Source organism: Aotus nancymaae, unplaced genomic scaffold, assembly GCF_030222135.1.
Source record: "Aotus nancymaae isolate 86718 unplaced genomic scaffold, 86718_ANA_hifiasm-v0.15.2.pri h1tg000036l, whole genome shotgun sequence".
Taxonomy (NCBI): Eukaryota; Metazoa; Chordata; class Mammalia; order Primates; family Aotidae; genus Aotus; species Aotus nancymaae.
In genome coordinates this window covers 24,953,233-25,025,321 of record NW_026988450.1, presented here as the reverse complement: position 1 = coordinate 25,025,321, position 72,089 = coordinate 24,953,233, and the positions used below count along the sequence as shown (strand labels likewise).

Sequence of the window (72,089 nt, the reverse complement as noted above, 5' to 3'; positions counted from 1 at the left end):
GGATTTTTAAAGCTAAATGTTTTTACTAATGTAATGTTGAAATAGAATAATGTTGATATTTCAAAATCATTTTCTTTTCTTTAGCAGTAACTTAAAAGTTAAAAATTAATAAGAAAGTTTAAAGAGACTTTTATTGCCATCTCAGAAAGTTTCTGTATAATTCAAAGAAGTAAGCTAATTGTTCTTCCAAACTGTAATTCACAAATCTATCTCCTTCCCCAAAATGAAGCTTGCAACGAACTTGACTTAATTGAAATTAAAAACTTTTCTGCATCAAAAATGTTATCAACACAGTAAAAAAACACAACAGAATGAGATAAAGTATTGGCAAATCATATAGCTAATAAGGGTCTAGCACTCAGAATATATAAAGAACTCCTACAATTCAACAACCAAAAGACAAATAATCCAATTAAAATATAAGCAAAAGATTTGAATAGACAATTTCCCAAAGAAGATATATGAATGGCCAAGAGTGCAGGAAAAGATAATCAGCACCATTTGTTGTTAGGGAAATGTAAATCAAAACTCCTTCACACTCACTAAGATGTCTATATTCAGAAAAACAAAAACATAGCAAGATTGGCAAAAATATGATAAATTGGAGTCCTTGTGCATTGCTGGAGGAAATATAAAATGGCATAGCTGCTGTGGAAAATATTTAGTCAGCTCCTCAGAAAGTTAGACACAGAATTCCCACATAATCCATAAATTTCACTGTTAGGCATATGCCTTAAAGAATTGAAAACAGATACTCAAACAAATACTTGTACACACATGTTCATAGCAAGACTATCAAAATAGCAAAAGACAGAAATAGCCCAAGTGTTCGTCTACATGTATATATAATGTATATGTATATACACACACAGTAGGATATTATTTATCCACAAAAGGAATGAAATGGTTATATGTTCTACAACACGAATGAACCTTGAATATTCAAACACTTGAAATATGGTGAACAAAGCAGACAGAATGTCCTGCCTTCAAGAAGCTTACCATCTTGCTCAGAGATATTTCCGAAGGCTTGCATTTAGAGAGTGAAGGTATGTTTAGGATGTGGAAAGAGGAGATTATTCGAAATCCTAAATCAACTGTTTCCCCTCCACAGTTCTATGAGGGCTGGCTAATTCATTGCAAATGGAATATATACCTCTGGACTTTCATATACAGAGATTTTTCAGAGAAAGAAAAAAATGAGTCTAAACTTTAAAACCTCCAAGTTTTAAAGTTTAAAACTTTAAACTTTTTGTTTAACTAAGTTGACTCACAAAAAAGTTATTTTTTGATCAAGAACTATGTGGAAAGAGTGTAAAGCAAAATGACTAGTAAGTATTGAAGTCCACGGAGAAAAATATACATATTGAGGAGTTCAAGTGATGGGGTACCTAAAAGACTATTAAATAACAGGAACTTAAGATCACTTCTTAATAATTTCTGTTGTTTTACGTTAAATGCTTTTTTCAAAAATCAACCTAGGCTAAAATAAGGTCTGCTGCACAGATGGTTGGGTTTTAGAAAACTCAAGTATAGTGATTTTATTCTATATTTGTATTGGTATGGCACAAAGAGACGAGAATAGTCTCAGGAAGAGAGACTTACTCACTAGAACCAAGTACTGGGATCAAGTTTCACCACAAAAAAATAAGACCCCAGGAATGCACAGTAATCTAAGTGAAAACACTAAAACACTGCCCCCTCCCCTGCACATTACACATACCAAAACAGAATATATGTCTGTGAGCTTGAGCCAAGTTTATTCAAATCTCATGTAGTTTTACAAGGGTTGCTTTGATTAGCAGAGTGTGAGGTTTGTTTGCTTTTTATTTATTCCAGTGGAAGAGATTTTTTTAAAGCAATAAGCAGAGGTACAGAAATAAAAAGCATCATGCAAATGTAGAGATCTGTAGGTCCTTCAGTGTCGTTGAACTGTAAATTCCAAGACAGAGTGGCAAGTGATGAGGCTAATTGAGGAGGAGAATCAATTTCATGGAAATGAAAAGCTTTCTATAGATTGACACTCCACAGGCAATAGAGAGCCAAAGACTTAAGCAAGAAAGTGATAGATCAGATTTATGACTCAGTAAGACATTTGTCATTGTGGATAACATAGTTATGAAGGGATCAGGTACATAGTTAAGAAGGTTACTCATGAGTCAGTTAAATAACAGGATTAGCAACCCTCTAGTTATCTAATACCTGACCAGTTTCATTCAAGATTTTCTTCAGAAGCCTAGCATTCCTGCCAGTGTAAAGTACAGAGGAGCAAGGAACTGTTGCCTAGAAAAATGGAAATTCGGATCCAAGTTAAAAAGACAAAACCACAGAAGGATGACTTTGGTATTTTCTTTTAACTAGTGAAAACATCAGAAATTGCTAATACCCACAGTTTTCCAGGAAGAAAGAATTGCTTTGCGTGGGGCTTTCTTGCCAAAGTTCTCCCCACAACCCTCTTTTAAAAGAGAGCCTTTGGGGCATCCCACAATCTATAAATTTGTATTTGAATAATTACTTGTTTTGTTTTTGGAATTTTGTTATAGAAATTAAATTTTCTTATAAAAATGTTTTTGGAGGTTGACAATTGAGAAAACCAGACAAAAAGAATGAAAACAAATGTGGTTCAACGTATGTATTCAAAAGATAGAAGAATCTTTAAATAATGATAATCCGAAAAAGAAATCACAAATAAATAAGAATATTGTGGACAAAATTGAGCACAGAAACAGAATAAAATTAATTATTAAAATTCCCTATGTAAAAGAGAGCTTTCAAATAACATTCAAAGAGATAAGAGAAACAAGAAGATTAAATGCGTACTAGTTCAAGAAGTTTAAACACTGTTTTCTTTCAACTTATCTATCTGAGTAGACAGAAAAAGTGATTAAGAGAAAATTGGAACCCAAGATCAGTGAAAAGGTACTAAGAAGACAGCCAATTCAAATTAGTTCAAGTATGTGGGCCCAGAAAAATCAGATTTTACGGAACTGAAAGAAAATTCAGGGGTGATCATGAAATCATCATGAATAATGTTTGTGTAATTGTAGCAGTTGTAAATGGTTTTGATTGCAACAAAGATTACAGAAAACTTGAATAATGTCGGCATATGAAATAAAAGCTTTTAAAACTTTGGATATAGGAAGTTGAATTATGATTCCATAACTCAACAAAATTATTAAACTCCTGCATTCCTACTTTTTTTTCCTTTTGCCACTGTCAGCATATTAGCTTCAATAAAATAAACGCTTGTCACTTGTTGGTCACATAATGAAAATCACAGCTCCAAACCATTGTATTCTCACATAATTTTGTTTAAGGTAAAATTTTGTTTAAGGTAAATTGGCTGGGCATGGTGGCTTACACCAGTAATGCCAGCTCTTTGGGAGAACGAGGTGGGTGGATCACCTGAGGTCAGAAGTTTGAAACCAGCCTGGCTAACATGGTGAAACCCTGCCTCTACCAAAAATATAAAAATTAGCCGGGCGTGGTGGCTTGTGCCTGTAATCCCAGCTACTCAGGAGGCTGAGGTAGAGGAATCACTTGAACCCAGGAGGCAGAGGTTGCAGTGAGCCATGATTGCACCATTGCATTCCAGCCTGAGCGACAAGAGTGAAACACTGTCTCAAAAAAAAAAAAAAAAAAGTGAGGGTATCTAGCCTATCTTGTTTTTCATTTATGGAGCAAAATTCTTGACAGAACTAGCCTGTCCCTGTCCCCAGGCAGATATCTCCTTAAATATCTTTGTTCATAACTGAATTACCTTCCTAACCCTATAAAATCTATGGTAGAATGAATACGGTGGCCATGATTAGTTCAGCTATCTATGCTTTATCCCTTAGGAAGCAGGGATAGTCTTCTTTCTCTTGAGTATTCTAGCTCCTAAAAATTGATGTTCTAAAAAATAATAAGGACTATCAGATAGTTTTACTAATATCATTTGGCAGAGTATTTATGAAACATAGGCTATCAGAAGACAAAGATAAACATCATGTATTTTTAAATTATTTTTAAAGTTTCATTATGAAAAGCTCGTATTAAAAGTAAAGTGAATAAATCGATGACTCCTCCTGCCCAGAATCAACCTACCAACTTTGACAATTTTCAATATTTGCCAATCTTTTTTCACCTACACACTCACCATTTTTGTGGGAGTATTTAAAGGAAATTGAAAAATCAGAATATTCCATCCTAAAATAATTTGTTTTTTATAAGTGAAGATATTCAGAAGCCTAACAATATTCTTACAACATTAAAAATTATGTATTAAAAACATAAATATAACCAACTTGCACCAAAAATTTTAATGGCCATGAAAAGTCTTTAAATTTTTATTTTAAAATAATCTTTAAATTTACAGCCCACTTGCAAAGATAAGACAGAGAAGTTCCTGTCTACTCTGTACCCAGCTTCCTCTAATGCTAATGTCTTCCATAACTGCAATGTAATAATAAAAACTAAGAAATTAACATCGACAAAAAGTACTTGTTAACTGAAGTCTAGACTTCATTTGCATTTCCCCAATTTCTTCACCAATGTTCATTCTCTGTTCTAGGATCCAATCCAGGATATGACATTCTCTTAGAATGTCTCATTCATCTTCTTCAATCTGTGACAGTTGTATAGAATTTCTTAGTAACTTCTTACAGAAAAAAAAAAAGAGAGAGATTTTTCTACAAAAGACAATTAAATATGGTAAAATTTCAACAGGCATACAATAAGATTATTAATTAGATATGTTGCCGTTATTCACTTAGACCTTTTTATTTATTCAACAAATATCATTGAACACAAAATACCTTCTATGTATTGGGGATAGAGTAGCAAACAAATGGCAAAGTTCTCTGCCCTCATGGAACTAATATACTAAGATAAATAGTGATAACACTTTAAAATAAAAATAAATCTGAGCATATCTGGGGACAGCAAGTAATCAAAGAACCAAGAGAAATTATTCAATAGCATAGGGAGTTTTAGAGGACTCCTGTATAATTGGAAATGTAGAACTAACTCAAGGAGTGAAAAGCTGGCTGAAAGTCTTGTGATCTATGGGAAAAAAATAAGGAAGCTCCTTGGGAATTTGTTCTCATTTGTGAAATGACCTCTGCATTTTAATCAGGAAAAGAAACTTGCTTGGCCATACTGCATTGATAGTCAACCTAGAGAATTATATCCTCCAAAATAAAAACATATTTTACAGTTTACAGAGCCAAAAGTCCAACCTTTAAATCCCAGAAAAATTTCCTTTTTTTATTTTAATGAATAACTTAAATAATGAGGTAGACTATTATTGTTCAACAATACCTGGCACCCCTTCCTGGGGAAAGATTATGTTTCCTTGCCTCCTTGAAAATAAACTTGGCCAGTGACCTTGACTGATGAAATGTGAGTAGAAGAAACATGAGTCATTTGTAGCTTCAAGTGTGAAAAGTCAGAGTTATTTCCCTGCATTTTCTTTTCCCTCAAGCAAAATCAGCAGCTATGTTCCACATACTACCCTGTCAGCCTGGGCCCAAGAATGAATACTGAAGTGATATGGAGGATGGGAGCATCTCTCTATGTACTTAGGTCATTCATTTCCCTCAACAATATTTTGTATATTTTTCAGTGTGCAGGAGATTCATATGCTCATCCTCTGTATTTTTGCAGAGTTCTTAATTTTTTTTTTTTTTTTTTTTTTGGTTAAAATAGAAGTTGACTGCTATGAATAAAGGTGATTTTACTTCTTTCTTTCCAAACATAATCCCTTCTGTATCCTTTTACTTCCTTATTTTATTCTGGAAACTGCAGTGTAATGCGTAACAGATGTGGTGAAAGCAGATATCATTGCCTTGCTCCTGACTATAGGAAAAAGGTTGCATTTTGTTTTACCAAATTTAATTTTGAATATCTGTATTTTCTTTACCATTAGATCAGTTTTTGTTTCATGCATTTTGAACTGTGTTATTAGGTGAACACATAATTAAGAGTTCTATATTATCTTCATGAATTGATCCTTTATCAGCATGTAATGTATTTTTTAACCCATATGAATCCTTGATATTCCTTGTTAAAGACTTACTTAATGTGATATAACCATTTTAGCTATCTTTTAATTAGTGTTTATGTAACATATTTTTTCCATTCTTTTACTTTTAATATATTTGTGAATTTACATTTAAAGTGGATTGCACTCACCTGCATCATGGACATCCTTTTAATTGTTCTATTTTTCTATTAATCCTAATTTCTTCCTGTTATGTTTTGTCTTGCTAATTTTTCACGATTCATCCATCTAAAATCTAAACCTTTCCTTGAACACTTGATACTTGTGTAATCTATCCTTTCCTATTTAATATTTTTATAGAAAAATCTGGCTGAAAGTTTATTATCAGTGAGTTGTTGTTTTTTTTTTTAAATTGAAAGAGACCTCTACTTGGGCAACCCGTCTAAAACCTATGTTAAATTCCATTTCTACCACTACCTAGCTGTTAACCTTGGACAAGTAATAATACTTAATTTCTCTGTGTCTTGATCTCTTCAGCCTTAAAACCAGGCTTATAATCACACATGCCTCCTAGAATAGTGAGAAAATACTGTTAAAAGCATTTAGCATGGTGCCTTTCACACTCCATTCATACGTGTCTAGCCATCTGTCGATACAGCAAGACAGTGGTTCACTGTTATATCCTCACACATCCAGTTACCTATACTCATTCTATCTCTAGAAGGAGCTTGCCTAAAAATGACTGTAGGATAGTAAATATGATGACATTATCCTAAATGTTTACTTGTAGTTATTTGCAGTGGCACTCCTGAAAATATATTTTTCTTGAAAGGAATTATTTGCTCTTGATGCTCAATGCTCTCTTTCAAAAAAAAATTTTTTAGCTTTCATCTATCTTATTTAAAGAAGAATAGAATAATTTATACGCATGTAGAACATAACACTCAATAAATTTTATTTATTATTAGAACATTCCTGCTATGGTCATATTCTTTTTGAGAATTCAGTTAGGCTTTATTTATTATCCTATAATTAAATATTCTTTTTTTTTTTTTTGAGACGGAGTTTCGCTCTTGTTACCCAGGCTGGAGTGCAATGGTGCGATCTCGGCTCACCGCAACCTCCGCCTCCTGGGTTCAGGCAATTCTCCTGCCTCAGCCTCCTGAGTAGCTGGGATTACAGGCACGCGCCACCATGCCCAGCTAATTTTTTGTATTTTTAGTAGAGATGGGGTTTCACCATGTTGACCAGGATGGTCTTGATCTCTTGACCTCGTGATCCACCCGCCTTGGCCTCCCAAAGTGCTGGGATTACAGGCGTGAGTCGCGCCCGGCAATTAAATATTCTTAATGCAGGCTACTTTAAATACTGATTTTTTTTTTAATTAATACATATTTTTTTCTCTCATTTTTTCTATGCCTATCAGGGTTTCGAATACAGAAAAAAAATATTCTGCAACATTTCTTGAACTATCAATTCTTAGTATGACACTTTTTAACAAAGTTAAATAAGAAATTTAATTGTCACATAGGGATAAAAGGAAATGATGGCCAGTATAGATTTATCTGTAGACATCTGAGGAAGACTGAGAAGGACTTAAGCATATCTGCTAAGACCTAGCTTCAAACTAATGAAAACAAAGAAAGCACTTCCTTGTCTTTCATGGTGACATTTTTCCCTAGAAGTAAATCTTTATCTTGCATGGGGAGAAATGCCACATACAGGTGAAGGGGAGAAAGGCAGCAAATCACACTGCCACGTATGCACCTATGCAACAATCTTGCATGTTCTTCACATGTACCCCAAAACCTAAAATGCAATAAAAAATAAAATAAAATAAAATAAGAATTGTGTTTCTTTTAAATGTAAATAAATTGTAAGTCAATACTGTAGATGCTTTTATCTGAACACTTTTTAAATTATATTGCATTGTTTCCAAAATCCATAGAAGCAACAGATGGGTAGCTGAAATACATATGAACATTTCTCACCTCCATTCATCATTCTAAAAATTCCTATTTTTTATTTTTAAGGAAAAAAATTCTCAAACTCTTTCCCCATTTTTTTTCTCTAAACTTTTCCATTTCTCTGCTTTCACCCTGCCTCAGGTTTTCACATCTATATCTGTTTCTCCTTTCCAGTTGAGTTCTCCAACCAGTGAGCAAGGCTGCCAGTAAGTAAAGATTTACTCAGCGTGTGAGGACGTGGAGGAGTATTTGGCTGGTGCATGCCCAGCCTAGCTTTCTCTGGCAGGATTACACTGAAGACTACTGTCAAACAGAAGTTCATATTGACCAAAAGACCTGGGGAAGAGCCATTAGAACCAGCGGAAATTATCTGTGGGTTGGCCTACTTTTTTTTTCACTGTGAAGGAATATTCCTTCTTTCCTTTCAGGATTGCTATATTTCCTCAATTGACTTAAGAAAAATGCTTAAACGTTTAAATAAGATGACATGTCTAAAGAAGGAAAGACAATGCAACATATCCAACAAACTTTATTATTTAGTAATACCTGTTAGTAAAAATCACATAAAGAATTTCAAATTCATATTCAAGTATTTAAATGTTTGCAAAAGCCTCACATTTATTGTATGACATGCCAAATGCTGTAATTTTAATATTTTATCATTGGTGGTATTGCAAGGGAATAGAGTGGGTGAATATAAAAATAAATAATGCATATATAAGAAATGATTTCTCTAGTGATCCTATGTAAATGGTTTTTAATATGTTCAAACTATATATGTATGTATTCTTATATATAAATTACAAAATGCACAAGTATTTACGTAGGTAAATGTGTGCCATGGTGGTTTGCTACATCTATGAACCCATCACCTAGGTATGCATTAGCTTTTTATCTGGATGCTGTCGCTACCCCCGCTCACCCAACAGACTCCAGCGTGTGTTGTTACCTTTCCCATATCTGTGTGTTTTCATTGTTTAGCTTCCACTTATAAGTGAGAACATGCAGTGTTTGGTTTTCTGTTCTTGTGTTAGTTTGCTGAGGATGATGGCTTTCAGCTCATCCATGTCCCTGCAAAGGACATGATATCATTCCTTTTTATAGCTGCAAAGTATTCTATGGTGTATATGTACCATATTTTCTTTATGCTGTCTACCATTGATGGGCATTTGGGTTGATTCTGTGTCTTTGCTATTGTGAATAGTGCTGCAATAAACATATGTGTGCATGTATCTTTATAATAGAATGATTTATATTCTTTAGGATATATATATCCAGTAATGGGATTGTTGGATTAAAAGGTATTTCTGGTTCTAGGTCTTTGAGGAATCACCACACTGTCTTCCACAATGGTTAAGTCAATTTTCATTCCCACCGACAGTGTAAAAACATTTCTATTCCTCCACCACCTCGCCAGCATCTTGTTTCTTGACTTTTAAATAATCACCATTCTGACTGACATAAGATGGTATTTCGTTGTGTTTTTGATTTGCATTTCTCTAATGATCAGTGATATTGACCTTTATTTAAATATGTTTGTTGGTCACATAAATGTCTTTTTTTGAGAAGTGCTGTTCATGTCCTTTGCTCACTTTTAATTTTGTTGTTTGTTTTTCTCTTGTAAATTTGTTTAAGTTCCTTGTAGACTCTGGGTATTAATTCTTTGTCAGATGGATAGATTGCAAAAATTTTCTCCCATTCTGTAGGTATGCATGCGTGTGATTATAAATGCATACCAAATTTAGCTAAAATTATAAGGGAAACTGGGGTTCAGGGTAATAGTAAGACTTACTTTCCATCCCATATTTTTCAACCTTCATGATATTTTAAATTGTTGTCACGGTTTGCATTCCCTTTTCTTTACAAAATACAGTTTATAAAAATAAACATATGTGACCTTCTGGTTCCAGTCATAGTACACTACTTTGATTTGAATTAATTCTCCAGCACAAAACAACTATAAAATCTGGAAACATTTATAAAACACGTATTTGAAGGTTTTGAAAAAAACCAAGCCATGTCACCAGGTGTTGAAGAGCTATAATCCCTGAGAGAAGGGAGGAGTGCATTGACCTCCCATTCTTTCTGGCCTTTTCATTGAAGTTGTTTTCAAAACCCAAGCAAGTATTACTTTGCTGAAAAGACTGTGGTCTGTTTGGGGGCTGCCATACTGACTGGGATTTTAAGGGCAAATACAAGGTGAGGAGGAAACCTCAGAGACAGAGTCCAAAATTAGTCTACAAATCTCCTCTAACCCATCAGCTAACTCTTAAACTGTGCATTCACAAGGTAAGATTAACAAATGAAAACAAGAGAAAACCAAAAACTTCAAAAAAACAAAAAGCAGAAAGCAAGCAAGAGAGAGAGAGAGAAAGGAAGAAAGAAAAGAGAAAGAAAGAAAAAGAAAGAGAGAAAAAGAAAACAGAAAACAAAACAACCAAACACAAACCACTTAGTAGAAATAGCATCTGAAAAAGTTAAAATGCCATAGCAGAAACAGCAGTAGCCACATGGCGTTGGAAGAGAAGCCGCAGTTCAGCCCCAGCCACGTGGGTGGCTTTACTATGTATCTAAGGCTTTCAGGCCCACAATATGCTCTAATAATAAGGCTAACCCCTGGAAATAAGAACAAAAGTAAAATATCTAGCCTCAAGAAGGCCTGCAAGGCTTAACAGCACCAAAGTCATACACTGGTGCTCAATCTGTTTTTCACAAGAAAATTTAGCCCACCCAGAGGAAAATGACATCCTTTAGAATCTCTGATTTTTATCCAGTCCAAAACATATGAGGTATACAAAAAGAAAAGAAGAAAAAGTGACCAAAAATCAAGAGATTAAAAAAAATACATGTAGAAATCTACAATAAATTAGATATTTTAAGTACCAGTTAGTTATCAGTCAGGTTGGCAAAAACTAAAGATAAAGAGAAAATTTTAAGAGCAGCCAAAGAAAATGACAGTTTGTGTCCAAAAATACAATTTTTCCACAGGCAGGCGCCCATTGGGAGGAAGAGGGTTTTGGGATGCTTCCTCCTCAGATCATCAGGCGTTAGATTCTCATCAGGAGCCACAACCTATGTCCCTTGCCAGAGCAGTTCACAATAGGGTTCATGCTCCTAAGAGAATCTAATGCCACTGCTGATCTGATAAAAAGCGGAGCTCAGGAGGCAGCGCTTGCTGGCCTACTCCTCACCTCCTGCTGTGAAACCCTGTTTCTAACAGGCCGTGGACCAGTACTGGTCTCATGCTTTATAACTATTCTAAAGAGCATATTGTCATAGAGAGTTGACACACCTTGGATTAGCCTGTCTATATATCTAATTAAAACTATGCTGTATGTGGGACAGGAAATGATTAAATAAGAAAACAGAGTCTAAAGTCATATTTCAAGAGTTCAAATCCTGGCTCCAGTATTTCTTTTCTGGGTGGATTTGAGGAAATTAGTTAACTCTTCTTACCATCTATAAAATGAAAATGATTGTAACAATATTCTTCTCATTGAGTTATAGTGTAGATTGTGTGAATTTGTGTATGAACTGCCCAGGATAGTGCCTGGCACATAATAAGGACATTATGAAAACAGTATTACTTATGATCACATTTGATAGACTCCTGAATATTTCACACAGACACAGTCTGGTAGTTTTTTAGTATCTTAGAGACAATGTATATGTTATTTAAGATGATTTTTACTTTTTAGAAAATAACTTCTGATGAAACAAGCAAATGTTTCTAGACTATACATTAAGCTATCTGATTAAATATTGCTTACTAATGTGGTGCACACCATTACATTTAGGCTGCTTATATTCCCATCACGATTTTGGATACTTTCTGAAGTTTGTGAAGATGTATTAAAATCATTCAGGTATCAGGACTCTAACATTTGGCTCTATCTCTATTCTAATTCTAAAAAGCCAAGTCTAATTCTTGGCTTTATCTCAAGGACATATAAAAATATGATTGGAAATCTAAATAAAATTATTTTATATTAGTCAAAATTCTATGTAATTTTGGCAAAAACAAGGCATCTTCACATTTTTTGCATCTGCAAACCAAGGGAATGAAAGGTAGATTAGATGAACACTAAAAGATTTCTTTTTTGTTTGTTGATTTGTTTGTTTATTTTTTGAGCTGGAGTCCTGCTCTGTCACCCAAGCTGGAGTGCGGTGGCACAATATTGGTTCACTGCAACCTCCACCTGCTGGGTTCAAGCAATTCTCCTGACTTAGCCTCCCAAGTATCTGGGACTACAGGGGCATGCCACCATGCCCAACTAATTTTTTGTATTTTCAATAGAGACAGGATTTCACCATGCCGGCCAGGCTTGTCTCGGACTCCTGACCTCATGACCCACCTACCTTGGCCTCCCAAAGTTCTGGGATTACAGGTGTGAGCCACATTTCCCTGCCCTAAAAGATTTTTTTCACACACTTTCAATCTATGTAAAATGTAAATTTATACACTTACTTAAACTCACACACAACATATTCAAAGGTTGTCCAGCTACAGTTCTCAAAGTATCTGAAGATTTTAGTTTTGTATTGTCAATTAAAACCATATTGAAGTTATGAGACTATTTCTAGCACATGTGTCCAGGATAATACTATCATAATGTTTCCGTCTATTAAACATGAGTTCCACAGTGCCAGCACACTAAGCCAACTAGGACCTAAATTCCTGTTATTAAGCAATTATAATAGCCTTTAATTCTTTTCTTCCTCTCCATATGTGATAATTGAAGTCAGTTATTTGAAGACTTCCGGTAGAGTCTTTAAGTTAAAAACAAAGCTTGTTTGTATCTAATAGCTATGAATAAACACCTCTCGGTTAAGTGCAAATACATGATTTTGCTTACTTTGATTATTGCATGTACACTTGCAATAGTTTCTATTCTCATTAACTAGTGAAAAACTACCTTTACACCAGTACAATCCATTCAATTCTATATAACTTTTCAGGCAATTCTTCAATTTTCAAAACTGTTATATGTATGTTATTTAAATTTTTTATAAGCTGTTAAAATGGGGTTGTTATAAGAGGTTCTAAACTGGGTGTTTATCAGATGCTTCATATGCAGAATTTACAAAGCATGCATCTGTGAACAATTCCCATGACACATATGATGTAGACCAAAGATATAAAATCAAGTCGGAGTAAAGAAGACTAAGAAGATTTAGGGAAGGGATGCCATTAGAGACAGCGTGGTCATACTGGGAGTTCCCATCACTTTGCTGCAGTAAGTGAAGAGGGAAAACTCCAAATACCCAGAATTTGTCAGTGCAAGGGATATGCGGCATTGCGAGAAATATCTAAATTCTTCCCCCCTTAGATATAAAATTATCTCAAGGGCTGTGAGAGTACTGCAGCAAGTACTTGTAGAAAGATTCCTGATTCCGAGAATTACCCCTAATGGGGTCTGAAACAACTGCTGAAAAGTAGGATAAGAGGTAAGTTGAAATAAAGACAAGAAGATGACCACAGTTGTAAAGTTGGGTAGCCACCAACTACTGGCGTTTGCATATGAGAGAGAAAGGAAAAGTCTTACCTTCAGATGAACATTGACTAACATTGAGTTAATTTCTAAACCCCTTCTGTTTTTTTTAAATTAAGTTTTTGCTTGCAACTTAAAATGAGCATTGACTGTTTCTTTCCAAAGACTGAGCAGAAAAAAATCATGAACTTACCCAAGTGTCTATCTACAGGCAGAGGAAATTTCCCACTGAACACATTTTAAAGGGATCTCTTGTAAGGCTGCTCTAGTAACAAATTTCCTTAGCAGTTGCTTCTTGGGAAAACATTTTATTTCTCCTTCGTTTATGAAGCTTAGTTTGGTTGCATCTGAAACAAAAGTTACATTTCAATTATGTAGCGTCTTGTACTGTTTTAACATGGTTACGTATTTTCTTGCATCAATATATTATATTCAGTTTTTATTATTGATAACAGCCTGAATCCATATCTTCATCTCTAGCCTTCCTGTTGCTTCTTATGTAAGTGGATGTACTTTACATGGAGTACGTCAAGCCACTTTTACATGGAAAAGGGAAAGGCCATGGATGGTCCAGTTATGTCTGTGCTGACTACTGCTACTAAAATACTTAGCCATTCTGGTATCTACAACTTGGGGCAGGTACCAGTAGCATCATGTGGTCAATCTGCTTCTGAAACTATTTACTAAATCTTAATTTCGATTATTACATTGCTGCAGAGAATAGCCACCTGATTACTTTTGTTTGTTTGTTTGTTTGTTTTGATATATATATATATATACATTTTTTATTGTACTTTAGGTTCTGGGGTATATGTGCAGATCATGCAGGATTGTTGCATAGATACATACATGGCATTGTGGTTTGCTGCCTCCCTCCCCCCATCACCTATATCTGGCATTTCTCCCCATGTTATCCCTCCCCAACCTCCCTACTTCCCACTGTCCCTCCCCTAGTGCCCCCAACAGACCCCAGTATGTGATGCTCTCCTCCCTGTGTCCATGTGTTCTCATTGTTCAACACCCACCTATGAGTGAGAACATGCAGTGTTTGATTTTCTGTTCTTGTGTCAGTTGGCTGAGAATGATGGTTTCCAGATTCATCCACGTCCCTACAAAGGACATGAACTCATCACTTTCTATGGCTGCATTGTATTCCGTGGTGTTTATGTGCTGCATTTTCCTTGTCCATTCTTTCATTGATGGGCATTTGGGTTGGTTCCAGGTCTTTGCTATTGTAAACAGTGCCACAGTGAACATATGTGTGCATGTGTCTTTATAATAGAACAATTTATAATCCTTTGGATGTATACCCAGCAATGGAATTGCTGGGTCAAATGGAATTTCTATTTCTAGGTCCTTGAGGAATTGACACACTGTTTTCCACAATGGTTGAACTAATTTACACTCCCATCAACAGGGGAAAAGTGTTCTTATTTCTCCACATCCTCTCCAGCATCTGTTGTCTCCAGATTTTTTAATGATCACCATTCTAATTGGCATGAGATGGTATCTCAATGTAGTTTTGATTTGTATTTCTCTAACGACCAGTGATGATGAGCATTTTTTCATGTTTTTTGGCCTCATGTGTGCCTTCTTTTGAAAAGTGTCTGTTCACTTTTGAATGGGTGTGTTTGTTTTTTTCTTGTAAATATATTTTAGTTCTTTGTAGACTCTAGATATTAGCCCTTTGTCAGATGGATAGATTGCAAAAATTTTTTCCCATTCTGTTGGTTGCTGGTTCACTCTGATGATTGTTTCTTTTGCTGTACGGAAGCTTTGGATTTCAATTAGATCCCATTTGTCTATTTTGGCTTTTGTTGCCAATGCTTTTGGTGTTTTAGTCATAAAGTCCTTGCCTATGCCTATGTTCTGAATGGTTTTGCCTAGGTTTTCTTCTAGGGTTTTTATGGTGTTAGGTATTATGTTTAAGTCTTTAATCCATCTGGAGTTAATTTTAGTGTAAGGTGTCAGGAAGGGGTCCAGTTTCTGCTTTCTGCACATGGCTAGCCACTTTTCACAACACCATTTATTAAACAAGGAATCCTTTCCCTGTTGCTTGTTTTTGTCAGGTTTGTCAAAGAACAGATAGTTGTAGATGTGTGGCATTGCCTCCGAGGCCTCTGTTCTGTTCCATTGGTCTATATCTCTGTTTTGGTACCAGTACCATGCTGTTTTGATTACTGTAGCCTTGTAGTATAGTTTGAAATCAGGTAGCATGATGCCTCCAGCTTTGTCCTTTTTGCTTAGGATTGTCTTGGGTATGCAGGCTCTCTTTTGGTTCCATATGAAGTTTAAGGTGGTTTTTTCCAGTTCTGTGAAGAGGGTCGTAGGTAGCTTGACCTGATTACTTTTTATAGATTCTAGTTCTCTGGTGAAATTCTCCATCATATTATCTATTTTATAGCATGTTAATCACAGTTATTCTAAGTTTGATTATTCTTTAACTGAGTCATCTATGTGGTTGTGTGTCTTTCTCTTTTTGTTCTATTTATTTTATGGCTTGCCATTTTTTTGTTAAGTGTCAGGCATTCACACCACCTCTGGTTTATCTCTGCTCCTAGGATGGAGCATTCTCTGTGTCTCAGATTTTCCTAGGGCCCTCATTATTGGCAAGCTCTGATTCCAATTGTCTATCACTGTGATATTGCCAAAAGCTTTTCTCTTTCTAGTCATTCCGTGTTTGGTTTTTCAGCATCTTGCCTTTCAGAGTATAATGAGCAAATTCCCTGATCTCAAGGGGAACACTATTCAGGGCTTACTACTACTTTGTGCCTTTCTTCTCTCTGAGACACGAACCCTCAGATTTTGGCTGTTTTGGCATCCCTAAACCTGAAATTTTCTCTTCAATTAATGAAAAAAAGCATTGTTAGTTTATGTCTCTCAACAGCCACTCTCTGCCTAGCTGTTCAGCTTTGTATTCAACACCAGTTGGGACTTATCCTGTGGGAAAGAGGAATATGTGTAAAGTTGGTCTTACTTCAGTGATCTTTCTTTTCCCATGAAGTCTGGCCTTTTATGTCTTAGCTGCTTTAGTAATTCTAATCTGTCTTCAAACAGATTTCTTGTTAAAAATGCTGACTATTCTAATTCTTGGTAAGCATTGTTTCACTGTTATAGTCAGAAGTGAAAGTTCTGCATTGAGTTTTGAAGGGCAAATTGGGGTTGGCAAGTTGTAAATAGGATATAGTATTACAGGCAAGAAACTAGTATTATAAAAGCATGAAGTGGATAGAAACTATACTTTGTCTTCTGGACATAGAATTCTAAGAACAGAGGTAGCACAAGATGGAAGAGGGATGAGTTTAGAGAGATATTCTGGGTCCAAGTAAACAAATACTTCAACTTTCTAAGTAACTTAGATTTTTATCCCACAGATATTGGAGTGTCATTAATGAATTTTTGGCATAGAAATTATATAAGATACGTATTTTAAGAATAACTCCTATGATATTGTAAAGAATGAATTTGAAAGTGGCAAGGCTAGCAGGAAGATCTTCATTTAGGTTGGTGTTGCTGTAATTCAAACAACAAAGCCTCAGGATTTAAAGTAAGATAGCAGCAGTGACAACAGAGAGAAAAACACAGAGTCAGTGTAATTTTGTGGTGGATGAAACATAATAAAGAGAAAGACTGATTTAGAAATAACTCAAATTTTTGGCTGAAGGAAATTATTACCATTAAGCTATATATGGAATACAGACAACACAGATTTGTTAGGGAAGAGAAGAATATATTGGACTTGTTGACTTTAAGATGCCTCAACTATGAAGATATACAGTAGTTGGTTATACTTATGTGCCTGGATATTATTGCAGAGATCTTGGCTAGAAACAGATTAGGATGTCATTGTGGGCTAGGTAATAGTTGTGAGAGTGGATAATCACCTAGGAAAAACTTGATCTTTGTTTTCCACTAGCTATCTAGCTTAGTTACAGCTAATCAGTCCCTCCCAATGAAATCAAGATAAAACCCAGAAAGAGTGCTTCTAGAAGTTCTTATAAATTTGTTTGGACTGTAACACATTTTAGGATTTGCCAAAGTTCTTCGTAGTCTTAATTGTGTAGTTGCTTTATGAAGTCTTTGGGTTATGTATTTAAGTGTTTTGTTTTTTTGTTTTTGTTTTTGTGTGTTATCAGGTGTTATTTTTCATTTCCATGTTTGGAACTCCCTTAAAGATCTCTAGTGGTAACAAATCCCTTACAGTTGCTTCTCTGGAAAAGACTTTATTTCTCCGTTGTTTATGAAGCTTAGTTTGGTTGCATCTGAAATTATCAGTTGGAATTTTTTTTTTTAAGAAAACAAAATAGGTCTCCAATTTCTTCTGACATCTGAGAAGTTCACTGTTAGCCTGATGGGGTTTCTTTTGTGAGTGATCTGGCCTTTGTCCCTAGCTACCTTTAAGATTGTTTTCTTTAATGTTGACCTTGAATAGTGTGGTGACTACATGCCTTGGTAGTAATGTTCATCATATGAACAGTCCAATTTTGTCTACATTTCCAGTGCATAGATAATTGTGAAATTTGGCAAAAATATTATTATTCTGTAGATATAATATTATTACTAGAGGCTTATAGAAAATAATTAGGTAGGATTCTAAAGAATTTTTCCTGTGTTTCTAAAATATTGTTCATTCTCAATACACATCATGCCCTCTTCCTGCTCTCAATCATCTACAATTCATTGCTTATAGACATATTAATCATGTAAGAATCAACCTCTAGATCCCAGGAGTGTTAGAGAGCCTTATTGTAAAGGGCTATAAAACTCTTAAGTTTATTATTATTATGGAATGTATCTCATACTTTGCTTCTGTGCTCAAACTCTGGATTCCTGAGTTCCCCTTGAGCATACCGGTATGTGTCATGTCACAGCGTTATTCATGTTGAGCATCTGTTAGAGCACCAACAGTGTATTTTAACCCTAAAGAGACTCTTTCAAGCTTTCTCTGCTCCCTGACTTACGTGTCCAGATTCATGTACAGCATGCCTTTGGCTTTTTGTTGCTGTAGTTTTTAAGAGTATTATTGCGATAAGGTATTTTTCAAAGTGCTTATTTATCTAAGAAATTATTCCCCTTCTGAGTTACTTCTACTCACCCTTAAGTTCTTCTAAACTTTATGTCAATTCCTCAAGAAAGTCATTTTTACTCTTCCCCCAAGGTCAAGTCTCACTCTTCAACACTATCGTAGTACTATAAATATTTTCCTTTTAGTTACAAAGTTCTATAATCTCCAGAGGTTTCCTATCATGTATTTACTTATGTGACTATCTAATTAATATGTTTACTTCACTAGAATCTAATTTCCTGAGGGCATTTTTGTTTATACACATATCTACTGTGATCAGCACAAATCCATAGCAGATTGTAGGAACTCAGTAGTTTTTGCATGAATGAAAGCAGAAAGCTTCAGAAAAAGCTAATATTGATTTGCTTTTCATTATATTGTCCCTAATCATGCTGCTCTCCTATCATTTTTTTTAAATTCTTGCTTGTCTTAGCATAAGGACTTAATCAGAATAGACTTTAAATAGCATTTCTGATTTTTTTTTTTTTTGAGACCAGATCTTGCTCTATTGCCCAGGCTGGAGTGCAGTGGTGCAATCACAGCTCACTGTAGCCTCAACTTCCTGGGCTCAGGTGATCCTCCAACCTCAGCCACCCAAGTAGCTGGAACTAGATGCAGGCATCATAATGCCTGACTAATTTTTGTAGAAATGGGGTTTCACCATGCCCAGACCAGTCTCAAACTCCCGGGCTAAACTGATCCACTCACCTTGGCCTCCCAAAGTGCTAGAACCACAAGCCTGAGCCACCACATCCAGCCTCTAACGATATTTGTAATCAGTTCATGCTTTTTAAGTATGTATCTCTAATTTCTACTTCATCTTCTGGACGTTTCTTTTTAAAACTGAGCTTATCAGAAACACTCATGTGGAGGCCCTCTGCTTTTCATCTTCATCAGTATAGTGGTAAACATAATTGACAATTCATTATGGTTTTAATTAGAAAATATTTGTTAGTAATCGTTGGAAAATTAGTTTTCATAACTTTATGGTCTAGTGCAAGGATGTTTGCTTACCAGCATTGTTGATGTTCTGATTATTCCGTGCAAGGTGACAGAAGAATTGGGGGGATAAGATGAAGTAAAGAACATCTAATTGCTAAGTATAAAAGCAGTGTTCTAACAAGTTTGCCTGACTTTTTAAAATCTCAAATGATATGATTTCAACTTAATTCCAACAAATTAATAAAAGAGGATCAGATTATTTCACTAAACTATTTCTTCAGCTCCTGAATATTATGGTGCCAGGGTAGAAATATCACCTTAGATAAGTTTTTTAAATCAACTCTAACAATGTAATCCTTTGTGCAATGAATTAGCTTAAATTCCAAATCTGAAAGTTGGTATGTTTGCAAAAATGATAGCTGTGTTTCTTTGTTTGACTCACCATGCTATTTACAAGAGTTTACGTTTCTTTTAAAACATTTTAGAACTGCGAGAGAACACTCAAAATTTTAGAGTACAGTATTGAAAAGTAGACACTGCAATATGCAAATTATCTAAGATAGGAAAGTAATTTATTTTCATACTATGCTTGGAATATATTTTTTAATATATGAAAAATATTAAAGTAACACATGGTCTGGTAAACTTTAAATGCTAAAATAATGATATTAATACCATTCTATAAACATTGATCTGTTTTAAATCCACATCTAACAATAAACTATTTTCACTAGCTATAATACTTTGTGTTGACCTCATACTATGATAATGTGGAAAAAATATTTTAATGAAAAATAAAATGAGGAATTGTTGGAATGCTCACTCAACAATACTGGTCTACTATTTGTAGAGTGCAAGGAAGTAAAACAATCATTGAGATAATTGTGCTCTTGGGTAGAGAGATGAGTAAGAGTATTACCATTCTCAAAGAGCTTATCGTTTAAAGAATAAAACACAAATTAAACAATTAAAATGATCAAATTAAAAAGACATCATATTAGAGAGCATTTAATTCTTACAAGGAGAATCACAGGAAAATTCCTGGAGGATTTAAGTGCCAAAGGATCAATAGTATATGACAGATGCATGGTTTCCCCAAACTAAATAACAAAAATAATGAAAGAAAATGGCATCCATTGACCACATATTGTGTTTATTATTCCTTTAAGTAAATTATACATTATCTGTCAATTAATTCTTAGAGCAATCTCAAGGATACGTTATTTGTTCCATCTTACAGGAAAGGTAATCAAAGCAAAATAACTTACTCGAGGCTACGCCTTGTGTAGAAGATAGGTAAACAGTATGAACAAGACTGGAAGTTCTTAAATGATTTTACAGGGGTGTTTGGTTTTCCTCAACCAATGGAAACTCAAGGAAGAGAGTCAATTTTGAGGGTTCTGGGACATGGGAAGTACAAATGCAGTAAAAAGGAATGCAGAAAGACACAAAGAAGATGCTCCAGTTGAAGACATTGCAATAGTAAAGGGAACTGATGATGGAGATGTAAACTAAGGGCAAATAGAAGAAAACCTTATACTGATGGAACTGATGGGGCTTCCCTGTTGTGGGAGGAGCAGTAAGGACCAGAAAATGAGTCTGTGTAAAGTCACACTATTTAAGAAGGTGGTAATGTATCCTTTTGAAAAAATGTTCCCATAAAAATGTGCTTTAAGTTTTGCAATCTTTAACATATACATCGATTTAACTACCAGTATTTGGAACCACTTAGGTCTGTGCTAATACTTATTAAATGATCAAAAAATGTTGATATCATTAAAATCTGCACTCCAGAAGCTATTTATGTGAGCACTTCTTCTTTCTCTATTGTATTATCTGCTCTCTTGCTTTCCTTGATCACTGCATGGAATTTCTCTCTTTTATCTCTCCTAAACTCCTACCTATTTACTTTCTAAAAGTATCTGAAGTATTGATTGTCCTGTCAATTCTTTAATCACATTGTATTGTTCAGACTTTTTTCTACTTTAATAATTCATCTTTCCCTCTCTATTTAAAATCTGCCCTGCTACGTTTCTAAATATGTGTTTCTCTTTCACATGCAAATACCTAAATAATTAGGTTGATTTTGTAGACATCTAGTAGTAAGTATGTTATTTATGCTAATGTCAATAAACCAAATTTAGAAGACTTACAATAATTTTGTTCATTTATCTTAATTTCTAAATCAAAATAAGCACGCAAAAGGAACTAAAAATAAAACTTTGAAACATGATTAATTTTAATGTTTAAGGGAAATAGTAAATCCACCAGCAGAAAAAAAAATTACCAAAAGTAACATTTTACAGAGTTTTAGTCTCAAAGCACAATACGTTTTTCATAGAAACAATATATCACCATTATATGCACCATAATAAGGCAGTATTTATACACAAGGTCATTTACCATTAAAAAAAATCAGTGGCAATGGTGATGCAATACATTAGTTCATCTTTGTTCAACTTTTTGCTATTATACTTCCTGGCCTGCAGGAGTATTTGCCAGGATACAAGGAAAATGTGTGACCTCAGTTTTAACAGTACATAAAAAGCTCTGGCTGCCCATGCTTAACCCTACATTTACTACATGATCACTAGGAATGTTTTCATACCACCACTCTGACTGTAATATATTTAATTTTAAGGCCATTCCCAAGAAATCAAACATTTTAACAGATTCATTTGGATAATAAAGAATTATTTTATATAAAATAAGAAGTGCAATATCAAAACTTAATATCCTATATGCCTAAATTAAAAGAAGAAAAAAAATTACAGTTTTTAAATGGACAATTATTTGAGATTATTTGGAACTGGTAATGGCATAGCACTGAACTGGGAAAAATGTGGTAAGGTTTCTTTCAGTTTTAGAGTTATTTTTAAATGTACTAGATGATTTTCTGAGGGCCATTCACATTCAATGTTTAGATTCATTTTATTAGTGGCATATACAAAGCACCATATTATATAATATATGAAATGTAGAACAATCATGACTATGTAATTGACTGTAGAAATAACTGCTAAGAAAATATAGCAATATTTAACACAGGATTTCTAAAACCATTACATTTTCATTACTTTTCCCAAAGCTAACGTCCCATGTTTTACTTTATAGACTTTGTCTATCAAGGTTTATATGCATTTGGCACTTTTTGGGGCTGAAAATAGTTGATGTACTCTGTACAGTAATGTTACAGTTTTATACAAAATTCAGAAATATTGCATTTGGAATAGTCTTTATGATCCTCTTCCAAGTATTCTGTTTCACATAACAGCAAATACTCTGAATGCCTTTCCTCCCGGAGGATTCTGTAAACTGCAAAAACATACAAAAAAAATATATTGATGTCATCTCTATACATAATCCTTCTTATAAATCATGCTTTCTTATGACGGTCAAGAAAGCAGCTGTACAAATCCAGATGGTCAACTTTCTTAGGTTACTATAATTTATAGTTATTGGAAAGTTTGAATGAAGATGACATAATTCTTAAATCTTAGATGTATGCTGGACTGCAAGTTTGCTAAAGGCATTTAAGATGTGTAATGGTAATAATAGTAGTCTCTACAGAACTTTACAGATTCTAGATCATGTTTTCCTATATTACCTTTTTTCATTCTAATAAAGCAGAGTTCAACAGCTGTTATTCAATTTTACATGGGGAATACTCAGACTCAGATTTACAACTGATATGCAAGGTTACAAGCTAAAAAGACAGCTGAGGCTGAGCCCAATGGCTCATGCCTGTAATCCCAGCACCTGGAAGGCTGAGGCGGATGGCTGACAAGGTCAGGAGTTCAAGACCAGCCTGGCCAAGATGGTGAAACCCCATCTCTACCAAAAATACAAAAATTAGCCAGGCATGGTGGCAGGCGCATGTAATCCCAGCTACTCAGAGGGCTGAGGCAGGAGAATCACTTGAACTCGCGGGGGCGATGTTGCAGTGAACCGAGATTGCACCACTGAACTCCAGACTGGGTGACAGAGTGAGACTTCATCTCGAAAAAAAAAAAAAAAAAAAAAAAGACAGCTGGTACTTGAGCAATACTCTCTAGAGCACTAGCTTATTATCATTGGCTAAATCTGACAAAATTTAAATTACACTGCTATCATAGATTATACTCTTAACATCTATAATTTCAAGGAAAATGTTGGTAAGGATATTTAATGGTCAAATCTGAAAGGACCTAAGAATATCTTCACTGAAATAAAACACACACACACACACACACACACACACACACACACACCCTGAGCATTCAATCTCATTTTGAAAGTCCTTTTAAAATAGAAGTTAAAAGTAATGCAGACTCATAAATTTTACTCTTTATTAAACTATTTATATTTATTTAGCAACATAAATCAAGATATGCTTTGTTTAAATGTCTAAAAGTTAAAACAGATTGGTAGTACCATTAATCATTATTTATTCAAATCAACTGTAAGCTTTTGAAGCTTTTACATAAACTTTTATTTTCTTAATAATTACAAAAGACTTTTGGAGCCAATAAAATAAATGCTAAGAAAGAAACAGTGAAATTTCTCTCATATATTTATTCATGTACAAGAAAAAAGGGAGACAGTTTTAGAGTAAAATAAGGCGTTTCACAAGTATGCAACACACAACACATAGACACGTGCCTGCACGCATGCCAGATGTTTTACACAAGTAGATGGCCAATCCAAAGCCATTTTATTTATGAGAAACAGACTGACGGGGAGCCTTAGGAAGTTAATGTGTTTGGTGTGTTTCTTTTTTGTACATAGTTAAATACTGGAAAAATACATATCTCTGAGCCTACAGACTGAGTCATGAAATTTACAAGTTATGTGAACTTGGGCACATCATTTAACCCCTCGAAGCCTCAGTTAATATATATATGTATATATATAATATAGTGTATGTATATATACACACTCACACATATATACACAGACATACCCACATGCATCTACATATACATACATGCACACACATATATACACACACACACATATATCTCTGGGTATAGGACTGACATTTCAGGGCTGTTGAAGCTGAGCTAACATACTTAAGAGTGCCCAGGAGCATCTAACATCTAGAATATTCATAGTAGGTACTCAAAAATAATTATATTGTTTTATTAGGATATCACCTATCATTTTATAGTTTTAAAATATATCTAAGAATTATTAGGCATAAATAAAACCACATCACTCAGTTTAGCTTATAAAATTGCATTTTATAAGCTCAATTTTATAAGCTCAATTTTTCCATTTTATGTATCGTGGGGAACACTGAGCTTAAGGAGGCCATGAGCAGGTTGTAGCGATGTCATAGTCTTAACAATCACCTCTTGACATAGTCTAATATGAAAACAGACACTAATACAGATTTGTATTTTTGTGAGGATGACACCCAGATGGTTATGTGGAAGGTAATCTAGATACCCTGTGTGACACATCCTTTGGTGTCCCTTAGAGAAACTGATACATGTATGTGCCCTACATTGGCAATTTTGAAGAACCCAGGAAATACCTAAATGTTAGGGATTTTTCTATCTCTATACAAATAAATAGGACTTTTAATATTACTTTCAGAAGTACCAATGATTTAAAAAATCACCATTGATTCATTTATTTTAATATGTATTAATGCCTGAAAAAGTGAGTTACATGAATTTTCTCAAATCACCAAAATATATGACATTAGTGGGTGGGTTAAATAATATGAAATATGACTTGAAAGAGTTCATTTATATCATACTAGGCGTCTAACTTCAAATCAGTAAGAGAATTTGGTTCTAGGGAAAATCAGACATTGTTTTTGTCAAATACTTTGTCAGATAACTGGATTAGAGAAATATTCAGTGCCTTGCTCACCTAGAAAGAATTAAATATAAAAACTAATCTAGAAAATCCAAAAGAGGATGAAAGAAAGTTCCTAATTATAAGATCAATTAACAAAAGAGTAGTTCTGACTTGTAATCCGATTTTCATGTTGATTTTTATTAGCCTGCAGGAGACAGGCACCTCTGGTACTACAGCTTCTCCCATCCCTGGAAGACTGACTGGTACACGAGTGTGCAAAGGAACACAGTGGCTAACTTTGAAAAAAGCTAAAAATGTTAAAGTGGGTCAACTGTAAAGCAATCATGAATAGAGGGATAGATGGCATTTACAAATATACATATATATGCCTTGTTTTTACCTTTCTGAGAAGATTCCATTCTGAAAAGAAGCGGTGTAGGCCTTTCTTTTATCCACAGGCATCACATCAACATAACCACCGTGATTTCGAACCACTCCAGCATGTACTGCTGCTCTGCAGATACTGGACAGCTGAGAAGGCAAGGAAACAAAGAAATGGGCATTAGTGGAAATTCCTGCTGAACTTGTCCAGGCTATTCTTCTATTATTAATAGATTGAAGTCGCTGACATCTGGATGTCATGGATAGCCAGTGAGCAGCTATAGGATGAGGTTTTGTGCATAAAGTAGCGTCTGAAACATCACAAAGTCAAAGCCAATTCGGATCAAGTCTGAAGGTCAACCTTAAGGGTGGCTGCAATAGTAAGAGCCCTCTCCCATCTAATCTACCAAACACCTGTTCTGTCCAAACAGTAGGCTTAGAATATCAAAGCAATAAAAAGCAAATTCGCTTCTTTTATCTCTTCTAGGGCCTGTTTGTCATTCTTAAATTTTAGACTTTGTTCTAAACTGGACTCACTCTGACCGATGTTCACAGGTTAGATTACTCATCCCTCATGTATGTTCACTTTTGCCTAATACAAACTCCACCATAGTTCTGCATATGATTATGGCCTCTGTTCCAAAATACAAGAAATGGGGCAGTTTTTTTCTTAGTAAATAATATAATCTACACAGAGAAACTTTGCCAAAAGAATAACCCAAAAAAGAAAAAAATGAAGAACCATTATAGCTTCTACCTAGATTTGTAATGCCTGTCAACTTAGTTTGAATGGTCTGACATGAAATACTAGGAAAGTTCTATGATTACGTTGTACTAGTCATATGATCTGAATTGAATGGGATTTCTATGGAGAAGAAAATCACTGTTTCAGGTTCAATACTTTCAAATTTTTTAAACTACTGAATTCTAAAAGTCAGATCATTTCTTTTGGCCCATTAAAATCTTCTCAAGATTTTATCATTTGCTTTAGTCCAAATGTTTTACCAAAATTTGTTAATAACTAAGTACAATCCAAGGAAATCCCACCAAAGAAATACTTGAACTGTTTCAGTATAAAGCAATCCACATCAAATGCACATGGGTCTTTTCTGATCCCATTGGTGTGTTCTTTTCTTATCTCTATGCACATGTGGGTGATTTAATATGCTTTTTTAAGTTCATATAAGCATGTATATCTTACATGACCTTGCTTCATTACTGTGCTGTGAACTCTAGAGCATCAGTCAGTATTTATTAGAGCAGACTGTGAATGCTAAACTGTTTAATCCTTTCTGTACTTTTGTTATATTACAAAATATCATGCATCTAAAACCTGCATCCTTACTCAAAGGCATTTTCTTCACCATTTATAGTCCCACTGAATTATAATAATATTTGCATCCAATATGGCTCCTAACAGATAGAATTAAAAATAATTCCGTGCACATTTCTGTATTTATTCTGTTCTGTTACAAGGGTATTATCAGCATTTTTCCCAGGGCAACAAAAGTGCTTAGATAAAATATTTACTTAGTCCAAGTACTTAATACGTTTTGAGACTACTGTATTGCCTGCAATTTTGCAGTCAGCAGGCATTCCTATTTGAGTTCAGAGATGAGAAGACATTTTCTTTTCATACTCAGACTTTATAAAAATTAGTATCTGATGGAAAGAAAGAAGCATTTATCTGTGAAAACAGATTTTTTAAATGAATGCAGAAATTAATATATTAAAAAATTCTAAATAAAAGTTCAAAGCAACAGAATGTACAGGGGCTAACTCTGGAAAGAAAGAAATAAAAAGGAAGGAGGGAGGGAAGGAAGCTGATTGATTCTCACATTTCCATACTTTATTTGGAGAGATAATGTATTTTGTAGGGGCAGGGAAGACTGATTTTGTACTTGCTATGTGACAGTAATCTTTATATTTTCAACTTACTCTTCAAAGGACCTATATAATACACATATTACCCATCCATTTCACTGAAGGTAGAAGGATAAAATGATCTCAAGATATGAGTTCTAACAAAACCTTAACTCTAATAAATAGATGGCTTTAAAGGTATAGAAGTATACAGGATATTTTGAAAGACTTTTTCTAGATATGACAAAAAAGTTCTCCTGCTTAAAGGGAAAATCTGAAAACTATGATTTCTCTGGCAATCTCTGAGTTAAGGTATGTGTATTCCTATATATTTATTAATCTACTTGCTTCAACAAATATTTATGTGCAAGGTATTTGCTTAATATCTGATGTCACTATGTGCTCTAAGCTCTGTTTAGGCAGGACAACCCTGTCTTGTTCACAGTTTGGCAGACATCAAATTAGTGATCAAAATTATGAATGAATAACCCAGCTTCTGCTCTTGAGAAACTTACAAACTAATAAAAGAGATAGGGTAACAATCTTAACACCTAATAAAACAGGCTAAGGGCCAAAAGGAAGAAATGAAGTTACAGGGGTTGAAATTAGGCCAATTTCATAATTGGGTTAGAAGGTCCAGCAACACACCCTCACAGAGAAAGTGGCAATAATTCAAGTTTTGAAGTGACCACAATTTCGACACAAAATTTTTAAAAATATTGTATTTCAACAGAGGCAAGAATATAAGCACAAATGTGAAGACTAGCACGTCCTACCAGCAGGACATTTCAGTGGCACGTAAGACTAATGCAAATCTGGAGCTTGAGAGAGACTCAGAATTGAAGAATAATTGCAAAGGTAAAGCTGAAATGAAAAAAGTCTGGACCTAAATAAGCTCACCAAGAGAAACAGGTGATAATGTACATATTCAGGCCTCTTTACGTGATCAAACTCCCTTAGGATTCTATTGAATATTTGCATAAGACATTTCCTAAATTTGCACTTGTAACTCTCTGGCTTAGAGAAACCTGTACTAAGTGTTTGCCTCATAAAACGTAAGCTCATCAGCATACACTTTCAGACTTTATCTACTCATTGTTGTGAGCTGGATTCCTCTCTCTCTCAGACTAACTTGGTTGAAGCTTCTTTTCATTCTGATTTTCAGCAGCTCAGAGACAAAGCTATCTGCTAGACTGATATGCAGCTCATTTACTCTCAACTCCAATACTTTGTAAATGTCACTCATCCCACTAGAACATGTTCCCTAATCCTCCTTAGCAACTGACTGCAAATCTGGCTCAACAAGCACTTAACAGGCCTGGAAGTTTGGAAGGCCATGGCAGGAGAACTGCTTGAGGCCACACCAGCCTGGGCAATACAGTGAGACCCCATCTCTACAATAACAGAATAACAGCCAGGCATGGTGGCATGTACTTGTTCTGCTAGCTACTTGGAAGGCTGAGGAAGGAGGATCACTTGAGCCCAAGAGTTTGAGGTTAAACTGAGCCAGGATCATGCCACTGTACTCCAGCCTGGGCAACAGAAGAAACTCTATCTCATTAAAAAAGTACTTAACCATAATGAAGCCATCACAGCTCGTATTCCTTGTCCAAGCCTACTATAGTCATCTATTACAACATCCCCTCAACTAGTTCTCTTTTGCATATATTTTAATGTAGCATCTCTATGACGCTATGCTACATTTTAAATGGCTGTTCAGTAGTGAAGACACTCAAATACTAAAGGTACAGTTTAGACCTCAAATACTAAAGACTCAAAAGAAACATTTACAAAAAGCAAAACACATTTTCCTTCCCAACAATTACTATAGACTATTTCATTATGTGTCTTATACAAAACATATGGGGAGAATATGAAGAAAAATTATGTCAAATAATTATACACTCATATCTTACATATGGATATTAATTTTTCATTGATAAGGATGTTTAACTCTTCTGAGAATGCATATTAACAAAGTCTATTTCCTTGCTTTGTATATAAATGTGCATATATACATTTAAATGTGTCTATACATTTATATATATACATGAATTTGAGAGCTATATAAATTAGGATACTTACGTCAGAATAAACTCGAGTTCCAATGACACGAGCATAATGTGGATTTGCTTGCATACAGTCACGAGGACAGTATACTCTGAAAAAAAAAGTATACATATAAAGTAAGCTGGTTACTTAAGATTTTCTTATTAGTAAAATCATTGGTGTGCATATACAAAGTAAGTTAGACATTCTAAACCCTCCTCATTTTTTTTTTCCTGAAATAGTCAATTGTACAAGCTCAGGCAGTAGACACAATTGCTTCTGTTTATCTATTTCTATGTTTTGGCATAAATGTGATTTTAAAAAAATTTAGTCAGGTAGCCTTCTAATGTGGGGATTTGAAGCCAAAAGAAACATCAGAAAGCATCTCTATGTATCTGAGAAGTTGCAACCCAATGTACCTGTAGAATTCAGTAAACTGCTAACTTGGAAAATCTGAATCATTGTCTGCCTCACACATCTCATAGTTTCTCTTCTCTATCTTCACATCTTTGGTATCTCATCCAATTTCACGTTTTAATTATCATCTTTAAAAGGCTGATTTCCAAATTTATATTTCCAGTTGGGACTTCTTTTAATTCCAAACTTGTATATCCTACTGCTTATTCAATGTCTCCATTTAGCTAGAATAATCATCTCAAGCATATCATGTATGAAACTAAATTCCTAATCTCCACTTCTTGTCCCCAAATTTGTTCTTTTTGTAAAATTTCCATTGCAATAAACAGCACCCCCATGATTCCAGGTGCTCAGGCCAGAAATCTTTACTCTATTTCCAATCCCTTTCTTAATCTAACACCTTACATTCAACCCATCAGCAATTTCTATTGGCTATACATGAAAACATATCTAAGATCAGAGCATCCCCAAGCACGTCAGTCATGATAACTCTGGGCCTTATAGTCTATTATCTAAATTACTGCAATAGGCTCTTCTATATTTCTTCTATGGTCTCCCTGCCTCCAACTTGGCTCTCTCCAATCTATTTTCCATACTTATATTAAAACGTACAAGTCTAGCTGGATGTGGTGGCTCATGCCTGTAATCCTAGCACTTTGGGAGGCCAAGGCAGGTGGGTCACCTGAGGTCAGGAGTTCACCTGGGCAACGTGGTGAAACCCTGTCTGTACTAAAAATACAAATATTAGCCAGGCATGGTGGCGGGCACCTGTAATCTCAGCTACTCAGAGGCTGAGGCAGGAGAATTGCTGGAACCTGGGAGGCAGAGGTTGCAAAGAGCCGAGATTGCACCATTGCACCCTAGCCTGGGCCGACAATGGTGAGACTCCATCTCAAACAACAAACAAACAAAAAAAAAACTGTACAAGTCCAAACACATCATTCCTCTGCTCCCAATTTTCCAGCAGCTTCCATCACATTCAGAGTAAATGACAAGAGCCTCAGGATGGTCAATAATGGTCAATAAGCCCTGCATCTTCTGTCCCCACTGCCTTTCTGTCTTTATATCTTAACTCTTTTCCCACTTTACCACCCTGCCGCAGTCACACTGGCCTAATGGTTATTACTCAGACACACACAATAGGCTCCTGCCTTAGAGCCTTTGCATTTATCTTTTCTGCCTGGAATGCTCTTCCTCCAGAAATCCTACTGCCTTACTGATACCTGGTTGGCTTAGCTCATTTAAAAGACATTTCCAAGCATTTGTTGTTGTTGTTGTTATTCAGGCTCTAAATACAATATGACCAAAAGCTTTTTATTTAAACATAGGGTCCAATTATCAATGTTTAATCAATCACATGATATTTTAAAAAACCTCCCAAATTTCAAGAAACTGTCAAATGGTGTTTTACTTTTAATTAAGTGGCTCGTCTGCATTCATACACATACACACCCATCAGTAAAAGGAAACAAACTAAAACCGAAAAAAACACAATTTTATGTAGTAAATGAGACTCTCAACATAACTACATGATAATCATTGGTGGATGATAGCATCAACAATTTTCCTAAAAGTATTCTAAACATACTTCAGTTGAAACTACCCTTGCCAATTGAAGCAGATCTTCCTTAAGATAGCTTTTAAGAAATAGCTATAGTTCTTATTTCTAAAATTTGTATAACACTGTATACTCTACACTGTATATACTGCACATAACATGTAAACCAGAACCATTTAAATATAAGTAATACGTGAATCTGAGTTTCCATAACTTTGAAATAAAGGGTTGATTGCTTAAAAGACGCTGTCTGGGAACAGCGTCCTGTAGAAGGAAGGGTGTCCCCTTTGACTGGAAACTGATCTTACTGTATTTGAGAACTGCTGGACATTTACTGCCATCCTTACGGTTGTAAAACCACTTGCTCTGCATGCTCTGCAAACTCCTTCTTACCCATATTCACCTGCTGGTCTGCCAAAATCAGTAGTCCAAGATGAGTTAGATGACTTCAGATAAAACAAATATTGGGAGAAGTTTTTGGTTGTTTGTATTCCAATCTGTTTTTAACAGCTTATTATACACTACTGAGGAGGTAGGTAGTGGTCTAGTAAACATTTTTTAACCTATAATTTGCCTATAAGCTTTGAATGAAAATGCTGACATACTTTAATATCTACTTTTACATCTTGAGCATTCAATAAATTTTAAAGGCCTTATTGTTTTATAGATATATATAAAACTGGATAACATTTCTTACAATTTTTATAAGACACTAAGTAATAGTTACTACATAATAACTAAATGGTTACTAAATAATAGTTAGAGTTTATTTTGAATTGTTGTACCAGACATGCAAAATTTCAAGGACAAGATTTGCAGGTAAATCTTGTTTCTTCAAGGTCTTCTTGAGCTAATTTCATTTAATTTATTTAGTGTTGTCATTTTTCTCCAGAATATACTATGCCTCTGCCTACTTAAATGACATAAAATTCTAAAAGGGATGTACCAACTACATGGTTCCCTAAAAGTTATAACCCGTCAAATAAATAATATCATTACAACCTAGTTTATGAAATTATTACAAATTTCATATGGGAAAAAGAAAAGACAACTGTATTTCACTGAAACAAAAAAAGGGAGAAGCTTTTCAGACTACTTAAGTCAATATTATGTATAAATTGTCATTTGTATGGATTTATTATATTGATAACAGTAAAGGTTAAAATTAAATTTTAAAAATTTATATCATTATCCTAATTTCTATGTTTTGCTTTCTGAAACAAGTCAAGAAAGAGGGAACTTGTTTATTAATGCTTTACTTGATTTTTCCCTTTTGCAACAATATTGATATAGTTTGTTTTATAGTTATAAAATTGCCCTTTATTGAGCATCTGCTAGTGAAGGCCTTTATGTTAGAATGCTCTACAGAGATTATCCTTATGATTTGGTCCCCATAAACCTAGTCACATGGCTGACATAAGGTTAGGCATAATATTGGTACTTAGTAGGTATTTAATAAATATTCATAAATTTAAATTCTAAAGTTCCTGTTTTTTTCCACAGGAAAATGAAATGATGCTAAAATTTACCAGCTTCACCTACCAATACATCTTTACTTTTTTTCTATAAAAATGTAATTTGTAAGTGTAAGGGGCTTGAGAAATCTGAAAAAATATTTCTACAAAATTTCTAAGACTACAGAGCAAACAATGATTTAATCAAAAATGTTAGTCTTAAGAAAATAATTAGTCAAGCTCTAATAACAGATTATATTTTTATCACAAAAATATTCGGCATATAATTTATTAGTGGTCAGATGGTAAAAAGTATATGATGTACTTCACCCAGTAAGAGGTCCTCAAATTATCCTACATACTTGGTAATCTGCTGATTTCGGCAAGACAAACTGAAGAATTTTAAAATTCTCAATTAGCATGCATCAAGTTAGCTGACCAAAAACATTACAACAGCAGTCTTGCATTAGTAGAGACACATTATTTTAAAGGAAACAGGCTGGTTATATGTATGTGACAAAATTTATTGTTTATATCACATCTGTAACTTAGAAACTGATAGAAAATGAAGTACTCTGCTATATCAAGATGACAGTCTTCTGTAATAAAGATTCTGTTATGTACCTTGTGAACAACCAACCCCATTCTTTAAGTGAAACATTGCTTTGCTTTTGTTATAAAAGTGTAATTAATGAAGTTTTTCCAAAGTAGATAAACTTTTCCATAAAAATAAGCTCCTTAAATTTTTAGGCTAAAATATTTTGTCAAATTACATTTATATCTTTAAATCTCATTACTAGTTTTTAGAAGTAGTGTGGATATTTGCATTAATGGAAATAGTGTGGATAGAACTAATATTGGATATATGGAGACATACTTTGTTTTCCTATTACTGATTATGGATTATAACCATAATACTTTTAACAGTTTTCATCTTAGCTTGGCCAAGATAAATAAAGCTTTTTTCATTATTTTATAGTACATAAATTCCATTATAACTTTGTAAAAGAGAATATACAAAACAAAAATAAAAGAAAGTTGAAGATGGGCTTTTTAACTTACCAAATGCAATCAGACTGATCTAATTAAAAAACTGGATAATAATGTTAAAAAATAAGAGTTATGCCATTTTAGTTTCTGTTGTAAGAAACTGTTATGAACTGAATTATTTTGTCCTTTCAAAGTTTATATATTGAAGTCTCAATCCCCAATTTGATTGAACTTGGAGACAGGGCCTTTATGAAGGTAATTAAGGTTAAATGAGGTCATAAGGGTGGGCCCCTCATCCAACAGGATTAGCATCCTTATAAAAAAGATTTAAGAAAGTGAACTGTCTTTCTCCCTCCACCATGTGAGGACACAGAGAAGGTGGCCATCTGTAGGCCAGGAAGAGAGCCTTTATTAGGAACCGAATCAACCAGCACCTTGATCTTTAACTTCTCAACCTCCAGAACTGTGAGAAGTAAATTTCTGTGGTTTACATCACCCAGTCTATGCTGTTTTGTTACAGCAGCCAGAGCAGATTAATAAAGGACTCTTTGTAGCGCAGATGAACATACAGATTACATGCATAAACTCTGACATTATAAAACAGCAGAGAGTACTTTTGCATTTGGAGAAAGCACACTAGGCCTGCCTGGAGTGCATGTAGTTTATGATGTTCCACTGCTCCCTCCTGCTTAGCAGTTCAAGATTATACAACTTTTGAATCCCAGAGATGCTAGAATTTCAGGCAAAAACAGTTATAATGGGGCCAAAGCCCCCTATGTGTATACTGGTTTACCTTGGGCAATGTGAAGCAGGCTTATGAAATGGACAGAGCTGTTCCACAGTTGTTTCACAAGTCACAGCCTGAACTGAAGAATTAAAACACAAAACAATGAGTGAATCCTTTGAAAGCAATATCATACTACACAGTATTAAGAAAGTAAGATGAAAAATGTGCTCACCTGTTACTTTAGAGACTGTAAAGGAATTAGCAGACTGATATTTGCTGAAGGTAAAAATACAGAAATGTTAATTATTTTCACACAGGCATCATCAGCAGCAGCATAATTTCTGGTATCTTTCAAGTTTATGAACACTTCATGTTCTTTTTAAACACTTATTAAAATAGACAAGTAGCAATATAAGAATACATAATTAATTTTATGGTAAATCCATATTACCATCAGGTATTAACCAAATCAACATTCTTAAGGTGATCTCTTTTCATTATTAATTTCAAAACTTATAGATAATAGCATGAAGCTATACATACACACACATATATTTGACTCCTATCAAAATTAAAATGCTCAAATACTAATTTCCTGCCTCCACAGGACCAAGCTATTTACACAACAGAAAACATGACAGTGTTGTAAAGAGACTACAAAATTATACGTACCTAAGCAAGTGTACATTATTCTTTTTTTGTTCCCCCTAGTATCTAGCAAAACATCTACAGTACAATGAAAAACCTTCTCCTCATTACATTCATTCTTAAAAAGCTGAAATATAAGATTAGGCACACAATTCTAGATCAAAATTTTAATTGGTTTATGTACATCCAATTTTCAGAAAAACATCTATTGCAAAACGTAAGGCTTATTTGTGATGGTACTTTAACATGATATACTCTCTGAATATATTAGCTCAGAACTGAAGGTGTAAAATTTCAACAATTCTATTTCTGTCAGCTTCAAATTCAGTATTTAATATTCATCATCTATAATGTGTCCAAAAGAAATAACATTCTTTGAGGCATAAAATATACAACCTATTAAATATAGCCTTCAAGTTTCAAGAGAATTTCTATAATAGAGATAATTAAAAATTAAGAGGAAAAAAAGTAAATAACAGGATAAATGTCCTTTAATGGAACACTCATTGTTTGGCTTACTAAAACTAATAACCATATTTATTGCTTATTGAAGGTAATTAGTAAATGTTTGCCAAATAAATAGGTTAGTTAATAAATATTTCTATAGAACTTTCGGCAGAGTGTGGTGGCTCACGCCTGTAATCCCAACACTATGGGAGGCTAAGGCAGGAGGATCACTTGAGGTCAGGAGTTTGAGACCAGCCTGGCCAACACCATGAAACCCATCTCTATTAAAAATAACAAAAATTAGTTGGACATGGTGGCATGCACCTGTAGTCCCAGCTACTTGGGAGGCTGAGGCAGGAAAAGTTGAACCTCTGAGACTCTGTCTTAAAAACAACAATAACAAAAAAAAAAAAACTTTTGCTAAAATGAGTTTTCACTAACAGCTAAAAACTACCCATCAAGCCTTTGAATAAAACGGCATAATAAGCTGGGCACAGTGGCTCATGCCTATAATTCCAACACTTTGGGAGGCCGAGGCAGGTGGATCACCTGAGGTCAGGAGTTTAGACCAGCCTGGTCAACATGGTGAAACCTCGTCTCTACTAAAAATACAAAAATTAGCCAGGCGTGGTGGTATATGCCTGTAATCTCAGCTAGTCAGGAAGCTGAGGCAGGAGAATCCCATGAAGCCAGGAGGTGGAGGTTGCAGTGAGCTGAGATTGCGCCACTGTACTCCAGTCTGGGTGACAGAGTGAGACCCTATCTCGAAAAACCAAAACAAAACCAAAAACAAAAAATGTATAGGAAATTATTCCACAAATTTTTGAGAGTTCCTAATAGTTTTTTATAGTTATTAATTCTAACTTAACCCACTGTTACATTTCATACAATTGTATTGCAGCAAAAGAGACAATGTCAAATTTCCTCAGAAAACGCATTCTGTATTAAGTTCAGTAATGTTTACTGTTTTACTTAGAGAAAAAAAAAGACACTAAAATGATATTTCAAAAGCCCGCATTTTTCTACCTCTACACAGTACATCCAAAAATGCACAGTGTTTTGGAGTAAGGTATTTGGTGTGCCTAATAGGAGAAACATATATAAAACTAAATGCTTTTATATTGAGATACTTTTAAATGGACATAGAAAGATGACATAGCATTATACATATTTAGAGAACTGTTCAAAGCTCTCTTTTCTCTAATGTAATTTATCTTATCAACAAAGTTAATGTTGCATGAAATAAGCCATTTTCCTTCCCTAAACAGAACAGGAAGAATATGCAAATGAATTACCCTTCCTGGGAGTATTTTCTGTCAAGCTAAAACATATATTGTTTTACATTAGGAATTAACTGTAAACTTATACATTTTTAATGAAACTAAAAAATTCGGAGTTTCAGCATGCCCACTACAAGCAAAAGAGTTTAACTTTGAACTTAGATGCTTTATCTTCTTTTGTCAAAGAAAATTATAAGCTAAAATGAACCTTGAAAATTACCAAATTCTTTCTTCTTAAATAATTCTATGCTTTGTTCTTAAAAAATGTGTTAGCTCATTACAATTAAAAATTATCTGGTCCAAAAGATTATTTGGGTACTTACCCAATTGTTCGAATGCCATTCCTATTGGACTTCATGAAATAATGTTTTCTTCCTTGTCTGGTGATATCTACCCAACCACCATCATTGTCTATTATACCATAATGAATTGCAGCTCTACAGATGCTGGAATGCTTGGAAAAAAAGGAGGAGATAAAAAGATGTTAAAAATATCAGGGTTCTGTGTAAGTCCTAACTACGCACTTACATGAATTTAAATTAAACATTTCTGAACAAAATATCTATACTTATATAAATTTTATTTTGCACAATAAAAATCAAATATATGGAAGGACTCTATCTCCAAATAATTATATTTATAATATATTTTTATATATTTATAATACTTACCATATCATAATGTACACTGCCGATAACTTTAGCTTTACTACTCAAACAGCCAGCAGGACATTCGTACCTAAATAAAAGTAATTGGGCACAAAATTTAGCTTCTCTGAATGTCAATACAAAATAAAAATATTTCTTATATTCTGTCAATAAATTTTCAAAATAATAAAAAATATTACCTATTGCAGGTTGTTCCTTTGCATTGATCTCTTAATTTTACTTCACAAGAAACAATTTGGGCTAGAAAGAAAAAAATACCAAAATAACTTAAATAATATAAAAGCAGCTATAATTCATTATATATAGCCTAATGAAAAAATTTTTTCCATTCTAAAAATGTTCAAATTAATTAAATCTTGATGGATATACCATTTAGGTACTTTAAAAAATTTATAAATAAAATAGAGGTCTTACACATTTGCTGTGTGCTTATGACTTCGTTTCTGTTACTATCATCTGATCTTGTACGGACATGAGTGTCATGAACTTCTGACTGCTGTCGTTCTATTTCATTTGTTTCCTCTTCTTGAGGGGCATAATACCTGTCTGATCCTTCTGTTAGAGAAAGCATAATTAGGAAATACTAACTCTATTTTACATGTGCACAAATTATCGAATAATAACATACTTTGATACTCCTATTTAACATTTAGAACTAGAAAAATCAGTACTGTTTTTTGCACAGATTTTTAACTTAAGGTGGTGACCTTAGGTACTGCATTGGAGTAAATGAAACACACATATAAGCCTTTAAGTCCTTGATTCATTTATGTTAATGTTTGACTAATATTCAGTGAAGCCACTTCTAAATTCTGGTTACATTTCAATGTATCATTGTTTCATTTTCATAATGGCAACATGAAATCCTCACAGTGATCTAATAAGGTCATGGCTTAGCAAAATCAAATTTGTTTTCAATTAAAATCATATTCTTAATATTTTCAGGAGGATCACATTTAGAATTCTCTGAAACGGAAATGTGGCCTAAAGAAGGACTGACATGCCCTTATTATTTATGACAAAATCCATTTCCATAGAAAGGTATTTTTCCTTTAGGAGGAAATTCAACATGCAGAAATTTAAACGTGACTATGGAGAATAATTTCAAACTTTGAATTCAATGTTTTTTTTTTCCAGATTGGCCTTTATCAAAGGCTTGACAATGGCACATTCTGGAGAGGCATATTATTTTGATGCATTCTCAATAACTCAGAACCTAAAAAAAAAAAGTATGAAGTCACAGGAAAGTCAGCTTTAAGTAAAAGACAATGGTCATTGTTGAAGAGGCAGGTAGGTTGGAGGTTTGGACATAGAGAAAACACCCACATAAAAAAAAATGCTGCAAATTCTTCCAGGAATTTTAAATAGCTTATACATCAGAGGGACATATATGGGCACTTCTTGTCTACTCATTTTGGTTAATGTATCATTAAGGGGAAAAAACAGACACATCTCATTATGAGCACTGAAAAGGGGCTGCAATTGTTCACATATTTCCTAATAAACTTAGTCTACATTATTCCTCATTTAATCATCATTAAGAAAAAAGTACAAGGCAGTAAGAAATGTTCACTTGAATGCACTAAAACATCTCTTTTCACAAAGCTTTGTCATAACAGTTTACCTTTAGGTGCTATAAATAGAAAACCATATTTACTTTTTAAGACATCAAATGCATTTGAGAGTAATACTTTCACAGTAGTTTTATATTACTGTTATACTTTTCTTATTTTAGCTTGAGAAACTGACTAATGTGCAGTGAGAAGTGAAAAATCAGTATAATTCACTGAGCATGTTTCAATAAGATACAAAAAGGGGTATTTTGTTAAAAATGTTTAAAGTGCTATAAATAGTGTTAAATTGCTAACTCCTTTAAAAATGATGACAGTTATGGAAATAACTCTAGTCAACAATACATCAAGATGATTTTTAAGAATATAAATATACTTGTCATTCTGGGGTAATTTCAAAGCAGAATCAGAAATAATTACCTAAAATAACCATGGAACTTTAAAAACTCATATTAGTAAAATAGATTTATTATTCATATAAACATTTTTAAAAGGTTTCTTCAAAATATTTGAAATAGAGCTCTAGAGACTTTTCATGTAATCATGAAGTGCATTTCTGGCTTTTATTAAACATAAGTAATGCAGAAGCTGGACTAAAATATAAATCAACATGAATACTACAACACAATAGCACTTACCTTTGTAGCACAGATTTTCTCTACAGCCGCCTCCAAAACTAGGTGGGCAAGCAGAACAGGGCCGTCCATGTTTGTAAGGGGCATGCCCCCACCAGTTTCCCCTTTAAGAGATGATATACACTCTATTAAAAAGTAGTCTAAAGGCATAACTTGTAAAATATTGTGAAACATCTCTATATATGAACATTCTAAGCAATTATTTTGGTGTATAGATTTAAGACATTTATATAGTGTTTTTACAGAGCTCTTTTGGTTACTAGGTTTAAATATAAATTACTGTCTCGTTTTGATAATTTCCAAAGTAATTTACAACATACATTGTTAAAAACTACAAAGTCAAACTTTTTCAGAAAGCTAAACTCTGCCATGAAATATTCACTTATATTCCATTTGTTTTAATAAAAACACACATTAAATTTGAATTTGACCCTAATTACAGTTGTGTCACATTGTTAATATAATCCCTTCAATGGTCTTTACACAGATGAAAATACATTTCTCAATTAATTTATAGTTGTTAATCCCTACTAAATAATTACTAAATATTTATGGATAGTATAGTTAAGTAAGTAAAACTGAAGACATAAAAATATTCACAAAAATCCTACTTTCATATCCCCCTGTAAGCATTTATTTTATGCATTAGGCAACTATAGTTGTTGCCATATTAAATAAACAGAATTAAAACAGAATTAAATAAACAGAATTAAAACACTTTACTCAGTAATACACACTGCAAATGGGAAACAATCAGAATATAAAGATATTTTCATTTTGTTTTGAAAAACAGCTGAACATAGTGTTTTCTCTACTCACTTTGGGGAGTAATTGCACACCACGTAGACAGCTTTGGGCCAAATCTGACCCCAGATGTTCATGTTATGACACAAATTAATGGCACAACCGATTCTGCTACTAGTTGCCCACACCACCTATATTAGAAAAATGAAAGGCTCAGAAAAAGCAGGCTGAGATCAAAATGCATAAAATCTGAATGTGAGAAACCAACATTTATCATTCAAAATGAACTAAGACTATATCAAAAAAGGTCTTTTTCCTGAGACTTTGAGTAATAGCTAATTCAATTTTTAAAAGAGAGCTACAGAAAAATACTGTATCTGGTCATAAAATGCAAGCATTTTCAAATGCAAACTTAGTAAATAATTGAAAAGTTACATCCTCACAAACATAATTATCATTTTAACATTTCTATGAAGAAAAGAACAGAAAATCGCCTCCTAAACAGCAAATACTGGAGCAAAAATTTACATGTTCAGATTTCTTATACAACATGATGTTTTCATCATGCCACTGGTTATCAAGCAGTTTGATGCTGGCCTTAATTTTATCACATGCAGAGCATACAGGACAATTAGTCTGCTTTATATTCACTGATAATAAGTCCGAGCAGCAGTAAGCCTTATCGAGTTAAATCTGCATTTAGTTGTTTGATTTGGAAGTTTAGAACACACCAAATGTGAAAACTTAATATAAAAATATACATATGTTGCACATGTAAATATCGAATGTTGTTGGTAAATACTTTGAAAATGATGTATTTCTCCCCATATTACTGGGCCCATATTAAAAATGTTTGTTATGCAAAATCATTTAAATAATACTTTTAAAGTAGATGTTTCAACTTTTTTGTGTGATACTTTGTTTACAGAACTTCATAAGTCTATTCAACATAATCAATATAAATTTTTAATAACCATATTAAATGATATAAAAAGACAAGTTCATCAGCCTAATTTCTTTCATAGTTACGTTAACTCAATTTGGGGGAATTCAGTATAACACCCTGCAAACATACCTGTGTATAATGCGTACATACAGAACCAGAACACCTGAATGGACAATATGGGTTGCATTCATGTTCATATGGGTAGCTAAAGTCTTTCACTTCATCATACCATGCTTGTACATGATACGCTGGGGGCCTATATCTATTAGAAAGAAAATAGTCACAGAGGGCAAGCAAAGTTGGAGAAAATACAAAACTAAATATTGCAAAATATACTGGTATAATTTGGTAAAAAGATGCTTTGTGTGAATTATTAAACTTAAATATTTATGCCCATTACGTAACTAATAAATTGATGATTTATATTAAGGTCTAAAAAACTGCTGATTGTTCTAGTGTGCTATTTATTTGTTGTTACTTGTTTCATGATTACTTTTCTTCCAGGCACCAAGTCTTTGAAAAATTGCAATGATGAATTAATAAGCATTTCATTTTAAACACTTAGGTTTTCAAAAACAAAAAATTATGCTTTAAGATACCTTCCCCAGTGTGCTCCCAAATTCTGTCCAATTGATGAAAGCAAGCTTGCAGGTCCATGTTGCCACAAGCAAGTTTCAGCCCAGGATTCTGCAGCTCTTTCCAGCTCTACATCCCATGTCTACAGTTTAAAACAAAAGCAAAACATGCACATGTAGCATTTGGACACTTCTTCAGAATATAGCGTTGAGCAGTTCTTACATCTTCTTCTTTCTTTCTTTACAAAGTCAGCATCTTAAATGCTGGATTCTCACCAGACTCAAAAAATCATCTACGTTTGCAATAGCCTCTAAATCAATCTCCATGTTTCTATCTCTTAACCCTCCAAATTGTCCCACATGTGTTTAGAATTACTTAAGTAAACACGAATATGCTGAAGTGATTCCTCTGTCTAAACACATAAAAATAAATCCCCATATACATAAAGTCCAAGATCCGTGCTCCCACTGTTCCCTCTCATAAAGCATACAAGGCCTTGCTCTTGCCAACATTGTTTCCTCTGCCTAAGCATCCTTCTCCCAGTTATTTGTCAGACAGGTCCCTGCTCTTCCCTCATAATCCAGCTTTATAAAATACTTTTTCTGTGACATCCTATCAATTCTTTTAGATGTAAGCTGCCCCTTTGGGACTCTTAGGGCTTTGTTACATTCCTTTGTTTAGCACTTATTACATTGTAATGTTAGTATTTGTTTACATATCTATCTCTTTCATGAGACTGTAAATTTCATGGGGCAGTGCTGCTGGTATCTTTGGTGTATTTTCTAGTATCTATTATCTGGACAAGGTGATTAATAAATGCTTGTTAAATACATAAATGATTAACAAATCTGATTCTTTTATAAAATATGTATTTTACACAAAATTAAATGAGGATAACTAATTCATACTTTTAAAACAATTTTTAACAAAATAATTTAAATTGCTGATTGAATTATTTTAGTGAAATGATTACTGAAATAATTTTGCAAGTTCTGGGTTTAGTATTCAATTTATTAATTTGAAAAATATGCAGTATAATATGTGTGGTGGTAAAAACACCTAGTTGAGTAGCCCTGGGTTCAATCTTAGCACTACAATTCCAGGACTCTGGGCATGTTATGAAGATGGGAAAACAAATCTGGGAATGGAACCTGAGGACACAACCTAAGTGATATCGATGAAGTTGGAAAAGAGCAGACAGTGAAATTAGGAATTTAAATTCCTAGAACTTGCTAAATGCCTACGGTAAGTGGCAAGGAAAAGAAAAGGTAAAGACTGAAGATACTACCAAATTGGTAGGAAGGAAACAGGGAAAGAGAAATAGATGGTTATAATAAAAGTGTGTGTCTATGTATTTCCATGAATATTTCAAGAGTGATGTAATGGGGGCACATATGCCAAGTAGAGAGTAGAGCTATATGACTGGGACTCCAGAGGAAAAACAGGAAGATATTTTTCTGAAGATATGGATCTTAAAGTTATTCACCCAGAGATAAATTTATTTGTGAATATGATTTAGAACAAGAAGAGGAATAATAAGAATAAGAAAAATCTGGGATTATCAAAATCTAAAGGGAAAAAAACCCAACAAGGTAATAAAAGAAGCCAGGCAAGACAGGATAAAACAGGTTAAAGAAAGAAAAATTAATTAATATGAAATTATAAAAGCAATGGGAGGGAGAAGCTATTTTGGGAGTAGAAAGTGGGTAACAAGTTTGAATGACACAGAAAACTGAGATTTCCTAAGTACTAATTCACGACTAAAGGCAACTTCAGATCAAGATGAGTGAAGAAATCAGAACACAGATCATTGATAAGTGAAGAGAAAGAAAAAACTACAGAAAACAAATGTGAGTTACTTTGTCAGAACTTTAGAGAGGAAGAAGAGAGATGTGGCAGGAGCTATAGATGAGAGGCCAGAATGCAGGGAGAATTTGTTCACTTGCCTTGATTTTTTAAGGATACAGGAAATCTAATCACATCAATACACCAAAAGGAAAACACCTTAGGGAGAAAGAGGCATGGAAAAAAAATATACTTGAGGAGACGTTTCCTAATTCATTACTTTTTCATAAATGAACACTTCCCCATTCCATTGTGGCTTCGAAATACCTATCAAGTCACAAAGGAAAATTTATGCAAAATTAGAGTAAGTTTATTCTCATCATTAACGTATCTTAATTTTCTAGCAAAACTACAAAAAAAAGTGTATTTATATGCAACTAAAAAATAAGAGCAGCAAGAGTTGTTGCTTTTCATAAAAGTTTTAATTTTACTTTGAATTAGTGTCAAATATTCAAGATGACTGGTTTTAAGATACGGACATCAGAAACACATGCTATAAACAAATATTTATCAGGTATATACTTTATTTGCCAGCTATGGGCATATTATTAATTAACTTTACCATTTAACTTTGACCTAATTTTATAATTACATATAATTTTTATTACACAAAAGTATAATTCAAGTGTGGTCACTATTTGTCCAAAGAAGAGTTAGGTAAGAAACAATGAATTTGGCTGAAGTCCCAGAAAATGGACAAAATGTTGATTTCCTTTTGTATCTAGAAAGTTGGAAAAGCAATCATCTCTCAAAAGCAAGCAGGTTTCCAGGTAGAGCTCCCTAGAAACACAGGTTGTCCTCAAGGGATAAATTCTTGTCTGCAATCCTGGAAATCAGACTCTTGCGGAGTACTCTAGTTATACACACGACATAATTACACTTATCCATAGGTTTTTTAATGTATCAAACTTATATTCAAAGAGCAGCCAGAAAACAGAGGAAACAGTTCCTAGAAGGCTAAAAATAATTGCTTTGAAACAATTGTGATGGTTTTAAAATACCCTTCCCACCAAAGGTAGAGTTGAATTTCCCCGTCTCCTCTTGAATTTGAGCTAAATAGTGACTACTTCTAATAAACAGAAAGAAGCTGGGAGACTTCAGTAGCTGAGTTAGGAAAGAAAGCTTCTGGCTTTTTGTTTTTTGTTTTTTGTTTTTTTTCCTGCTAAGACACATCCTGACAGACCTAAGCCAATGAATTAGATTAGAAGTCCAGTTACCATGAATAGGCAGCTGGAAAGAAAATATGGAGAGGCCACACAGAGACAGAGAGAGATGCAGACGATGCTCCAGAGATGTGAGTGTCTCTAGCCTAGGCATGTGACCTGTGAGTTTGCAAGCCCTCAGATGATGGCAACACAAGTCAGGGAAATCATAAGACTCCTCAAGTGAGGACCATTCAGCTGAGCTCTTAGAAGAATCCTTAAAGCCTCTACTCAAGGTCAGTTTACTCTTGTTTCACACATGATTCTACAATCTTAGGTGTCAGTTTTCCTATGAAATTGAAAATAGATTCTTTTTAGAAATGATATACAATAAGCTCCAAACGAGTTTAAAATACTACAGCGTATTTCAAGTGTGTTATATTTCAAGTTAGCTTATATTTCTGTTGTATAGAAATTGGAATAAAATGTAAAATATATCTTTAAAATACTTTAGGCTAATTTTTCTTATTTGTAAATTTGTTAGCTGAAATGGAAGGTAACTCAGATCCTTTGAGAACTAAAATTCAATGCTGAATATAAACAATGCAAAAGCTGTATTTAAGGTATGACATGATTTTATTTAATCCATTAAAAATAATGGGAAAAGCATACTGAATATAGTATAACATTGCTAAAATAAGGGCATACATTAATTTAATATAAGTGCTGAAGCAGAGGGGCATGCAACTAAAATTTGGTTCTTTATCAATATGAATATTAATTTGTGACTAAAAGTAATTATTCAAAGAATTGAATAAAGCATAAGTGTTTAGGCCAAGTTCAATAATACAAATAAAGAAAAGTCTTAAAAACTCACTGAAAGAAATTCTATTATGATTTAACAATAAGAATGGTATATTTTTTCAATGCTACAACATATTTCAGGCTTTAAAACTGCCAATAATTCATACCCATACCATTAAAGGTAGGTTAGTCTCTACACATTTCTATTTAAATTCAGGCTTGCAAATTAAATCAAGATGGCCTAAAGAGCTTTTTTCTTCCTCTGAACTATTCACCCAGCACTAATTTAGAGTCAAACCACACTACAATTACCATTTTTCTATAAAATGGGTACTTGGGTATCCATTCCTATACACTTGAGGTGTGCAAAAATGAAAACAACTCTATTTCCTAACCACATCTGAAAGTTGTTCCTTCTTAGAGTATAGCTAAGTCTTCAATGAAGTTATATTACTTAAAGAAATATTTAAAACACTATTGACATTCTTTGTCACCGATGATCTTTTTAGTTCAGCATGAAGGCTTTCTCATTTCAAGTGTGTATATGAGAAATTTTAAACTTTGACAAATAACTTTCAAAATTAAACCAGGCCAAGCATAGTGACTCGTGCCCATATTCCCAGCACTTTGGGGGAGGCCAAGGTGGTAGGATCACTTGAGGCCAGGAGTTCCAGACCACCCTGGGCAATATATGGAGACCTGTCTTTATAAAAAGTAAAAAATAAAAAAAAAATAGCTGGTGCATTGTCATGTGCATGTAGTACCAACAAGTTGGGAAGCTGAGGTGTGAGGATCAAAGGAATTTGAGGCTGCAGTGAGCTATGAAAGCTATGATCATACTACTGCACTCTAGCCTGGGCTACAGTGTAAGACCTTGTTTCTAAAAACAAACAAACAAACGTATAAAACAAACCAGACCAGGCGCCGTGGCTCATTCCTGTAATCCCAGCACTTTGGGAGGCCCAGGTGGGAGGGTCATCTGAGGTTAGGAGTTCAAGACCAGCCTGGCCAACATGGTGAAACCCCGTCTCTACTAAAAATACAAAAAAATTAGCCAGGCATGGTGGCAGTCACCTGTAAACCCAGCTACTAGGGAGGCTAAGGCAAGAGAATCACTTGAACCCAGGAGTCAGTGGTTGCAGTGAGTGGAAATTGAGCCATTGTACTGCAGCCTGGGCGATGGAACAGGACTCAATCTCAAAAAAAAAAAAAAAAAAAAAACTAGTAAATCTATGAATACATAGTAATTTTAGTACTAAAATATCGTAGAAATGAGAAATTATGTAGCTATCTAGACACATATGAAAATTTAATTGACTGCTATCCTTTGTGAAATATAAATGAGCATATGCAAGTCATATCCTCACCAGAACACCTGTTATGCTGCTCTAATAAGAGTCAATGACAGCTGGAAATCATTCAAGAATGTAATTTAAGCTAGGAAAACTGCTAGCTTACTGGTAGGTTGTATCACTGTATATTATGCAAAAACAGTCATCAATGACAACTTTTTCATTCTCCTTGACAGTTTTTTTCTCTTAAAAAGGTTTAGGATTTTCAAATATACTTCTTGACCATAGTAAATTTAGAGATCTTTCCAGATTTACATAATTTGAAAATTCATTTCCTGGGGCTTGTTTACTCTTTATAACTTCAAAATTATAATAGCACTACATTAAAGAGTTGAAGACCAATAATTAATCACTAAAAATTTATCTGAAGAGCAGCATTTTTTGATAATTGAGGCTCCAAGAATGTTAATAAAAAACTAAAATGGAAGGTATATTATTTTTCAAATAAATATCAAACATAATTTCACAGAGAATATCTAATGTTAAATATGTTTTTCATCAGTTAGCATTATTTTAGATTATATTAAGGGATATAGAGTAAAGTTTTATTAGATTATCTGCTTGATGCAAATTTGTGTAATTAGACTTTCACACATAAATCATACCCAAAGATTAGTGGTGGGGCGGAGGTGATGGGTCTTCATTTATCCACAAAGCTTTTTGGTAAGTTTTACAATTAGTCTACCACAGAGACTGAGATGACACTGAATTTGTTAAGTAGTTTATTTTAAAGAATTTTTTAGATTTCTCAATAAATAAAATAGTAAATAATGAAAATTTTTTTAAGTTGACCAGCTTAACACCTCTAACCACTACACAGAAATAACTATTGACTAGAAACTCTCACATAATTTCATAATCGTTAAATGCTAGTCCTTATAGGGAGAAATAGGATTGTAACATTTTTAACCATTGTAGAAACATTCACCAAACTGGATGAAGCTATATTGAGTCTTTTAAAGACACACTGAGAAAAATGTCTTAAACAGATAAGATAAACCTTTCTCCAAAAAAAAACCCTGAAAAATAGCAACAATTGTAATTACCTAAAAATTCATATATAGTACATAGATAACATAGAAGTAATTTAATTTGTTGCACAACCTTTTGCAAAATTGATGTAGCTTTAATGGATTTCCAAGATAAATGCCAAATAAATTCCTAACTGGTCTTCGACTATTATACCATTAAGTAGTCTAATTAGATGACAAATACAGGCCTATGATATAATTCACAATATGGACTTTTAAACTATGCATTAGCTCAGACACAAAAAGTCAAATACTGCATGTTCTCACTGATAAGTGAGAGTTAAAAGTAGGCATACATAGACATATAGAGGAAAATAATAGGCACTGGGGACTGCAAAAGGGAGGGATATGAGGAGAGTAAGGAATGAAAAAATCACCTACTGATAATTGGGTACAAGTTCACTATTCGGGTGATGGGCACACTAGAAGCCCAAACCTCACTATTACACAAGATATCCATGTAACAAACTTGCACGTGTACCCCCTGAATCTATAAAGCAAAATAAACATATGCATTTCTCTCTGGCAAAGTAATAATCTAATGAAAACATGGTGGCATTGCATAGGCAGTTCTGCTGGAAGTCCAGATGTAGGCTGGAGGTTCTAAAGTCTTACCTTTCCAGTAGTGAAAGCTGAAAATAAGAAAATTATTTTTAAAACTGTCTTAGCATTTGCAATATGTTTTGAACAATTAACTCCCCAAATATCCTTCTTTTGAGACACATACATGTGTATGCTTAACTCAGAAAAGCACTCCAGTATCTCTAATGCTTCCTATCCCAGTTCTGAGCAGTCAAAGGGTTAACAGAAGTAATGAAGGTGCTTTAGTTTTCAATGGTGTTGAAAATACCCCTTCTTTAGTGCTGTGTGCTCTGGACACATACAATCAAGGGCATTCATGATCAATTTTCTTCTTCTTTTATTATACAGTCAGAGACAAAAGTTTGCATTGTTCAAATGATTCAAACTATAGATAATTAAAATACATGACACACCCTGGAAGAGTTCTCTTTCCAATTTAAATTGCTTATTTGCAAATTCATATCTTTGATTACATCAAGTTTGGTTTCTATTTCCTTATCTCTAACATTACGGAGCTAAAATAAGTCTTTCCAAATTCTTTTGTACTTAAATTGAAAAGACTTAACTTTCCAATTCCACTGTTTATACTTCACAGTATCTTAGATAATACCCTGTATTGCTTGTAGTATCCCATAAGAATTAACTGTAAAATAGTATTTCTGGTGACAAATCAGGACATCTGATGACAAGTAAGATGACAATGAAGAGCATCTCTAATACCTAAGAAGCAAAAGCTGTTTTGTGAGTTGCAGGAACACATAACCAAGGAGATTTCAGATTTTCTAATTATAAGTCCATGAGAGCAGAGTTCAAATGTTTCCAAAGTATTTGTTTTAATATTGTTCATAACAGATAAATACAACAGAGAACCTTCAATAAAACGTTCCATTTAGTTGAATAAGAAGATAATCTTAATAAAAAGTTAAAACCAGGCCTCTCTTCAGTTTGGTCCTGAAAATACGATTGTAAAATCTTTGAAATAAAACATAGACTTCTAAATATAATTTTTTGCACAGCTAGCAGGAACACCAGAATTTTTCAAGCAGCTCATGAACATAGAAGTGATTTCAGAAAATCAAAGACATACAGAATTATCTTTTTTAAAACATTGCTTTAAAATATAATTCCTGCTATGCTACCACTCCTGAAAGAAACAGGTTTATAAATCATTCATCTTAATTCACTCTCTCCCCAAAACTTTTGTTTCTTCCTATTTAAATCAGAAACTACAATCCAAGAATCTTGGCAGAGTAAGTTGTCATTGTGATCCTAACTACAGCAATAGCTTGACTTCCAAGATATATCAATAACTTGTTATTCTATGATCATAACACATTGGGCAGTTCAGAAGACACCAGATTCAAATTCCAAATATAGAGACTCATTATAAAATCTGTAAAGCTGAGTAATTTTTTCCCAAACAGATATCAATGAAATAAATAAGTAAATAAATCTGTGCTGAAAGAGTGTGAGATGCTTTTGTGACCAAATCATCTGGTATTAAATGCACTATGGCAAGCAGCTGTCCTTACAATTCAATTACTTCAGGTATTTTAAGTGTTGCGTTTCACCCACTCTGAATAGACTTTGTAGTTATATGGAAAATGCACGAGGCTCAGATTTCAAAGGAAACACTTCTGTTACAGGGCACGGTGACTTTGCCAACTACAGAGAAAGAAGCATTACCTTAAGGCAATACACAAGTTAGGGTCTCCTGGAAATTCAGAGATGTGAGGCATGTGTGGCCGTGTTTCACTTAAAATCTCAAAGGCTTAAAACCTTAAAAGAAAAATAGCAACCTAATAATTTAGAAAACTGCCTCTATATTTTATTAAAATTAAAATAACTTTTGTAATGGAAACAATATGCAGATATACTCAAAGATTATTTCATTTAAACCTATTGTATCAATATATATAGATAACATATTTAATATTATATCAGATGCATGATATAGGGCTGATTGTCTTTGTGGGGCAACAAAGTCATTAATCTTCTATAAAATTACAATTCTTACAAGCTCATCTTATCTCAGTGTCAAGTTCCTGTCCCCAAGTTTGACCATACCTTATCTACTTCACTTATCTCAGTATTTAAGGAAATCCTTTAGTAATTGCAAATGTATCATACAATTGATGGTACTTTAAGTCTTGATCTATACATGTTCTTTACTTCTGCATCTTTTAAATCTTGATCTATAGACACTAGGTCATTTTATAAGATAAACATCTGTGTTTCGTTTATTCATAACCCAGTAAATTTTATATAGATGCAGGATTGATCTAAAAATCAAGTCTACAAAAATGCATGATAGGAAAGGGAAACTCATTAAAAAATCACTCTACAGTATCTACTTATAAATTAGTTTACATTTTATATCCAAACAGCAAAATAACCGTAACTTAGGTTTTGAAAGTAAATAAAAAAAATTGCTTTTATGTATTTTAGTAGGGACACCAAATTTTCAAAATGAGATTTAAAAAAAAAGGTCTAACAAGTGAAAAACTTCTTGGACAAAAGAAGAAAGTTCATGGACACATAGAAACTGAAATCTACAATTTGACACCCAAACTTTGATTTAAACCAAAGATGACTAAGAAACATTTAAAAGTATATTTACATACTTTTAATGAAACTGCTATGTTACGTTGCTCAGTGTCTGTATATTGCTATATTAAGAATTCTGTGATAAGTTTCCACTAATAATTCCTGCCTCAAGAATGATAAGGTGTGCCTGCAAACAGGCAGTGAGAGCTACAAACAACATACGGTTTCCTGTTTTCCTTGAATGCCACAAAGCTGAAAGCTGATTTAAGAACCATAGCATTCTCAATCAGATTTTTAGACATTCCTCAGGAATATGACTGTAGCACTATTTTCCTCAATATTAAAACAATGACTAAAAGGATGATTTTTTTAAAGAATGGTTTTCAAAAGTCCTTACTTAAAACTTTGAGAAAGAAGATATAAAGAGAAATATTCATTTCTCCCACACAGCCATCTCAGCCCCTTACTGCCAAATTCTATGTCTCACAAGACAGCTCCACATACTGAGTTACCTCAGGCTCTCCTGCCCCTGGCTTCTGGTTAGATTTGGCCAATTAAACACACAAACAGGCATTCCGAAGGTGGGAGGTGAATTTCAGAATGTGTTGCCCCTCTGAGTCCTCTCAGCCTCACCGCGATGGTGACTGGGTCCTCTCAAACAACCCTGCTTCCAGGTGCCTGTCTTCACCAGCCTGTGTCAGGACCACAAATGCCTGGGCACCCTGCCATACCCTATGGCTGGCCTTAATCCTGCCGACAACTCTGCATATAGGCCCTTCATTATTATTATTATTATTTTTTATCGTTGAACCCTAGTTATTGTGGCATTTGTTCTCTGCTGAGAAACAAATATTTGAAAATAAAAATCTTTCACAGAATTTTGATTAGGACATTTCTAACACAAAATGTCCTAACAACCTGTTGCCTAACAACATACTAGATTAAGGAATGCTCTCTTCTTTCCCAATTCCTATAAGAATCTGCTTGATTTGTTGTAATTAATGTAGCCTTTTTCTTCACATTTGGAACATTGCTGGTATTTACATGAGTAAGAGATAAATTAAAATAAAAAATTTTGAATGATTGAAAAATAAGATAACCACTGCTATCTAAAGTTCCAATGAGAGAGTAAATAATCTTAGAATTCATATTCAAGACAACATGAATTACAAAACAAAGAATGGAGTAAGTTACCCCTAGCTTTGCTGAAAATTCTTGACAATTACCTAAGTTTAGACCTTTGTTAAAAAAGAAATTTTTCCGAGATTCATTTCCAACTGGAGCCTCCAAGTACCCTGAAGTTTAGGTGACACACACACACACATATATATATGTGTGTGTGTGTATATATTAGGTCAAGAAAGATCAAGAAATTTAAAGTTTGGAAATAATTTGTATTAAATGTTTCACTTTAAAAAGTCAGACTAATACTGCCAAATTACTTCAAATAAAGTGTTTCCTCATAAGTAAGCAGATAAAATGGAATAGTACTATGCTGCTCAAGTCTGCCATGATTCACACTTGACAGAACAATTTTTTTTTTTAATCATTTGGGCAAATTTGACCAAGCCTAAATAACTCCATAATTGAGGCCTGGATCAATTCACACAGATTTTCACTGCCATTTCCTCCCCACTGAATCAGGTGGACACATATTTTCACAACTCATCATCCAAATGCTCTCACCATATTTCCTTCCACACAATGATGGTAACCTCTACCAAATACATAAAACATATCTTTTCTAAGAAGCTTTTCCTGGTCACTGCTTTATTCCGAAATTCTTCATGATTTATATGCAGTTTAAAATATATTAATTTGTACTTCTTACCATATTGTGACTTACATCTTGAAAACAGTTCCTCATCAAGATTCTTGGCATTCTGATCACTATATCTCCTGGAAGATCCTAGCCTGAACTTCAGAGGGGTTCTGGCCACTCCCAAATCATGAGACAGAGATGTCAGTAACCCAGTGCAACTCAGAAAGTCACTGAAATCCAGCGATAATTTAGCCACCTATCATGTTTATTAAAGAATGAGTTTGCCCTAACCCAAAATGAATGAGTTTGCCCTAACTCAAAAAATATTCTACTAAAAAATTTTATATTTTACATAAAATTGTTTTATTTAAATTATGTTTCACATAAAATTATGTCTAAAATATATAAAAATATTTTATATATTTTATATTTTTATTGTTTCACATAATTTTATATTTTTAAAAAGAATACTCTGGATATACAAAACAAACAATGTTTTACATATCACATCAAACTTGCAATGATATGTAATCATGTAAAACATAATTTTAGTGAAAAGCTTTGACTACAAAGAATGTTTCTGCAATTTTCTAATAACACTATTTTGTCAAGACAGAATTAAATCCTTTTCATTCTGTCCACTTTAAATTGTTGTTGAAAATCTCATCATCTTTTCATTTTTTTCATTCATCCCATTTTGTTTTCCTTACGGCTAACATAAACTGAGCTGAGGGCATGTGTCAGCCATGCAACTGGGAATGCAAAGATTACTATAGCACAGTCCCTTCCTACAAAGGAATGTGAAGCTAGAGAAAGAGACAAGGATGTAAACACCACAAGCAGAGGCATGTAAAGGAGGTTATGGAAGCCAGGGAACTGGGTCGGGGAGGCACTTAACTCTGTATGGAGGGTTTAGACAAAAGCAGGTTAGGCTCTAAGTGAGTATTAAAGGAAGTAGAAAGTAGTAATTCATTACAAAGAAAACAAGGAGGGTGACAGGCATTCTCACATCCACAAAGGGGAGCAGGCTTGGCAAGATCTGCTCAGCACCAAAGACCTCGAGGCATAGGGAATAACACTGTAGATGTTCACGTGAAACAGCACTGCTTTGTATTTCTTCAGGTGGTGCTCACTTATTGACAGTACTCTTGATTTAACAGAATCTTGGTCTTTTCTTTCCACACAGGAGTTCCGATGTTACTATTCCATCTTCATTCAAGAGCTGCCCCTCCTTCAACACTTTTATCATTTTGATTTCCCTTCTCTGGACAACATCTGATCTCATTCATTCATTATTTCAGATATCGATTGACATGTGTTGAGCAAGTATAAAATACAGTTTAATGTTTTATCACCAGTAGCACCTTTACTGGATTGTCCAGCATTTTGGTGGTTACTCTGTATTGTTTGAGTTGCAACAACATACAAGGGACATTCTAGAAACAGTAATTCCCATGTTCACTCCTAGTCTTGCCTCATAGGATAATGATCCTATTATCTAGTTGCTGCCCTCCAACCCTTCATACTTGCCCAGCTGATATTCTACTTCCTTCCTACTTACTCATATATCCATTAAGGTTTATTCTGTCACTGGCTGTATTTCACATTTCACTAACCAGCAGAATTGTGTCATCAACTAATTTTGAGATTCATTTCCCATTTCTCCTCCAATTAGATTGACTTCAACATTAGGCCTTGGAGGAGAGAATCATATTGTTCAAACTTCTTCAATATTTTTTATTATAAGTACTTTGTAAAAAAATGAAAAAGAAATTATGTTCTCCCACCTTTTAAAAAGTTACTACCTTATAAAAAGGGAGGTGAATGTGATAGTTGAGGAGGGGGGAAAATAAAGAACCTGTATTTTATAATTATTTGTGTCCCAATTTAAACCTCACTTTCTCCAGGAAGGCTAAATCTTTCTACTTAAAATGAGGTTCCTAGAACAGCGACCACCACATCACCTGGGAGCTTGTTAGAAATGCAGAATATTAGGGTTCCCAGAACTACTGAATCAAAATCTGTATTTTTACAAGATTCCCAGAGGATTCATATAAAGTTTGAGTCGTATTAAACTAAAGCACCCCTTATTTCTACCCCTCAAAGCATACCTACTTTCTCTGCCATGAAAAAAAAAATGCTTCCTATCTTTAATATACTGCTAATTTCAAAATATTTTTTGGCTTAAAACTTAAAATTTAAAGCATGCATGGCTCACTAAATAGACTGTGTCCCTGTTCAAAAGTTTGCCTTTGAGGTTTATGAGCTGCCAATATAGGAAATCTGCTCTTTTTCTCAATAAGCAAGTATGTGTAAGTAATTGATTAATCACACCTTACTGATTCTGTTAACAAATCAAAGAAATAAAAAAGTAAGATTTGCCAGATCAGTTTTAGGTTCTTATTTTTAGCCAGTTTAGTAACCCAGTAATCCAAGTTACATATTTGGGTCAACTGTTCCATAATTTTCATAATTTAGATTCCTGTACAACCATCTGTATTTAGCATTCAATCTGCAATATGAACCCCAAACATGCTATTTGGTCTGTGTCTGTACTCGATCTATATTATCTGATATCTGAATACTTTAAAAATTGATCTGTGACTAACATGTCTTTGATTATCTCTTTCTAATGTCCACATGTTGCCTAGTCAAATGTCTCCAAAGCAGGTGACACCATGTAAAGTGGCTGGAAAGAGTAGTGTGACCAATGGCAAATCAGAGAAGAAATTATTACTTTAAATCTCTGATTTTTGGCAATACCTTGACATAATATAGTAAACCTCTTCGTTGCTATTAAACCTCTGACCTTTATTTTTTAATTTTATTATTATTATTGTTGTTATTATTTTGAGATGGAGTCTCTCTGTTGCCTAGGCTGGAGTGCAGGGGCATGATCTTGGCTCACTGCAACCTCTGCCTCCCAGGTTCAAGTGATTCTCCTGCCTCAGTCTTCCAAGTAGCTGAGACTACAGGCATGTACCATCACACCTGGCTAATTTTTGTATTTTTATACAGATGGGGCTTCACCATGTGGGCCAGGCTGGTCTCAAGACCTCAGGTGATCCACCTGCCTCAGCCTCCCAAAGTGCTGGGATTACAGGCTTGAGCCCCCTCAGTGGACCAAACCTAAGAACTTTAAAGAACCATGAAACAGGTTAATTTAAGGCACTTAAAAACTTCCCATACACTTGATTCCACACAGATCATTAAAGATCCTAATAGTAGTCTCTCCAAAACTACTATTTCATAAAGTCCTATCTTCAGACAGCCCTCTTTCCTGCACTCTCAACTCAGCTGATGTTCTTGCTTCATAGTTCACTGAGTCTGGGTAAAAGAGAAGCTTTCACATAATTCCCTTATGTTTTCTTCATTAAATGCTCCAAACTACCTGCCTGTATATCAACAACCTCCAGCTTTTCCTGTTAGAATAAGTAAGCTGATTTTGCAGTTATATTTTCTTTTCCTATGCCAAGTTTTTTCTCAACCTGTTTATTCTCAGCACCCTATAACATGCTCCCTAAAAAACAAAAAAGCAAAAGCTTTCCCTGATTTCCTTCTAGCTTTATCCCATTTTTTTCTGATATCTTCACAGCAACATCATCTTGGGGAGATAGTTACTTCCCTACTTCCTCACCTCCCATTCTCTTCTGACCTGCTTAACAAGACTTCTGAGCATTCCCCACCACTGAAATTACTCTTAGAAAGTTCACCAGTGACCTCAGTATTGACAAAACCATTGCAGACTTTCCTCCTCATCCCACTCTCAGCAATAGGGAAAAAGGTTAACTTTTTCCTGTTGAACTCTCCTCCTGGCTTCTGGAACATCAGTCTATCTTGTCCTTTCCTCCAACGTTGCTGACCACTGGTTCTCAGCTTCTTGGCTAACTTCTTTCTGCTCAGCCTCTATATAGCTGTATGCCCTGTGGCTCAATATAAAGCATCCAACCCTTGTCCAGAAAATCTTCTTCTTGGGTGGTGTTATTTGGTCAGTTCAGAGAGTTCCTAATAACAGCAATATTATTTCCATATTTTTACCAGTGTCCCACCACTCGACTGACCACTGAACATAACTAAGGATGACATGAATCTCAAACAAAGTTCAGCCAAAAAGAAGCTCCTGATTTCATCTTCAATTTCTCCTGTCTGTTTTTCCTCGTGTCAGCAAATGCTTCAACTATCCACCAAAGAGCTTTGCAAAAACTAAGAACATCCCAGATTCCTCCTTATCCTTCACCCTTCACATTATTTACACCAAAACCAGTCAGGAATCCCATCAAAACATACCCTGAAATCGCTCACCTTCTGTGTCTTTACCCCTATCACCCTGATCCAAGTAAACATAATCTCTTATACAGAATATAGCAACAGCTTTCTAACTCATCTCTCTGCATTCAGCCTTACTCCTGCTTCAGATCATTCCCTATAAGATAATTTTTTGAAACTGGAAATAAGAGCAGGTCAGTCCCTTGTGAGAAACTGTCCAGTGCTTTTCCATTTCATTAAAAATAAAACAGAAATTATTTACCTAAAAGACCAAAAAGAATTCTGGGGCCGGGCACAGTGGCTCTCACCTATAATCCCTGCACTTCAGGAGGCCAAGACAGGAAGATCACTTGAGCCCAAGAGTTTGAGAACAGCCTCAGAAACATAGCAAGACCAATCTCTACAAAACATTTAAAAATTAGCTGGGTGTGGTGGTGGGTACTACCTGATCCACAGGAGATATTGCATGTGTGATAAATAAGTGAATTAGTAATTTTTCTGATCACATTCTTGAACCACTCTTGGACCACTATGACTTTATCCAAACTGTATTATCAGATTTCAGTGGCCTCTATATTGTTAAATATGTTATAAAATTGCCATATCTGCATCTTACTTGAGTTTTATAAGCAGTATCTGTCAGAGCTGATCACCCTTTCTGCTTTTCTTCATTTGAATTCCAGGCCATCACGCTCTTCTGGTTTTCTTCCTAATTCTCAATTTTTCTTGTGGTTTTCTTTCTTACCTTCCCTACCCCTAGACTTTAAAATGTGTCAATAACTCATGTCTTGAACATCTCTATCTATACCCATTTCCTTGACAGTCTCATCTCTCCTCATGAGTTTAAATATCATCTAAACGGTGGTGAGTTCTAGTTTCATGTTCAAGATTGGCCTTCATGTATTAACTGCCTTGTGTCTAATGGCATACTTGAGACATTCATTTGGATATCTAAGATAAATTTCAATTTTAACAATCTCAAACAGCCCCAGCTTTCTCTCCTAAAAGCTGGTCTATCCATATTCTTCCCCATCTTAGAAAATAACAACACCAGTGCTTCCAAGTTCTAGTGGAGAAAACTGTACAGCTATACCCCATATGCAAAATCTGTCTCTACTACCTCCAAAATGAAATAAAATCCCAAAGACATTCCCCATGATAGTGAAGTTAATAGTGGTTGCTGGACAGAAACTGGACAATTTCCTGTTGTACTTCTCATGCAGACATTTTCATTTTCTGTTTTTATGCAGAAAGGGAGGAGACTGGGTTTTGAGAGGGAAGTTAGACTAGGTAAGAAAACAGCAGGCATACCTATCCTAGGAAGGGAAGAGACAGAGGTTGGGTTCCACCTCCTCTAATCTCTTGGAAGTGTGTGGGTAAAATGGGTAATCAATGATTTCTAGAATCTCTGAAACCATTCTGGGAGTCCTTGCAAGTTGAAGGATCCAGAATCTTCTCCATTGATATTCAAACCAGAGTGGAAACCGCCATCAGTTTTCAAAACACGGCAGCCAAGGCTTGGATAGATTTAGATCTTGCATCATATGCGGGAAATCCCAGTCTACTGGCTTGCTGGCCAGCCAAGTCAGTTTCATTTATCTTGCAACAAGCCCTCATTGAATTTTTCAAGATTAATTTTATGATCACATAGGGATTTATATTCACACTTTTGCCATTTCTTACTACCTTCATGGCTGCCACCACACTCCTAGCCACCATCAACTGTTGTATGATTACTGCAATTGCCTTGTCTTCCTGTTCACAGCTGTGCTCCTCCTCTCACCACCTAAAGTCCTCTTCACACCACCTAAAGTATGTTCTCAACAAAGCCAGAATGATCCTGAGTAAAATATAAGATCACCCTACTCCTCTGTCCAAATGCTTCAAACAGCTTCTTATCACTCAGCTAAAAGGAAGTCTTTACGACAATCTGCATCTGCCTTCCCCAGTTAAATCTGTAACCTCATCTCCTACCACACTTCTCATGCTCCCTCTGTCTGCCACATGGGCACCCTGGCTGAGTCTGAAGACTCACATCTATTCCATGCAAGGAAGAATGTTTGTTGTGTTTACTACTAGGACCCTAGATAGTGGCTGGCATTTAGTAAACTCCCAATACATGCTGAATAAAGGAATGAATAAAAGTACAATTCCAAAATTTTATGGTGTATCTCAGGCTCTAGGCGTTCCATTCTCCCATGGAAACCACTTTTCTTCTCTTGTCTTTCTAAACCCCTAGATGTGTTGCTAATATTTAAGGAAGGATAGAACAGGGTTGTTACTTTTCTTTCCATAGGTACTGCCATCTATGGAGCAATTTTCAAAAAGAAAAATATGTTCATTTCAAAGGTCGAAGTCTTAAAAATATTAAAATTAAGCTTTGTAAACTTTAAAATTCTGTATAAAATGATACTTAAAACAACTTTATTGTACCTAAATAATACTATTAAAACAAAAACACTTTAGGAAAATTAAATAAGCTATTTCAAATTCAGAATAAGGGAATTTTAATAATTTTCAGTAATAATGATATTCTTTAAATAAACAAATTTCATGTACATTTAGGTGTGTATATGTCAAAGAAATAAAAATATTTAATTTTTGAAAATGACCAGTCAAGTAACAGTATACAGAGAGAAAATGATTATTTTAGGAATCAAGGGTTACAATAACCTTAATTGCCATTAAACCTTAAGTACAATAAAATATTTATTGCAATGAATTCCTGGCACTTGTAGCAATATTAGAAAATAAGCTATGGGCAAGTAAGTTATAAGGCCATCATTTCTTTATCTACATTTATTCTGGATATATGTCGCTGATGGCAAATAATCTCAGAAAATAAACAAAGCAACTCACAAGCTAAAGATCACTTTTGCATATTCCAGACTAGCATCACCCTGTTCAACCAACTAGGTTGTCCCATGTCCAGTTTCTGGAGTTATATTCTGTACTGAAGCACAAAAGAAAAAAAAAGACATAATTTCTAATTTTAAGCATGGCCTTAGAAAGAACATAAGTAACCAACTAAAACCAAGCCATTGTTTGCATCAATGTACACATAGGACTGAAAGTACCACCAGTTATTTGGCCTCTGGCTTCTGGTTGCCTAGCAAAAGGAGAGGTATTCAGATGTGTTTCATTTTACATTTAGAAAAGTGTCATGCCAAGGTTCTGCCCATAACCTCTCCAATACATGAGGGAAGAGGAGGCATGCATAGCAATCAACCCTCCAGCAGTGTCTGCCAACAGTTCTCAAAAAAACAGAGAAGCAGTAGTAACAGCAAGAAACAGTTTACATAGTTGGCCCATGTGTCCTTTTTAGGTCATGTGCCCTCCCTGGTTGCTAAAGTACATTCTACACTTAGGTACACTTTTTATAGTAGCAAACTATTTTGAACTTTTTTATCTATACTGTTTTAGAGACTCTATGTTAAAAATTTGTAACAAGGGGTAAATACTCAATCTATTTTATTATTTAAATTCCACAACATTTCAATGCCTTTTCTAATAGCTTAGTAGCTCTATGTTACAGGACAATTTTTAGCAGCTCATGAAAATTTGAAAAAGTAGGGAAAAAATCTTGAATTATCTGAAGCATTTATACCTCGTTCTCAAGTGTTTAAAATTTCCCACATCAATATCTCTGGTTTTGATATTCTACCTTCCAGAATTTTTATTCTTTTAATTTCTCTGCCTTACCTGTCCACCATATTTGTCTCATATAATCTTACCTATTCATCTATCCATCCCCTCATTCAACAAGCATTTATTGAGCATTCAACAATATTCAATCAACAAACATTTACTGAGTAGCCCTTCTATTCACCAAGCTCTAGTTATAAAGATAAAAAAAAAAGTATAATACTTGCCCTTCTAGGAATTCAGTCTTAGAAAGGAAAACAAACATGCTATTTCATTGCACAAAAAAAAATAGGCTTGAATACTATAAATAGGCTTAAATAAGTAGAGATGCAGTAGTGGAATGGTGAGAGCAGAGGAAGCTTTACAGGAAAAACAAGGTTTGAGATGAGTTTTGAGGGATAAGTAAGAGTTTCTGTCCTGGCATGCTGGGTCACACCTGTAATCCCAACACTTTGGGAGGCTGAGATGAGTGGATCACCTGAGGTCAGAAATTTGAGACTAGCCTAGCCAACATGGTGAAACCCCATCTCTACTAAAAATGCAAAAATGAGCCAGGCATGGTGGTAGGCACCTGTAGTCCCAGCTACTCGGGAGGCTAAGGCAGGAGAATCTCTTGAGCACAGGAGGCGGAGGCTGCAGTGAGTCGAGATCATGCCATTGCACGCCAGCCTGAGCAACAAGAGCAAAAGTCCATCTCAAAAAAACAACAACAAAAAAGAGTTTGTTAGAAGGAGACAGGAAACAGTCATTCAAGGTACAGAGGACACCAAATGAGTAAAGAGGCATAAGGGCACGAGGAAATATGCCCATCTTAAAGAACATGGAGTAATTCAATGTGAACGCAGGTTCAAATAAATACAAGGGAGTTGACCACTATGGGGCAGATTGGACAACGTGCTTCCCTTTATAAGCTAATCATGGGGGTTTTAAATTGTGTGCAGCCAGGAGTCAACAGACCTTTGTGCAACTGAGCAACCAGGGTAGACTGGTTTGAGGGAAATGTCAACTTTACTAATGGTGAGGAGAGTGAGCTAAATTAGAAATAAAGTAGGAACAAGACCTGGCATGGTGGCTTACACCTGTAACGCCAATGTAGGAGGCCAAGGTGGAGGGGTCACTTCAGATCAGGAGTTTGACACCAGCCTTCCCAATATGGTGAAACTCTATCTCTGTGAAGAAACAAAAATTAGCTTGGAGTGGAGGCGCATGCCTGTAATCTTCACTACTTGGGAGGCTAAGGCAGGAGAATCACTTGAACTCTGGAGGCAGAGGTTGCACAGAGTCCAGATTGTGCCACTCCGTCAAGAAAGAAAGAAAAGGAAGGAAGGAAAGAAGGGAGGGAGGGAGGGAGGGAATAGAAAGAAAAGAAGGAATAGAAAAAAGAACAAAAGAAAAACAGGTTGATATAGTGTGCTAAGTGAGAAGCTGTGGTACCAATGTAGGTATAAGATGAACAAAGATTAGAATAAAATGGAAGAGAGGGATTCAAAAGACATTTGAGACAGAATCTACACAATTTGGCAAGTAATAGTATATTGATGTTTGTGTGTGGATGGTATATGGAGGTATGGTAAAAAGTTAAGGATGTGCCCAATTTTCTGGGGTTTCTTTGGTACGTTTCTTAGAACGTACTGAGCAGACATTAATGCTATTCATCATCAACTAAGAGGCTGGCAGGTGAGGGTGGAGGAACAGGATAAGGCACTTTTTTTTCTTTTTTTGACACTTGCAGCTTTCAGTATTATGTCTATGGAGTTAATATTACATGGAGATGGTCCAATAGGCAGCAGGAAATACAAAAAGGAAGCTCAAAGACAGGGTGGTCAGCTGGAGATACAGAGTATGGAGCCACAAATATAGGATATTTAAAGTCAAAGGAGTAGTAAGGCCTTGTAGAAAGGGAAAAGGACAGAAGTGAAACTTGGGGAAAAAACTTCCCAGAGATGCATAGGAAACAAGAGCATGGGATATAAAAGAACCAAGCAATAGGGTCTTAAAACCCATAAAAGCAAATCTGTTTGATAGTACCAAATGTCTTATCTCATTACAACCTGTGAGGTTTGTATTCTTTTTTTAAAAAAAAATAGACTTAGGGAGTATAAGTGCAGTTTTGTTACATTGATATATTGTGTAGTGATGAAATCTGGGCTTTTAGTGTAACCACCCAAATAGTGTACAATATGCACATTACATAATCACATATATTACATAATATAATATATACATTACATGATTTCTCATCTCTTCCCCCTTCCCACCTTTCCAACTCTCCGGTGTTTACTATTCCACTTCCTATGTCCATGTGCACATAGTATTCAAGCTCCCACATGTAACTGACAGCATACCAGATTTGACTTTCTATTTCTGAGTCTTTTCACTTAAGTCAGTGATTCCCAGGTCCATCCACATTGCTGCAAAAGACATGTTTCATTCTTTTTATGGCTGAGCGATACTATATGATATATGGATTGAAGACTTACATGTAAGACCTGAAATTATAAAAACTGTACAAGAAAACTCAGGGAAAACTCTTCTAGACATTGGCCTAGGCAAAGAATTTATGACAAAGACCTCAAAAGCAAATGCGACTAAAACAAAAATAGACCAATGGCACTTAATTAAACTAAAAAGCTTCTGCAAAGCAAGAAATAATCACAGAGTAAACAGACAATCTGTGAAACAGAATGGAAGATAATATGGGTAAACTATGCATCTGACAAAGGACTAGTGTCCAGAGTCTGCAAGGAACTCAAACAACTCAATGAGAAAAAAATAACGCCTCTAAAAAGTGGGCAAAGGACATGAACAGGCATTTTTCAAATAAAAAAAAAAACCCACAAAAATGTCCAACAAACATATAAGGTTTATATTGTTTCATTTATTTTGCCAATGAGAAGAACAACACCTAGAATGGTTGCTGACTATCAGGGTTCATGTGCCAATAGGCAGCAGAAGCAAAATGTGAATGCGCTGCACTCTAGGTCCAAAGTCAATAAATTTTCCTCCAAAATCCATTGCCTCTTCAGCAACTGTATCACTGAATGACCTAAAAGTTCCAGTTTCTCCATTTACCCCAAATTAAATGTAGATAATATCCTTCCTTAGGATTACTGGTTTCTATCACCAATAATTTATTTCTCCCCTTCCTGACTCTGCCACAAGGTCTGTGCTTTCACCAACTAATCCGCTTCCATGAACTTAATCTGCTTCCAAGTCTCTACAACCAGTCTGCCAATTCCTGCCATCCTGCATTTTTCTCTTTCTCTTCCTCTAACTGACATATCCCCCCAACTCTTTCCTACGATTCATGTTTCTGACCACCTTCAGAAACAATCTATACCTCATCTTACCCACTGATTAACTCTCAAAATTAGGAATGTTCTACTGTTCTGTGCTCCTTTGGCATTATTCACAGACATGAACAAAGAATTTTGTGTCTTTGCTAATGAGCAAATTTTCAAAGGAGTCTATTCTGTTCTTCTGAATCAACACTATAAGCTCTTTAAAGGAAGGTAAGGCTTTCCAGACTCAAGTTTTTTTTTTTTTTTTTTTTTAAGGCAGTGTCTCACTCTGTTCACCCAGGCTGGAGTGTAGTGGAGTAATCTCAGCTCACTAAAACGTCCCCCTCCCAGATTCAAACAATTCTGGTGCCTCCCCAGTAGCTGGAATTACAGGCATGTGCCACCATGCGTGGCTAATTTTTTGTATTCTTAGTAGAGATGGGGTTTCACCATGTTGGACAGGCTGGTCTGGAACTCCTGACCTCAAGTGATCCTCCCACCTCAGCCTCCCACAGTGCTGGAATTACAGGTGTGAACCACTGTGCCCTGTCCAGACTCAATTTTTAACCCTACAAGTTAAATGAGTAAAAGAGTAGGGTTAGGAATGTAATATTAATAATATCTGGATATGGTCTGGCTCTCATAGGTTTAAAACTAAAGAGTTAACTAAAATATGCACCAATTACAAATAAGGTAATTGGTTATTCAAACATTTAACATGAAATGACAGACACATAGGGAATAAGGGGCCCAAACCAGTGGTACTTATCATAGGACACTGCAGATTTTACATGAAATAGGCTTTTTGTCAGTTTTAAGTTTTGTTTTCTCAGAATAAATTATTTTAAATAACGATTTGAATAAATTGGATTTTTATAAGAATGACCTACACTTCATTAACATTGTTATAAAATGCCTAAATCAACAGTATTTCAAATAAAATAGTATTTTAGACTTCACCTTAAATGTGTATTCTAGAAAATTTGTATTACAGTTGGGCAATATACTTCTCCCCAGCCCAGTTAACGGCCAAGACACAGTTCCAGTGCTAATAGTATCTAAGAGCAGCACAACATAAACCCTGGCTGGTTTCTGAATCTACATTTCAAGGATAGAATGAAAACAGTTAAACTAAAAAGAAACTCATATAACATCCCAGACCAGACATCATATAATAGGCAGTTACTGCTTTTTTTTTTTTTTTGGAAGCCAGACATGAAAACGAATCATAGAACTGTTCTTTCATGATTTCCATATTCCTTAAAACATACACAAATATTCTCAGATTTCATTTTGTGGGTTTGTACTCCAAGTTTTTCCTTATTTTAAATAAAAAGCAACTGAATACCTATTCACATGGAATAAGCATACAGCAGCCTAGTTGGAAAGGCTCCAGAATCAGTTGCTCTGTTTGAATTCTCACAGATGAAGAAGTCATAGAATTTTTTACTTGGGACAAATACTACAGAAGAAGCAGAAATATGAGACATTAAAGATATCATATCCTGCATAGCATTTTCAGAAGAGCTAACGATTTCCTTAGATATTATATTTAAACCACATAAGGAAACATAAAATAGTTATATATGTCTTGGTAACATTTACTGACATCTTGAAGTATGTTTGATAATGAGCTAAACTTTACCCAGGTTATCTCCTTTTATCCTCACAACAACTCTTTGAGGTGCGTATATATACGATAGACACCAGGAAACTGAAGTAGCGAGAAATTAGCAAGTGTCCAATGTCACATAAGTGGGTGTCAGTGCCAGAAGTTTAACCCAGACAACTCATTCCTGAGTCTCAAATCTTAATCTCTGATTAGTTCTCTTAAGTGCCACCTACTTTCTTTAGGGTAAAATAATTTTTCTGGTAAAAGTTAAAATAGTGTAATGTCATATTTTATGATGGGCAATAGGAACTTAGAACTTCCATGCTTCATAAAAATTAACTAAATCAAGAATATTCACCAAAACTAAGGTAAAAGCAGGAAAAAAAAACTAGAATGCATGAAAATTAACTACAATGAAAATGCCATTTCCAATGTTTGTTAAATAAGTTTGCCATCACCCACAACTATTTATTATCAGGCTTTGCTAGTGCATTCCTCATTCATGGAAGTAATACAGATTTCTTAAAAGTTTTCTAAATGTTTAGGGTCTGAAATAACAGTATACTCACGAGTTACATGCTAGTAGTCTTAAAGAAGCAATTTTGTTCTTTAAAGTTGCTAATTTATTCAGAACAAATATAAGATTGTTAAGAATAAGTTGCATATTTTTAATTAATCCTTTGCCCAGGCTTATTTTCATGCTTCAAGTTCACAAATAATAAATCCAAGGGGAGAAAAAAGCCATTGCCAAAGCACTCTTTAACATAAAGCACCCATAAAAAAGTATCCTTTACAATCTCATTTACATGTTTGTAAGAAACTACATATGCATCTGCAATCCAGAAAGTTTCTTCCAATTATTAGCCTCTGAATTCTTCAGATCCCCCATTCATTAAAAGGTCTATCAGGAATTAGGAAGTAAATTTTTAGCTAAGTCAATTAAAAGCAAATACACCAGCTGTTTTGCATTTTCACTATGTTAACTTTCCTGGTAAGAGTAGAATTTAGGAACTTAGGAACTTAGTAGGAATATTGCCTCTAAAGGCATTCAATCCTACTTAAATGTCAGGAGCTCTTAAAAACAATAGAAACATTAATAAATGAATATGCAGACGAAAATGCCCTCAAAGAAAATGCTTTTTTCAAACTTCGTATAAAACAAATGATTAAAGAGTAAAGAACAGCATGAGGACTGCTGACTGAAAGCATGAATAAACATTTCTTTTGTACATACCACTTGAAAAATGTCCTTACCATATACTCCATATTAGAAGCTGTTGGATACACCTGACTTCGTAATTTATTATGAAGGTCCAAGATACTCTGCATGTCATTGTCTGTGATGGCCCTTTTCCCTCTTTGCTTGGCTGTCCACCACTCACCATCCTCATCCATGTACTTTTCCAAAAGTTTCTCCAATAAAGTGGCATTAGGAACCACCATGGCTGGAATCGCTCTAGCCATGAACAGCACTGTGGTTACTCTGAGCCACTCCCGCGCGGTACACTTCATAATGAATGACCTCAGGATTTCCCCAGGAAAATCTCCAAGACAGGCTCTTCCACTCCTTTTGGCTATAACGACATGTCATGTGATTAAGATGAAAATGCCAGATGTGAATTTTCTAATAACACAAGCAAAACAACAGTTACAAAGGAAGTGTGCCAGTTTGATTTGTCTATTTAACAGCAGAAAATGGACACCCACGTTTTGAAATAACATCTCCAACACATTTTTTTCTTCCAGAGGACTTTTCACAATGCAGTTTCCACAAAATAGACAACTCTATTATCCAAGATAATACCCGTGAGGTCAAAATTAAATGGCAAAAGTAGCCTAGAAGAGTCAAAGCTTGAAAATATTATGAATTGCAAGCCTTTAAGTGGCTATACATTACATATATCCCGCAAAGGGTGTTATATACCTAGAAATTTTGATTTCCGTCTAGAGGTTCATGTTTCTCTATGAAGAGTGTTACATTTTATTTATAGCATTATTTTATTCCAGTGTCCCATCTCTGTTTCACATTCAGAATGTCCACATCATTCTAAAATTGAGGGTAAATGTTTCAAAGAAATACAAAAGGCTATTCATATATGCATCCATGGGTACATCTAGGGGGGCCCCGGGAACTACTGAGAATGAATGGTTTGGGTCACTAGGGGAAGTCTCTTCTTACTCAGATTCAGGTCAAGAACTCAATCTTTATTTCCTGGAAAGTTTGTGACTAATCTGTGACCCGCACCCGAGGAAGCCAGCAGCTCCCCGGCAACTTGAGAGCTCTTCCTCCCCGCCACTGCAGGCACACACTGTTCTTTCTCTGAACCCAAATGGAAAGCGCGCGACAGAGGAAGGAGGCGAAACCAACAAACTCACTTACAATAACTAGAGCTCCCGCTAGTCTCGACGCCGCTGCTTTCCGAGTAGCCCACCCACCCCTCGTGCCTGACCACTCTCTACAACTTGGCTTTTTCGTTTAAGTACAGTTTAAGAAGTAAAAGGGAGATAGGAAAGGGTGGCAGCCTGACGACCCAGCGATGAGTTTTAGAATCGTCCTTACCTCTCCAGTGTGAAGTTTCCTGGGAGAGCGGAGCCGTACCAGACCGCAGGCCTCTGCAGCCGCCCAGAGCCTTCACACGGGACCGCAGACCGAGAGCCCCGCTCGGGAAGGGCACGAGCACAGCGCGTCCGGAGCGAGGGGGGCGCTGACTGAAAGGGTACGCGAGCCTCCGCCGCTGCGGCTCCCACAGCCTGGAAGAAGTGCCAGGCAAAGCGTTCAATCAGACCTGCAGTTGGGGTGGGAAGGGAGCTGCTTCGTTAGTTTGCCAGGGTGGGCGCGCCAGCTTCTCTGAGCGTTATCTGCAGGAGCGAGGGGCGGGGACTCGGCGGCGGGGGCTCGGCGGCGACCTCTCGCTCCTGCTCGGTGCAGCGGGGGCGCGCAGAACCGGGCGCCGAAAGCTTCCTCGCTCCCTCGCGCTCGCGGGCATTTATTGCGGCCCCAGCGCGGGCACGTGACGTGAGCGCCCCTCCTCGCCCACCCCCACCTCCAGCCAGCCCTGGCCAGAGGCCCGCTGGAGCGGCGAGGAGCAGCCCGCCCTGCTTCTCCGGGGCGCGGCGAAGCCAGGGCGCTCGTCCTTTGTGGGCGTGCTTTGGGCTCCCAAGACCGGAGCCCGGAAGGTCTGCCCACCCGTAGGAGATGTGTGCAAGGAGGGCCCCCAACGCCCCTCAACCATCCCAGCTTGCCTGTTTTCAAAGATCCCCTTCCCAGTCAGTTCCTTTCTGCTGAGTTGCAGAAATGCCTTTAAGGGTCCTTACAGAGGAGGGGCTGCCCCACAGAACATGGAGCTGTTGGGGGATGGGGTTAACACCTTCAGTCTTGGAGGCACGGAAGGGGAAATAGGGGACAGAGTGGAGAGAGAAAGGTTTTTCCTTTTATTTTTTTCCAGGGATCCACATCCTTGATGAGGACCAGGTGGGGAAGGTGTTGAGTAGAATTTGGGGTGAGACTCAGACTCAGAATGGCCTGACAGCTGAGACCCTCTCTTTATTCATAAAATATGAAACATTGCCTTCTCAAGGCGGCCATAGCCCTTTTTTTTCTGATGATGTATACATTTAAGAAGTTGATATAAAGGGTACCATTAATTAATATACCAGGAATTGTTGACAAGAATTGAAACCCCAGCCCTAGAATAGATACTGAAAGGAGAGTCCGTTCTGTTGTTCTTGTAATCTGGAGTAAGAAAATTACTCATTTTAAATTCACAACAGTTCACCCTACTGAGTGTGGGGCTGTTTTTTATTCTTATGTTTAACTATTTAATCCATCTATGTTTGCTTCCCTAATGTGGTAAATCAGAATATCAACTTTCCTTCTCTCTAAATGCTAAAGTATCTAGTATATGATCAAGTAAAGTAAAACATTGTGGTAGTAACTAAAATCATCCCAAGCTTTTACCTGTCTCTTTCTACCATTCAACTACACCGTATCTATCAAACCTAAAAACTCAAATCTAAGCTTCAGGTGAACTTGAGACCTTGCTTCCTGTCACAAAGAAAAGGGAAGCATCACTTATTAGAAAGATGCAGAAGGTGAAAAGTTTTGATGCACATAAGGCTTTCATAGAAGTGTAATTTTGCAATTTTACAGCAGTTTTAAGTACAAAAAATTTCTTAACTTTATATTTTTCAAATAGTTATTCATAATTTTCATGCACAAGGTTGAGAAAACTGGCTTTCCCGCCTAGAAACTGATAGAAAACCCCCCAAGTTCATGGCAAAAGAACTATCATTTGTTACAGCAGATGAAGACTGTTTTTCTACTGCAATTTTCATGTGGCATTGAAAAGTATACTGAATATCGAATAAAGAGCCATTGAAAGTAATAATATTATTTGAAACATTTGCAAAGAGAATTCAAATTAGGAAGAAGGGAATTAAAATGATAGGGAAGTGAAGTTAAATGAATTTGTAACTCTTGAATATTTCATTTATAAATATTTCTTACATTACACAATGTGTGCATCCAACACCTAAAGGCTTACAATAAAAATTGTTTTAAGGTTTTAATTCCAAATCTTTCTCTAGGCAAGGAAAAATAAAATATCCTTCGACTCAGCATTTCTTTTGGCTTCCAATTTGGGTACTGCAGGTGATTTAAACGTTCATCATGTTAGCATTAGCATTTCAATAATACATCTTGTCGTTCCTGATTCAGTATATATGTCAGAAATGCCATTTTGACCAGTAAAATTGAACACAGTATTCTTGAATACTCAAAGATGATACTGTTCACATTTTTATTTGTTGTTGAGAAATCTGTGTGTAGACATAAGAAAATGTCTTCTTCACACAGAATTCATGTAAAAGTGGCACTTTGGTTTGTGGCTAAGGCTGTTACTTGTAAAGCCCTGGTTGTTTTTAGCCTTACTACTTTCTTGTGGCAAACACTGGTGGTTGCCTAACCAACAACCAGTCTTCCACCCCTTTCTTTCTTCCAAGCCCATAGCCTCCAATTTACTGGGGGTATCCACCCTCTCACATGCTGTCAAACTGGCATCTTCAAGAGGCGAATGTTGATTACTCAAAGCCAGTCATCACAATCTATCTCTGCCACCAGTGACTGAGACTGATTTAGCATGGCCATGTCATGCAACCCTGGCTGTTAGGGGTAAGGAGAAGGGCTGGCAAGAGTTTACTTCTGTGATAAAAAGATACACAAAAAGAGAAAATGTCTCTTTAGGTACCAATGTGTAAGTCTGTGAAACTGGAAGATGCAGCTCTTAGTTTGCAAAGAAGACAGACCAGCCTAAGGGAAGAAACCCATTACCCTGGCCAAACAAAAAGATGAACTGTGCATGAACCTCCCTGCCATTGACCAATCACTGCAACACCTGTCTTCCATTTTTCTTGCTAAAATCAATAATGCATGAATTGTTTAAATCACAGTGACTTGAGTATTCAGTTACTTGCAGCCCAAAGCATTCTAACAGATAAATTTCTACAAAGAAGGTACATGTTTCTGTCAATATAATGTTTTCTCCATGCAGCTATTATTTCTGCTTTAAAGTTATCTTTAAATCTATTCTTTTTTTTTTTTTTTTTTGAGACGGAGTTTCGCTCTTGTTACCCAGGCTGGAGTGCAATGGCGCGATATCGGCTCACCGCCACCTCCGCCTCCAGGGTTCAGGCAATTCTCCTGCCTCAGCCTCCTGAGTAGCTGGGATTACAGGCATGCACCACCATGCCCAGCTAATTTTTTGTATTTTTAGTAGAGACGGGGTTTCACCATGTTGACCAGGATGGTCTCGATCTCTTGACCTCATGATCCACCCGCCTCGGCCTCCCACAGTGCTGGGATTATAGGTGAATCTATTCTTATGTGTTCTTTCTATCACAGAACTTGTGAAAGTGGGTACATATAGACATTTTGTTCACTATATAATTTCATGACACCATGTCTATTCTATCGCCACTTTTTTGGTAAGTCCATCCTCTATTTTGGAGGTATAAGAATAGAAATCCTGT

The 72,089-nt window shown here is 35.1% G+C and overlaps 1 protein-coding gene across 1 annotated transcript; it reads right to left on the bottom strand.

Moving 5' to 3' along the window:
• Positions 1-21,664: 21,664 nt before the first annotated feature.
• Positions 21,665-69,025, bottom strand: CRISPLD1 (cysteine rich secretory protein LCCL domain containing 1). The gene is made up of 15 exons (XM_021665921.2): positions 68,623-69,025; positions 67,317-67,636; positions 42,217-42,335; positions 41,747-41,879; positions 40,747-40,862; positions 39,931-40,031; positions 38,136-38,276; positions 37,901-37,961; positions 37,725-37,791; positions 37,377-37,507; positions 34,911-34,954; positions 34,745-34,817; positions 29,569-29,644; positions 25,640-25,770; positions 21,665-22,764 (listed from the first exon to the last, which is right to left on the bottom strand). Exons 2-15 carry the CDS (start codon positions 67,572-67,574, stop codon positions 22,713-22,715), a joined length of 1,503 nt encoding a protein of 500 aa, XP_021521596.2. The 5' UTR covers positions 67,575-67,636; positions 68,623-69,025; the 3' UTR covers positions 21,665-22,712.
• Positions 69,026-72,089: the final 3,064 nt, after the last annotated feature.

Bases quoted from the DNA above. Each gene is read 5' to 3' on its own strand.
- CRISPLD1 (XM_021665921.2), bottom strand. From the start codon at position 67,574: ATGAAGTGTACCGCGCGGGAGTGGCTCAGAGTAACCACAGTGCTGTTC. The intron at 34,955-37,376 runs GTAAGTACCCAA...TTTTACCTTCAG, and splicing joins AATGGCATTCGAACAATTGG to CAAATATCAGTCTGCTAATT. The intron at 22,765-25,639 runs GTAAAAACAAGG...ATGTTTTTGCAG, and splicing joins AATGGAATCTTCTCAGAAAG to TTTACAGAATCCTCCGGGAG.